Source organism: Artemia franciscana, unplaced genomic scaffold (assembly GCF_032884065.1).
Source record: "Artemia franciscana unplaced genomic scaffold, ASM3288406v1 PGA_scaffold_218, whole genome shotgun sequence".
Lineage (NCBI taxonomy): Eukaryota > Metazoa > Arthropoda > Branchiopoda > Anostraca > Artemiidae > Artemia > Artemia franciscana.
Window position 1 is genome coordinate 965,124 of NW_027062647.1, and position 52,111 is coordinate 1,017,234.

Below are 52,111 nucleotides of genomic sequence, written 5' to 3' on the forward strand. Positions count from 1 at the left end.
GACCCTTCTTAGCTGCGTCTGGGCTATCGGTCATGTTTCAGATAAGCACAACATGAGGCTTGAGGCTGTGGCGTTGTAAATGCGGGCTTTGGTATGACGGCGAATTTGCCGTTTTTGGCGGACTGCTCTCAGGAGTTGTCCGAACACAGTGCTTACCTTGGTCGATCTGGCTGAGATTTCGGTGTAAAGTGGGCCAGTTGAGGATATAATTGATCCGAGATATGTAAACTGCCTTACCAAATCGACAGCCTGGTCTTTAATCTCAACAGTTGAATGTGATACTGATGCGGTCTTTTCTATGGGCTTGCTATTCATTTTATTCCAGTTGATTTGCAGCCCAATTCTAGTAGTTGTGGAGGAGAGTGTCTCAAGTGCAGACTTAACCAGGTCGATATTATCACTAAGGACAGCTAAATCATGTCCCGATCGGACATGATGTAGCGATCGGACAGATGTCCGATGTCCCGATTGGACATCGTCCTGGCATAACTGATGCCGAAAGGGTCGGCAAGTTGCGTCTTGTTCAGGATGTGGTCGGTGACACAGTTAAATATCTCAGGTGCAGTAGCCCATCCTTCTCATGCTCCATTTTGTATCGAAAAGGAATAAAGAAGCTCCCCGTTAACCAGGACGGCACTGTCTGTGTTGCTGTAAAGTTCTTTGAATAGGCTGACTATCTTTGCATCTAGGTCTGCCGCTTTTAGGATTAACCAAAGGGACGGTCTGTCGACAGTATCAAAGGCAAAACGAAAGTCAATGAAAGCTATATAGGCTTTTTTGTTGAATTCTACTCTCCTCTCAACGATCTCTCTAACCTTGTCAATCTGCTCAGTAGTCAATCTTCCTGGCATGAATCTGACTTGTTGGGGGCGGTGCAGAGCATGTAGGAAACTTGTTGCGCGTTTGAGCGGTAGTATCGCAAACAGCTTTCCAGGAACAGACAGTAGGGTGATACCATGGTAGTTCCTGTAGTTTGTCTTGTTGCTCTTGCACTTAAACACTGGCCCAAGGATTCTTTTCTTCCAATCTGATGGTGTAACTTCAGCGCTCCAGATTATGTTGAACCCGATCTGCAGCCAGAGTATTATTGCAGGGCCGCCGGTTGTGAATACCTCGGACACGATGCCACAAATGTCGGCTGCTGTATTGTTCTTAAGTTTCCTTACAGTCGATATGATCTCCTCAGGAGATAATTTGTCACCATCGGGGGCAGCAGTAGCTTCTGCAGCAGCAGCGACAAGCAATGGGTCAATGCAATTGGGTGGATCTGAGTTTAGGAGTATTTCGAAGTGTTTCTTCCACAGACCAAGACATTGGGACTGATCGTATATGGTTTCTCCATTCGTTGCTTTCAGGCTTGTGGACGCCATGGTTTGTTGGCCAGTCAGCTAACGCAAGATCTTGAATGTGGTACATATGTCTTTCTTTTGGGCAGCTTGCTCAAGCTCAATGGATTTGCCTTCAATGAAGCCTTTCTTGTCCTTTTGTAGCATAGAGTTACGCTGTCTGTAGAATGTCATATCTCCTCGTAGTCTTGCTCGCCATCTCTGTTTGATCACTTTGAACGTCTGGTTGTACATTTGTGAAAAGGGTTATCCTCCTTTTCTTTACGCTTAAGTTTGAATTTAGTCCAAATTCTGTAAAAACGACTCACGAAACATAATTGTAGTTTATGCATAGGTCGCAAAAATACAGGTTAGGTTAAGTTATATAACCGCTGTCTCCAATGACTTTCCACATAGTGTCTATTCATTGCTTCAGATCAGCCCATCACTCTTGGACAATTTCATTTTTCACTATTTTTCATTTGGATAGTGACCCCCTCATATAAGGTCTGGGGATTATCGGCAGGGGTTCCGGTTGCAAATTCATAATTTTAATTAATTAAAGTGCACTTTTTGTTGTCAACCACAGACAGTTGAATTTTTTTTCTGGCCCAAATCCCTTGGATTATAATTGCAAATTCGCTTGAATAAGATTCGAGGCAGATTTTAGGAGGCCCTTGTAGGGTTTTAATTGGACTCTTATTTCCATTCATATTCATTTCTTTGGTGGTAATCAGTTTTAAATATATTGCCGGATTTGTCAATATATTGCTTCCCCCACCGTGAATTAGCCTGATAGAACCTTAACAGATTAACCCCAGCGTGAATTAGCATGAGAGTTTGACTCTAGCTCAGCATTGTGGAGTGACATGCATAAGAGGAAAATTTTCAAGTATTCAACCCGAAGTCAACCTGCGTGTGTTCCCCTGGGAGAACCTCCAACAGGTTGACTCTAGTTCGGCATTGTGGAGGGACATGCATGCACAGAGAGGTGTAGCATAAATGGGAGACAGTAACAACGGCAATAAAAGGGGTAAAATTACCCTTGACTGGGCTGCCCACTTAATTGGACAATCTGTCTTGGCTTTTTTCTACAATTGGCCATGACTTTGACTTTTCCCACAACTATTCCCTTTTTTTAAATTAGGCCTCGACCGAGTCCGTTGATTTTTGAATTAAAAAAAAGGGAATAGTTGTGAGAAAAGTCAGTCACGGCCAATTGTAGAAAAAAGCCAAGACAGATTATCCAATTAAGTGGGAATCCCAGTCAAGGTTAATTTGACCCCTTTGATTGCCGTTGTTACTGTCTCCGATTTGTGTTACACCTCTCCGGGCATGTATGTCACTCCACAATGCCGAAATAGAGTCAACCTGTTCGAGGTTCTCCCTGGGTAACACACGCAGATTGACTACGGGTTAACTTACTTGAAGCGGTAATTATGTAACAATGAGAAGCTCAAGTACTAAAAAACTTCAGCATGAATAGTCGGGTGTTTTTAAGGAGCGATCCCTTTATTATGTTATTGTTTCTATTCATTTTAATTTTTAATGTTGCTAGTCGCTTTCAGGTGATTTTTTTTTATTAAATTCCTGGTTAAAGTTCATGTTTGCTTCCCGAAAAATTTTAATTAATTTGGAGAAATATTTGCACATATTATTGCTTTGTATGTGATTATTGCCTTTCTAAGCTTTATTTTTGTCGTCTTTTTGAAAATAAATGACATAAAAGTCTCGTTTTCGGGCTAAGAGAATAAAGCAGCAAAGATAATATAAAACCTAAAGCAACAAAGTTTCTGAGCGTAATTCAGTCTATTTTTTTTAATTTGAAAACAGTTTTGAGGTTTTGTCCGTAATATCAACAATTATCTTTTTTAGCTATGGGTTCTAATCCCGTACCTTGGCTTTGAAACCTACTCTGTTAAAAACTTGATTTACTACGCGGATCCCAGCTCTACTTGAGCCTGGAAACCAAGCTATAACCAATTTTAACTCCCAATTTTTTGCGACGAAATTTAATTTTGAACGGGCCCCCGAATATCCCCCGAAACTTGGGAAACTTGTCCCCGAGAACTCCCCGAATTTTTAAAACTTGTCACCGAATTTTAAAATTCGAGAGTGAAAGCCTGTTTCCAACAAAAGTCTATGTGGATTGGCTCTTTTGAATTTGAAAAAATAGCCGTTTTTAAGACCCAGGCTAAGGCCCAAGCTATTTCAATGAATAATTGGTGAATTCAACAGTTTTTTAGCGAAAATAGCCTAAAATGGGAGATGATGCTTCTGTTCGGGTCGCTGTTAGGTATGATTTCTGTTAAATTCCTGTAGCCCACATTTTAAGACTCCTGAAATTCCTTAGGGGTGATCAACCCCTATTTTTCACAGGCTTTGCTAATGGTCGAATAAAATCCAAAAAAATCGGAAAATTTAGGCTTAGGACAGAAATTATTTATAAAAAGTATATGTTATTCCATGCTCTTTCTAAGTAGTCTAGGCTATACTGTAAAATCATATTCTAGCCTACTTCAGTAATATCCTACCCCCCTCCTCTAATGAGAAGATGTAGATCTAGGCTCTCTAAAAGAGATAATGGTATCAGTCTACAATTAGACCTGTTGAGAAGGAAACATCTTAAGAAAATAGGCCTAATTCTTACTTTAGCCTATAATATTTAGCTAGAAAAATTTCCAAAATTAATCATTCATACACACACTTTAATTTACATCACTCTCTCTTCCTAATATGCAAAATACCCCCCCCCCCCCACCCCCTCCCTATTCACTTAGGTCTGATGGTAGGCTAACAAGAAGGAAGCCCCCAGCAAAGAAAACTAAGGGTTTTCTTTGAAAACTTAAGGGTAAATGTTATATTTAAAGAACTAAAAAATCACTCTGATGGCTACTGACAGTTTCAAAGAAAACATACTAGTGTTTCTAGGCTTCAGTGTAGTATTTTATTGCATGTTTGTTTTTTTTTTCAAGAGCAACTTCATTTGGAAAGGATGGCTTTAGAAACCTTAGACTGGCTTTTTTGATTAGATATTAAAAGTTATAATGTCCCTTTTAACCATCAGTAAATGATTTGAGGGTAACCAGCCCCTCTAATACACCTTTTTTCCAAAGACATCTGACTAAATTTAACTAGCGTTTTTGTTTTAATAACTTAGCTTCTGGGGTTGATATATCCCCCCTCACAGTCCATCAGATAAGCCCCTCAACACCAGCCTCTTGGTATAACTTTAAGGAAATGTTGATGGAGATTTTAAACAAAAACATAGCACACTATGTGCATGTTAGTTGTCAGAAGAATATAGCATGTTAGTTATATCTAAAGAACAGCTGAAGGTATTAAGTTGGAATTTTTTGGGGGGCAGGATGTCAAAGAGCAATCAGAGGGCAACCAGGCCCCCCTGGTTACCCTTGCTAGAAACCCCTTTCCCTCAACAATGATTGAAACTTTGAAAAAGCAAGTTAATTGAAATGGTCTAAAAGTGTAATAACTATGCATCTGGCAATATTGTGCCCCAACAGCCCAGGACAGGAATTGTAAATTATGCAATTTACCCATTATTTACATGCAAAATTTTTCATCAGTAAAAGGGGTAATATTTGATTCTGGGTTCATCCAAAAGGGCTAAGGGGAAACATTAGGGAATGTTGACCTAAATAAAAGACACTATGTGCCTCTAGTTTATCACAGTAGAACGTCTTAAGAATGGTTGATGATATTAAGTTGAATTTTTAGGGTATGTTGAAAAGCAATTAGAGGACAACCAGCTACCTATCCTATGCCATTTTTAGCTGTCCTTTTCTCAAAGATATTTGATCAGAATTTTGAAATAGCCATCTTGTTCAAAATAGTGTAAAGATCAACTAACTATGCCTATAGGGATGATACAACCGCCAGTAGTCCCCTGGGCAAGGACTGTAAGTTATGCTAGCTAAATCTGGGTCTCCATAAAGGCTTATTTATTAAGGTGAATTTTCCAGAAAATGTTTAGGAGGGTGTCAAACAATATTGATACACAGTGTATATATGGTGGCTGCCAAAATCATGTATCAGCAATGTCTAAGGATCGACTGAGGGTATGAGGTTGAAATTTTCAGGGTATTCTGAGGGATATTTTGGAGAGTGATTGAAGGGTAACTACCTCTTATTACCCTTTTTAGATGCTTACATCCTCTTAATCACTGATACAAATTTTGAAAGCCATTTTTCAAAACAGTCAAAAGGCCTAAAACAGTCAAAGGGATACCATGTCCCCACAGCCCCCATGGCAAGGTATTTGAATCATGCAATTTGTCCATTTTTCATGTTCAGGATTTGTTATTAGGAAAGGTAATATTGTTTTATTCCTGGTATGTCCAAAAAGGCTAAGGATATTGAGGTAAAATTTTGGGAAATGTTGGGTGGTATGTTGAATTGAATAAAAAAAGACAGTAAGTGCATCCAAGTTATCTAAAAGGCATATCCAAAGTATCTCATAAATAGGTAAGGTACTATGATTGCAACTACTACTGCTTGCAGCTTTGAGCTAGATTACTTGCAATGGTGACTACTTGCAGATTTGAATACTTGTGAGTTAAGCTAAAACTGCTTGCAACTGCAACTACTCATGACTTTGACTGCAAATACTTATAAGGGCAATTACTTTGACTTGCATATACTTTTAGGAAATGTTGATGAGGATATTGGACAAGATAATAAATACTCTAGGTGCATACAGGTTGTCAAAAGGATGTATCAGCCACATATGAGGGAGAGCTGAGCATATTAATTACCCTAATCCATCTGAGAGCTTCAAGGTATTCCAGACTTGTAGTGCTCTTGAGTTGATGACTGCCAGTCATACCTCCACTGCTTGTTCTCCCACTCTTTGTCAAGTAGATTTTTGAAGGACTGGATGGAGGGAGCACTGACAGTTGAATCTTGTAGTTGATTCCAATGGTTTATGACTCTTCTCCAAAAGAATGTTTGGCAAGTTTTAGATCAGGAGCTTGACTTTGGTAGTTTCTTGAACTGTCCTCTTGTGTTGTGCTGGCTGGCACTGAGATTACTGCCAAAGATTACTGACTTTTTGTTCTGCAGCTTGTAAGTAACAATATATTGCTGTGCAAGCATTGGTAAACCAGACTGGGGTAATTAGAGGTACCTTAGGCGGTCCTTGTATGATGTTGATGCTAGACTTTGTATGCTTTTTTTTGCTTGTCTCTGAACGTTTTTGATTTGCCTCGCATCTTTTTGATAAGAAGGACCAGCAAGACCCATGCCAAAATTGAGATGGGGTCTGACAAGAGCCTTCTATAGTTTTATAAATATAGATGCCTGTCTGCTGTTGATGGTTTGTTTTAGTAGTCCAAGACTGGAGCTTGCACAGGAAACAACATGCTGGACATGGCTGTGAAATTTAGATTTATCATCAATAATGACACCAAGATCCCTTTCTTCTGCTCTGTTTTCTAGTTGCTCTCTTACTTTGGTGGTGGAGTTGTAGATTGTGTAGTTTGCCATTGGGTTATTGGGTCCAAGGTGTAATTCACAGCACTCTCCTACATTAAATTGTAGAAGCCAGTCTTGGGTCCAAACTTTTAGCTTATATATGTTGCACTGGATAATCTGAGGGCATGCAATATCAAAGAGTTTGGTATCATTAGCAAACAGGTGCATGTCATTCTCAATACGGTTAAATATGTCATTGATGTAAATCAGAAAGAGATTTGGACCCAGTACAGTTCCCTGCAGTATTCTGCTCATTACTTTGGCCTCATCAGAGTATATTAGTTTGCCATCTGTAGCAAATAAGCAAACTTTCTGCTTGTGCTTTGTAAGGAAATTCATCAGCCAGTCTACAGCAGCCTGATTGATGCTGATAGCAGATATTTTGAAGTGCAGTTAACTGTGAGGAACCTTGTCAAAGGCCTTAGCAAAGTTCAGCAGGAGCAGGTCAACTGGATGTCTGTGGTCAATTAGGTCTGTGATTTTTTTTTGTATGATTCCAAGCGGTTTGTTTCAATTGATTTCCCTGACTGGAAGCCATGCTACTTGGGGGACAAGATCTTGTTGGTTGTCAAATGCTTAAGGATTGAATCATTAACTATGCATTCAAGTATTTTGATGATGACTGAGGTCAGGCTAATTGACCAGTAGTTTTCAGGCGTGGAATGATTACCTTTATATTTTATATTTTGATATTTTAGGGCATGTTCAAAAGTGACTGGAGAACAGTCAGCCTCTCCCATTTGCCTTGTTTATATGTCCAATCCATGGATTGAAATTTTTTGAAAAAAGGTTTAATATAGTCAAATGGTTTAATAACCATGCATTCAGGGGTGCCAAGCCCCCCACAGCCCATCAGGACAACAATTATAAAGTATTCAATTTGACCATTGTTCCTATGCAGGAATTATCTTTGGGAAAGTGAGAATCTTTGGTTCTAACTGTTTCCAAAAAACAAAGGGTGCTGAGGTAACACATCATGGAATGTTGAGGGAGATGCTGAACCAAATAAAAAAATACACTGCGTGCATCCAGGCTATCAAAAGTGGGAATTTGTAATGTCCTAATAATGTCTAAGGGTATTAACTTTAAACTTTCAGGGTCACTACTACAACTACCACTGTGGCTGCAAATGGGACTGTAACTGCTTATGACTGCAACTGCAACAACTTGTGACTATAACTACTTCTTCTTGGAATTGCTTTCAGGAAATGATGAAGGGGATGTTGAAAAACTCAAAACATTCTATGTGTGTGCTGGTTGTCAAAAGAATTCATAAAGAATATTTCAGGAATGGCTGAGGGTATTAAGTTGAAACTTTATGGCAATGTTGAAAGGAGCTTAGAGTGGAAAATGCCCCCTTGTAGTTTTAGATGCCTGCCTCAACACTTCTCAAAATCCAAAACAGTTGATTTGTTCAAAATAGTTAAAAAATCTAAAAATTATGCCTCCAGGGTTATCACACCCCTACCATCCAGGGAAATTATGGAATGTGCGAGTTGTCTATGTATAGGATTTATTGTTGGGAAAGAAATAAGGGGATGTATGATCCTGGGTTTCTCAGATAATGCTAAGGGTATCAAGGAGAAACCTCAGGGAATATTGAGAAGTATGTTACACCTAATCAAAAGGCACTATGTTCATCAAGGTTATCAAAATGACATATTGGCAGTATCTTAGGAGCAGCAAACAGTATAAATTTTGAAACTCTCTGAACCACTATTACTGTTGCTATTATGCGTGAAATTGCAAATACCTGTAAACTAGGACTGTAACTACTTGTAAGTGTGACTACTAACAGCTACAACTGCTTGCAATTGTAACTACTTGGAACTGCAACTAATTGCAACTGAAAGTGTAGCTGCTTAAAATTGTAATGACTTGCATCTGTAATGGCAACTATTTGTTACTTTGAGTACTATTTGTAAACCATAACTACTTGTGGCTGCTACTGCTCGTAAAAGCAACAATTTAAAACTATGATTGCAACTACTTGGGACTGCAAGTGCAACAACTTTGCAACTGCACATGCAACCACTCTATACTGAAACTGCTACTCTTCTAACTGCAACTACCACTGCTAGTGCTGCTTCTACTATTGCAATTTGTGACTGGGACTTCAAATACTATGCAACTTCCGCTATTGTAGCTAAAATTATTGAACTAAATCTAAAGAATTTAACTGCATTCTGTATGTCAAAATGGTAGAGTGCATTGAGGCTAATAAAAGGGTTTATATGCAAACCCTTATAACAGATTATAGTTTATTAAGTTGAAATATTTCAGGATATGTTGAGGGGATCATCCAAGGTGCATTCTATATGTCAAAATGGTAGAGTGCATTGAGGCTAATAAAAGGGTTTATATGCAAACCCTTATAATAGATTAAAGTTTATTAAGTTGAAAAATTTCAGGATATGTTGAGGGGATCATCCAAGGTGCATCCAAGCTGTCAAAAGGGCTTATCTGTGTATATCTATATTTATCTCAAGAATCATTATGCGTATTAAGTTGACACTTTTATGGAATGTTAAGGGGACTTTTAAACAAGATCACAAGCCCTTACATTTCCCATGTCTCCCAAAGCAAGGTTTAGGCTATGGCAATATGACATTTGGGGAGATTTTGTTATGAGATTTTAGGTTTTCATGGGTTGATTCTTTCCTTTCATATGGGGATCCTTGTTGTATCCTTGACATCTACAGTTTCCAACACATTGTCTGTGCTTTTGCTGTGGCTTTAGTAAAGTATCTTTATTTTAGTAAAAATAAATTATATTATTTTTTATTGATTATATTATTTTTTACTTTTTTTCCTTATACTGGTGGGTTTGGTCGTGGAGCAGAACTGCCATCGACAATGAGTAAATCGACGATTTCTATTAGTGGCCAGGTTGGTATCAACTCTTTGGGGGAGTGTTTACTTGAATTACAAAATAATCTTTTAGATATTGAAAATATAATTAATAATTCAATTGGAAGTACAAATCAGAAGAATAATGATTCTAATTCAGCTTATAAAAGTAGGGATTTTTTGCAATTAAATGGTTCTGCCTCCTCTAAACAAAATGATATTTCCTCTGTGTTTCATCTTAACATTCAGGGACTTTGCTCGTCTTTTGATGAGCTGAAATGGATCGTTAGTCATGGAACGATCCATTTCAAAATCCATTGCAACTAAATGGTTCTGCCTCCTCTAAACAAAATGATATTTCCTCTGTGTTTCATCTTAACATTCAGGGACTTTGCTCGTCTTTTGATGAGCTGAAATGGATCGTTAGTCATGGAACTCCTGATGTTATAGGATTATATAAAACTTTCTTGGATTCAAAAAAGGATATCCTTTTAGATATTCCAGGATATAGGATGGAGAGGCTGAATAGGAAACATATGGCGAGAGGTGGCCTTGTCCTTTATATTGCAGTTCATCTTGCATATAATGTCTGAAGTGATTTGAGCAGAAATGAGGAAGGAATCTTTGAATCCCTTTTTATTGAGATTAAATCAATGCAAAAGTATTTGGCTGTGGGTTTGGTTTATAGATCCCCCAATGGGTCTATTCCTTCGTTTATGAAATTTCTTGAAGAAGTTTTGGACTCAGTCCAAAAACATCCCTATGAACTAATCCTTATAGGTGATTTTAACCTCAACCTGCTGGATCAAAATTCTGCTTCAGCTATTGATTTTTTGTCAATGATGCTCTCTTTGCGTACTCTACCTTCAGTTTGTGTACCAACCCAAGTTACTGACACGTATGCGTCTGTTATTGACAATATTTTTTTTTGTCACTAGATGTCTTAGATGATTTGGTGCTGGTTAGTGATATTTCTGATCATTTTCCTGCTATTTTTCGATATAAGAGTGCTGATCAAGCGAAGGGTATAGCATCATCCTTTAATCTCACATTTTTCTGTTTTGGTGATACTGAGCCAAGTCTACTTAATTCTCGTCTGGCTGATCTACCATGGGATAGTTTGGTTTCTGATTCAGATTTTAACAGCTCTTTTGATTCATTTTATGATTTAGTAAAAAAAAGAATCATGGAAATTTGCAATCAGAGTCCAGTGCCCTATACTTCAAAATGGATTGCACTACTGAATCCATGGATGACTTCAGGTCTCCATAAAAGCTGGAAAAGGAAAAACTATTTGTGGAAGCTTTACAAGACTTTATCATCTGTAGCTCATCTCGAACGATTCAAGGCCTATAGGAGTATATTTAATTCTCTACGTTGGAAGACAAAGTCTCAGTATTATCATAGGAAATTTTCTGAATGTGTGGAGGATGTTAGGAAGACATGGTTTAATTCAGTTCTTAGACCTACTCTTCCTCTGCCTTCAGTTCCATCAAAACTGATACTCAATGGTAAAACTGTCCAAGGAGATGCAGATGTTCAGCTATAGCTTACCTCTTATTTTGCTAATATAGGGAAGGCAACTGCTTCCTCTGCAAGCTCTGCAACTTCTCGTTGCGATTTCAGAGCCTATCTGGACCCTCATGTTTAAAGTCGATGGTCTTGAATTCTGTTTCTGAATTTGAGGTAGCTTGTATTTTGAATACTCTTAAAAGATCATCCTCTTCAGAACCAAACAAAATTCCTACAAGGGTTATCCGTGCCATTCTGTCACCATTGACTAAGCTTGTGAATCTGTCTTTCAAGGAAAGGATATTTCCCTGAATCTCTCGAGCAAGCTAAGGGTACAGTGATGTATAAAGGTGGTTCTCGGGGAGATCCTGCTAATTATAGGCCAATTTCTCTCCTATATGTTTTCAGCAAAATTTTTGAGAAAGCTATGCTGTCCAGGCTTCTTAGTTTTCTGGACGGAAAAGAATTTTTGCATGATTTCCATTTCGGAGTCCGAGCGAGTCACTCTACAGAGCAGGCTTGTACCGCTTTCTCGAACTTCATTCATTTGGCAATAGATTCTGGTCATATCCTGGCAGCTTTATTTTTAGATGTTTGTAAAGCTTTTGATTCCTTGACTCATGGGATTCTTATTTGTAAACTATCGCATATTTGTATAAAATCAAACGCTTTTTTTGATTTGATTCATATCCTTCTGGTAGGCTTATTTCAATTGATCCGCTTTTCTAGAGCCCTTCTGAAGCATATTATGGCGTCCCTTAGGAATCTGTTCATGGTCCCATTTTGTTTCTGACTTATGTTAATGATCCAATTTTGGCGGTAAAAAAAAAAAAAAAAACACCTGGCCTCTGGCCTGCTGCAAGCTGTGTCATCCTGATGCTCAGTCGTGTTCCAATACTACTTCTAGCAAAGATTTTCTTGTTGCTTTTGCTGATGATACCACTCCTGGGACCATTGGTAAGACGGAATGTGATATCAAGTCCAATCTTGTGGCATTATTCGAGAGAGTTATTTCATGTTTTAATGTGAATTACTTGGTCTTGAATAATGGTAAGTCACATTTTCTAATTTTTTCTCGAATTGAATTAGCTTTCCCTCAGCTTACGCATCTTCAGGTGTCACAAGGCTTCTTGTGTAGACCAGAGAATCGGGTGGTCCCGTTTCTTGGTATCCTACTTAATGAAAATTTTTCATTCAGAAACCATATAGCCATGATTATGGTTAAGGTCTCACAGACTTTGGGTATCATTTGAAAACTTAGACTCATATTTTCTGGATTTATTCAGAAACTTCTTTTTTTCTGTATTGTCCAGTCATATGTTTCTTATTGCCCCATTATATGGATGTCTACTTATCCGTCTACGCTGCGGTCACTTTCTGTCATGTATAATAAAGCATGGCGTCTGGTTATGGACACCAACCGTTCCTCACCAACACCGCTCTTAAGTCTACAGTCTATTTACATTATTTCTGTGCTTCTTCTGCCGGTCCTGAAGTCGGACCGGCTTCTTAACCCGGTCCGACTGTTCCCTAGTCAGCCCGAAATGCCATACAGGGCAACAGTATTCAAGTGTGGAAAGTATAAAAGAGAAATAGATGCGTAGAAGGTGTGATGTAGGGATTCCATGGCGAGCCAGCAGCTTCAGAGACCTGATGGCCAAATTAGCTTCTTTTTTTTTTAACATGCCATCAACATGTCTATTCTACTTCAGATCTGAACGCCGAGCAGTTTGATTTTGGTCACGTGTCTGGCGCTGAGAATAGGTGGATTAAAAACCGGTGTAGATTTTAAAAAATAAAATGTTAAAATTACAGATTTATCAAAGTTGACAGTCGTTTTGTCCACCTTTGCCTCTTGACATATATCATTCATTAGTGAACCTGCTCTGCTTGGTAGATTTTTTCGACAACATTCAATGAGTGACACATCGTCGACATACTTCCAGCGGTCATCCAGTGTTGTTGCCAAATCATTTATCATGACAAGAAACAAAAGTGGTCCCAAGAGGGTACCTTGGGGAACTCCACAAAAAATGGGCAGTGGGTTGGAGTAGGTGGACTTATATTTTGTCTGTTGACATCTACCAGAAAGAAAACTAGCAATTAAACGCACAAGGAATGAATGTACACCTAGTCCAAGAAGTTTTTTTTACAAGAATATTGTGGCAAATTAAATCAAAAGCTTTTCTTAGATCTATTGCAATAAGATTAATCTAAGGATCTGGTTCTTCGAGTTTTTGCAAAATGTTGTCAATTATACTTACTAAGTAATGAGATGTAGATGTGTTTGGCATATTTCCTAACTGCCTCGGATCACTTCTGTCCAGAATACGGTCTTTCAGCCATGCTGCAACAAAACTTTCATACACTTTGCTAAAAATGGGTGTCATGGTGATCGGTCGGACACCCGAAAAATCATTGGGCGCATCTTTTTTTTGGTATTGGTGTAATGAACCCATTTTTCCAAATTGATGGATACTCACCTGTTATTGTCACCTGATTAAAAAGGAGTGTTAGGGGGCCACTAAGATAATCTGGAAATTCTTTGATGAGATCGACGGGAATATCTACAGGGGTAATGCTTGTTCTTTTAAGCCTTTTTAATTTGAAAAACACCTGGGACTCAGGAGGAGGGGTGGGCGCTTCCACGCTCAGCAAAGGCGGGAGGGATTGCACAATGTTACCCAGATGTTTATTAAGGGATTTGGCTGTTACGACGTCATCTTCATCAATGCCAAAATCGACTCTTTTTTCCACCTTGCCTGTCATCCTTTTGATTCGGTTGTACCACTGGCTTGGTTTGGACTCGAACAGATGATTAACTTTACGTTCTACATATTTGTTCGCGTGTTTTCGAGTGACTTTTCTTAGTTTGTTTTTCAACCTGTTGGATTGTTGGGTATTACCATGACGGAAAAGCCATCTCTTTTCCATTACCATTTTCCTAACTTCTTGTGTAATATATGGTCGATCTGACGAGAAACGTTTGGTTGACTTCTCAGGAAAACAGGTGTTGTAATTTTTAAGCAAAGTTTCTTGGAAAATAGTAGCTTTTTCGTTGCTACTTTTAGCATCTTGAAAATTTTCCCATTTCTTGCAGCTTAACCATTGGCCAAAAGTCAGAAGTCCCTTATTTGTGATTGGTCGACAGATAGTTACAGTTGTAGTGTAATCGATTTTAATGGAACAGGTGGGGTTAAGTTCAAGAGAAAAGTGGTAACTTCCTCCAATCGGAGCCCGGTCGTAGGTATGTTGTAAAATTCGGACATATTTGTGGAAATTCGGTCAAGGGAGGTGCTACCTTTGGTTGTGGGAAAATTGACGAGCTGCTTCAGGCCGATTCTGGCGTCCAGGTGATGGAGCTTTAATTCATTGGCATCGCCCATCATAAAAATTCCGCATGATAGGTATTTGCCCAAAACAAAATCCGAACTGAGTTATAGCTTTTCTACGAATGCTTGGCGGTATTCACTCGTCTGACCCGGCGAGTAATAATACACCCAGAGAGAAATACCAGTGAATTTCCGGGGGAGACGTCGTGGTTTTAGAATGACCCACATTATTTCGTCGTACTCAGTTAAAAAAGGGACATCAAGTCTAGCTGCTTTTAAAATTTCATGGGCATAAATAAGAACTCCGCCACCTTTTTTCCCCAGTGGATGGTCATCAGGTCGTATTTTTATAAATTTATCAAAACCACCTATTTTCAGGAGTTCTGGGTTTTGTCGATGAACTTCAGAAACCATTAGGACAGATGCCTTTGTTGCCTGAGCTAGACTTTCGAACTCAGCCACTTTATAAAAATTTAAACTTTCAGCATTTGCGTAAATAAACCTAGGGAAGGAAAAAACATCAGAATTATAATGCTTTACCTTAGTGGTGTTTGATGTTCTCGTTGTAGGTCTTTGTAAGAATATGTTGTTTCCCTGGTGGGCGGGGCTGTCATCAGGATTACCCACACCAACCAGGGGCTCAAATTTATTCAGTACTGGAATTGCGGCTGAAACGGAAAAAATTGTCCCCTCGCCAGTGGGGGTTGTAAGAATGGACAGGAGGGGGGAGGTATGGGGATTTGAAACACTGTCGGGGGGCTCGGGGACGTTATCTTTTGTGGGGGATAGAAAAGTTGATGATGCTGAGGTAGCGGATCTGTGAAAAATATTCCGACCGACCAAGAAGGCGCAACACACGCTTGGTTGGGGGTATGTTGATGTACGGGAGGGATTGTTGGTAAGAGAGGCCACGCAGGTCCGCAAGAACAGTAATCGCGATGTTTGTGAATTCGTAACCCTCGTCCCATTAAGTTTTTTGATGCCGGGTTCGGATCCAGAAAAGCATTTTCCTGTCGATTAGTATGACTGGAGCTACGTCTTTTTGATGTACCGCAATACTCATGCGCGAAAAAAATTCTTTTTCAGTACATGATAAAACACAACATAAATCAACGTAGATAATCAACGTGGTCAAAATTACATTCATTATTGCTGCAAGTTTTCGAATTAAAACGCGGACATATATGCAAAAAACTGACACTTTTTTCTGTGCTTACAGAAACCACTTTCATTAAAATACCGGCATATCTTGTTGAATTTGGGAGTCTCTTTCACAAAAAACCTGCATATAATATTACGTCCCTTACTGGTTAAGGGCTTGCGCTTAACTTTTTGTTGAACTATTTTCTCGAAAATAATTAACGGCTCATCTTCAGTTGGTTGAATGTTACGAAACTTATTCTCGTCAGTTAACCTTACGTCAGACTTTCTTGAATCTCGTTATTACACTGCATGTACTTTTTACGTCACTTAATGAGTTACAAATCTGATTGCTCGGAGTCATTTCAGAGCTAAAGGGAGACGAGCGTAATTTCACGTGTGGCATGGGCGAAAGGATTCCCAACTGATTTAACTGCATCATTAGGGTGTCAATAATCCTTTTTTTTTCGTCAGTTAAGTTCTGAAGGTTAGGTAAATCAGATTGGAGTGATTCGTGGGCATTTCTTAGGGGTAATAGTTCATTTTGAATAGCTGAAAGTTGATTCTCAAGAACGGAACATCTGTTAGTTAAAGCTGAGACTTCATTAACGTATTCAGAACAATTGGTGCATGGAGTTTTATCCTCACTGCTGGGCCTAGTTACTGTCTTAGTTTTGGGATTAGAATTCCTTGGTATGACTATGGGTGTGTTTTTGACAAAGGGTCTAGGTCTAGGGCTCGCTTGTGGCGTAACTTTGCACAGAATTTTCATACCGCTAGTAAATGAAGGTGAAGTGGGGAAGTCACAATTTAAGCACAACCATACCAGTAGTTTCTCTCTTGCTCCAAGCGTGATCCTTGCACCCTTAGGATGCCACCATTGACTGCATTTGGTGCCACTGTCCCACTAGTTGCTGGGTTTCTACACTCAGGGCAGTAATATTTAGTCATAATTAACTTGGAAAAAACTAGGTGCTGTGTGCTAGGCTGATTGGGAGGAGGGCTACCTCGAACCCGACCAACCCGTCTTCAACCGGGGTAAAAACCGCAGAAATTCTCTACCTGCTGTGCGGAGGTTCAATATTTATCTCTGATTAGCTCCATATAGCCTTTGTTCTTCAAATGATATCTACATTCCGCCTACCCCTACTATTTGATCAGATCTCAATCCCCTCATTGCTTGTCAACAGGTCTGGAATTCACTACCTTCTTCAGTACAGAGATTCCACTCGTTTGGGACTTTTAAAAAGGTTTCTTAAGGATCATTTAATAAAAAATAAAATAGAATATTTTTTTTCCTCTGAGGAGTTGATATCCCCTGTGTTCTGTTCATGGTGTGTGGTTGTCTTCTCTGTGCTTGACTCCCAGGCCTCAGGTATGTTCTCTATGGGTTTTTTTGTAGTTGTTGCTTATATTGTATCCCCCTTATATATATTGCTTATATTGTAGTTGTTGCTTGTATTTTTTTTTATCCTCCTTGTATCCCTGGCCATGGAGCCTTTCGAGGGGGAATAAGTGTATTGTAATTCAATTTTGAATTGGATTTTGTATTGTCTTGTATTTAATAATAAACTTCTCTCCTCTCTCTTCTCTAATCCAATTCTGTTGGTATTTTCAGGTTGTACAAACTTATCTTTAGGATAACAGTAGAATACCTAGCCAACATTATCTTCTCACTGATCATGTTTTTAACTGACTTGGCAAAAATTGTAAGATAAGGTAAAAAGCCAAAAATTCACAAAAGGCAGCAAATGCATCATTGGAAAAACAAGACTCAGAGTATAAATCTAAAGAAAACTTTGTCAGTTATTGTGAGCTTGTCTTTCATTAGAATAGAAAAATTCTTAATCTGGAAATAATTCAGAATTTGGTGTGTTAATGAGAAGGATACTATGTTTTGGCACTATTTGGACATGCGTCAAGGGATATTGGGTAACTTGACACATCTAACCAGTATCAATGGGGGTTTCAGTTTTTCAACACATTAACTAGAGATTAGAAAAGAATATTTTTGATACTTCAATTCTCAGTTTATTCTATAGTTAAAGGTATCCAGTAAAAAAAAATTGATCCAAAATTAAAAGACTCACCCAATTAAATAAGGGCTTTTTGAGGATGTCTAACTGACTGACTCAGACAGAAAATAACATGGACCAGGAAGGTTTTGACCTTAGTGGATGGAAATTTCATACTTGAGGGATAGATTGTTGTGAAGTTTGAACTCTTTTAGTAATTAAATAAAAAAAACAAGTTTTTTAGATAAAATAAGGAGCGACATTAAAACTTAAAACGAACAGAAATTACTCCGTATATGAAAGGGGCAGTTCCCTCCTCAACGCCCCGCTCTTTACGCTAAAGTTTGACTCTTTCTCTTAACTCTACATTTTAAAACAGTAAAAAAAATTAGCGTAAAGAGCGGGGTGTTGAGAAGGAAAAGCCCCTTTCATATACGGAGTAATTTCTGTTCGTTTTAAGCTTTAATGTCGCTCCTTACTTTCATTTAAAAAACTTGTTTTTTTTATTTAATTTCTGAACGTTTTTGAATCAATGCATGTTTTGATTTTGACTCTCCGCAGAGGAATAATTAAAAAGAAATTTGTCTTTTTTTTTTTTTTTGGCTAAATGGCTTTCTCATAATTTTGATCGAATGATCTTGATAAAAAAGAGCGGAGGAGGAAGCCTAATTGCCCTCCGATTTTCGGTTAATTAAAAAGGCAACTAGAACTTTTAATTTTTTACGAATCTTTTTATAAGCAAAAGATATACGTAACTTATAAATTAGCTTACGTAAAGAACTTTTGTATTCTTATGTTTTTATTACATATATGAGGGGGTTTGCCCCCTCGTCAGTGCCTCGCTCTTTACGCTAAAGCTTAAATTTTGTCCCAATTCATTAAGAATGACCCCTGAATGACAAAAGCCGCAGAATAAATAGTTGAAATTTCTAAAAATACTTTAGCGTAAAGAGCGAGGTATTAGGAGGAGGTAAGCCCCTCATATGGGTAATAATTTCTGTTTGTTTTAAGTTTTAATGCTGATGCTTACTTCCAGCTGAAAAAATTTCATTGTTTTTTTTTTTAAGTAATGCTAGTAAATCCTGCGCTCCCTTTATGGAAAATTTCTTCCCCCATGACAAATTCCTCGATGGAAAGTTCCCCCAACATATCCCCCTCTTCTCAACCCCTGCCTCCAACCAAAAAATCCTCCTGAAAACGCCTGTACACTTCCCAATAACCATTACTATATGTAAGCACTGGTCAAAGTTTTGAACTTGTAACCCCTCCCACGGGGACTGTGGGGGAGTAAGTCGTCCCCAAAGACATAGTTATAAGGTTTTTCGACTACGCTGAATAAAATGGCTATCTCAGAATTTGATCCGTTGACTTTGGGAAAATAATTAGCGTGGGAGGGGGCCTAGGTGCCCTCCAATTTTTTTGGTCACTTAAAAAGGGCACTAGAACTTTTCATTTCCGTTAGAATGAGCCCTCTTGCAACATTCCAGGACAATAAACACGCATCCATGATCTGGCTTCTGGCAAAAAATATAAAATTCCACATTTTTGTAGATAGGAGCTTCAAACTTCTATAGTAGGGTTCTCTGATACGCTGAATCTGATGGTGTGATTTTCGTTAAGATTATATGACTTTTAGGGGGTGTTTCCCCCTATTTTCTAAAATAATGCAAATTTTCTCAAGCTCGTAACTTTTGATGGGTAAGACTAAACTTGAGGAAACTTATATATTTAAAATCTGCATTAAAATGCGATTCTTTTGATGTAGCTATTGGTACCAAAATTCCATTTTTTAGACTTTTGGTTACTATTGAGCCGGGTCGCTCCTTACTACAGCTCCTTACCACGAACTGTTTGATCATTTTTCTTTCAATTGATAACATTTGTGTAAACCAAAAACTTAAGCTTCCAACTAATGAAACTCGCAAGTAACTTTCACCCGAAACTCTGCTTTTTATGTCATGAACTAGATATATTCTATATTAAAAGATTAAAAAATGCTATGTACAGGACGCCAATGAGTGCTGTACCTTGGGTTGTCATGCTTTTCCAACCTACTTTGCTGGCCCTGAGCCTAGTAAAGATCAAACCCATGACCTTAGTAATATAGGATTTAAAAATAAGTTTTGAAGTGTCATATTTAGCTAAAATGTTGAATAGAGAATCTATGTTTTTTTAAACTGAATTTTACCCTATTCTATGCCTGAACCCTTTTGTGTATAGTCTGGGGCATGTCTGACCCCATTAGGAGGAGGGCTTGGTACAGTTATGGCAGTGATTATGATGTTTAGAAGCAGTATTGTATTAGAACTGAAATAATATATTTCATATTTTCTACCTAAATTCTGTCCTATAATTAACCTTAATCCAAAGATCTGCAGAGTTTGTAGTTTTGCATTAATTTTTTACTTAATTTTATCAGTAGTTTACTCATGATGCCAAATTAAGGCAATTTTTGATAAAAAAAAATCTTATAAAAACGTTTAACTTTTGTGTACAGTCTATAGTCTTATTTTATCGTAATGTGGAGGGGGTAGGGCTGATAGTAATTATCATGCTTGGAAAGAACATCAAATGTTTTATTTTATCTGATTGCTGTCCCACATGAATTAACCAGAAGAGACAACTAAAAATTGGAAGAAAAAGGAAATCAGAACCATAAGGTACATTGCCTATTAACAGCTTGCCAACTTTTTTCAAGTAACAGTCAGATATTCAATTAGAGAGTTTTAGAAGTTGATATTGTCAAACATGAATGGAAAATCGGAGAAAAAAAGGCTGTAAAGTAGCAGAAGAAATTTTTACGGAAAAATCAGCAGTGCCAACTAATGGGAAAGCTGAGGGGTATGCCAAAATGTATTATGTTTTAAGAAAATAAAAATACTGAAAATAGTGTTTGCACTGATAATACCAAAAATGATATGTTGCAAAATATAGGGGGAGTAGAGAAAAATCCTGAGGAGGAAAGCAAAATGGGGGATGAACAATATTTTGTTCCCTCCGTGCTTTTAAGGTTTGGAAGATTATAGTAAAACTCTAAAAAAAAAGAAAACAAATTCAGGGGAGATCCTAGGTCAAGCATAGGGAACTGATTTGCTAAATCTTGTCTTCAAAAAGAAGCAAAATAGGTAAGATATTTTTAAGACCATGTGCCATAATTTAGGCTCTAGATCTGTTTATGAAAGAATCATTTACCCAGTTTGTTTGTTTGACTACAATTTCCGCTTAGTTACTTACAGGTGATTTGTTCCTTATTGTAAATAGTAGAATGCTGTTTTTATGATTTTTGCAACTCCTTAGCCCATTCTCACCAGTAAGTAGCTCTGAAAATATTTTCCAAATGAACTCCCTATCAGGAACCAAGGAAAATCATTTTCTTTGCCTTCTCTTTTTAATGGTCCTTTCTATTTTCTGATTAAAAAATAGAGATTATAAAAAAAAAACACTGATAATAGTTTGGTTATTATTGATTTTGGTGATCAAATTCAAAAACGGACTTTTGAAAAAAAGTCACAAAAGCCTTACATTAAAATTAAAAGGAAGAACAATAACGTTCGTCAGAATAATATCTGACATAGGGTTAACTCCAACACCCCTGTTTTATTTGGCTCGGTGATCACAGATGTCTTTGGTTCCGTATGTTATCTTCTTTATTTAGCTTGGGCACTTGACAGACAACTATGTTTAATATTTCCGCCATTTTTAATTGTTTTTGTAATAAAGCAATTAAAAATTTTGTGGAGGGCATATTTGTTGGCCGTGAGGTAGGTAGCAAATTTTAAGTGAAGCTACAGAAAAATAGAGAGATTATAAAACTGATTCTAAGTAGCTGATATAATTGTGATAGTTTATGTAATTACTGTTATTTATTAGTATTTCATTCTCAAACCACTGAGGAGATACAAGGGGTGTCTGAGGGTACATCCAACTTGTCGAAATTACCCTGTATGGGATAAATTCTAACATGGGGGTGTTAGACTTACCCCGTATGGGGCAAATTCTGACGTGGGGGTTGGGCTTACCCTTTGTACACAATTGACTAGGTTTCGGAAATTTTGGCTTAAATTTTATTCTATTCGTCATGTATTTACAATGTTAGCAATACATACTATAAATAATTTACAGCATACTAATTGATCAAACAAAGAAGCTAAGATGTTTCCCCAACTTGCCCACCATTACTCGTGGAATGTCTTTGGAACTGCCCAATTATGTTGAGCAGAGTGGAAAATTATCTGAAGGTGATGGAAATGTGGGGCATGGGGCTTACCAAACATTGATTTCTAGATGAAGTGAAAAAATTCACCAGTAAGAACAAAATCAGTACTCATTTCCCAGAGAATTGACGAGGTGAAGACAGATGGTTTGGGTTTAAGAAAAGAAACAACATCTCGCTTAAGGAGTCTGAGTGACTTGAAAACCCCAAGGACTGTGCAATAAGCACACCCTTTCATCGTTTTAGGATTTTATGACTCACTACAAAAACAGTAGAAGAGCTCGACATCTCAGACAAACCAGAATGTTGGTACAACTTTGACGAAACTTCGTTTCGTCACGATCCTGATAGCCTTAAAATCATTGGAGCAAAAGGATCACCAGCAAAGTCTTGAACTGGTAGCAATGGGCGTGATAACACATATGGTCCTGCAGGCATTAGTACATCAGATGAGAAACTGTCACTACTAGTAATTTTCTCGGGGAAAAACACTTGGAGTTCAAAAGTTCACTATCTAAAGTGATCATAAGTTCGCTATCTCGACTTCCTCTGATACTAATTGAAATTAACTATTTTTTTTATTAGAATCCCTTTTTGAACTAAAGAAAAAAAAATTCTTTTCTCTGATATCAATTGAAATTACCATTTGTCCCTATTATTTGCAGTGTGGTGTTATCTTTTTCTCATTTACAGTAACAATTTTTAAAATGCCATTCTAAGATACTTCTTCTGTGTACAGGGGTAAGACCAATACTGTCGGAATTACCCCATGGTAAGAAGAAAACGTGTGTTCCACTGTAGTAGCCTATATGAAAACTACTGACGAGAGTTTTTGTTTTGCATGGTATTTCTGTACATAAAATTATCCTCTATTATGTCTTGAAGTGACATAATTTTTATCTCTGCAAGCATATGATTTACCTGGGGGGTGTCAGATTTAACCCAGAATAGGGGGTAAGTTTGGCCTTCCTGAGAGGGGTTACTTTGGTGCAGTAAATCACGGAAATAACAAAACTCACAAACTTTCTGAATTGTGAAGAATATTACTAGTATGACCAAGAGCGACGTCAAATAATTTTTATTGTACCAGCAACTCCAAAACAATTTTGGGACCATATTACGCTGAAAAAAAAACTCAATAAGGTGACAGACTTGCCTGTAGGCATAGGGTGACAGTTCACCCTATGTGTTATAAGTCAGTTGTGGGATCCTTCTAGGTGTAGATTCAAATGATTTAACATCCTTGGCCTGTCACCTTTAGCATATATAGGCCATAAACTCAACATTGTTAAACAAAAGTTGATAATAATTTTGATACTGTTCTGATATTCCTTATTACTGGAACTATTCTTGGAAAGTGTATTTTTATTTATTCTTGGAAAAGCATCATGCAAATTCAGCTTAAACAGCGATATGATAGTTTAGGTTTTGTTGTGAACTTAGTTTGAACCAAAAGTTTCTTCATTTTTTTCTCTGCCGGTCTCCCCTGATATCTCCCATTTCTTGCATTTTCTAACTATTGCCTGTGCTGGCAACGATGTGAACTCTAACAAATGTCATGGGTAATCCTTGTGAATATTTACATAGTTTTGAAATCATACTTATTGTCAGTCATATTTTTATTTCAATTGTATATTTCTATTCTATATGTTGCTAATTAAAAAACGATTGGATCCTTGTAAGGTTGGTGGATTCCACAATAATAGAGACCATGAGAAGCATTTTTCCAGCCTTATATTTCGTTTGTGGATCAGAAAAAATGCCTAAGTGTTGCCAGCTGTAAAGAGCAATAAGCCTTCAATGTAATAATGTTAAATTTTTTTTTCACAGGGCTGCGAATCTTTGTTTGAGAGTGGTGGTCATACAATTTTTGAACTAGCTCATTTGACTGAAAACTGAAAGTTCCAGTGCCCTTTTTAAGATTCCAAATTAATGGAGAACAACCAGCTCTCTTGATTTTTTTTTGCTTCTGCTCCCCCTGTAACCTCAAAGACATCCAATCAATACTTCGACATGACCATTTTGTTCAAAGTAGTCAAAAGGTTAAATAAATATGCTTCTAGTCATAATATTGACTCCCACAGTACCTGGGATAAGGGCCACTTATAATGCAAACTATTAATTGTAAAAAAATGTTCTGCAATATATCAGGAAATGTTGAGGGAATGCTGAAACATGAAAAGACACCGTATGCATTCATATTGTCAAAAGAGTGTATTTACAAAAATTCAGGAATGTCTAAAGGTATCAAACTGAAACTTGTGGGGATATTGAGGGGGATTATGACGTAAATCAGATAGACAATGCACATCTAGGCTATGAAAATGGCGTTTCTGGAATATCTTAGGAACAACTAAGAGTATTAGGTTGAAAGTTTCAGGTAATGTTGAGTAGGAATTCGAGTTAAATCAACAGATACTATGTGTATACAGGTTGCTAAAATGGTGCATCGGCAATATCTCAAGAACACTAAGGGTATTGACACGAAGTGTTGAGGTATATCTGGAGGAGAGGGTATAGCTAAATTAAGATACGTTTTCTCCATACAGGCTATTAAAATGCATTTCTGCAAAATCTCAGGAATATCTCAGGGGATGGAGTTGAAAATTTCTGGTCTTGGAAATAGCATATCTTCAGTATCCCATGAAGGGCTTGAGAAATAAATATAAAACTTTCAGGTACTCATTAAGAAAGAAAGGAGGATGGTAGGGTTGGGAAACTTCCGATTTCGAGTTGGGGGTGAGGAAGAATCTAAACAATTTTATGTATGGTCCAAAAGGGTTTTTGTATTAATAGCATCTCTGGTACTAAGCTTCTTCTCCATATACAGTTTATTATCAGGGTCAATAAAAAGACACTGTGTTTTGTCAAGTTATCAAAATATCGTATCTGCAACATCTTGGGCAACAGATTGGGGTATAAAGTTGTAACTGCCAGGCAGTGTTGATTGGGGGGGGGCAGCAACTGGGCAATGAATTTTGACTTGATAGGAGTTGATGAAATTAAATCAACGACACTATATGCATCCTCTTTATTATCAAAATATCAAATTTGGAAAACCTTGGGAACAGCTCGGGATGGAGTCGAAATTTTTAGGTTGCATCGGAGAAGTAAGGGGGAGGAGCAAGGAAACTTCTATTTTTGCGATGGTTGAAGGCAGGTAAAGATTTTATTTTGCTACAGCTCATTCACGTTAACTAAAAAACTAAAGCACTTAATGCTAACCTCCCTAAATACATTACAGTGTTAATTTTCCTATGCTGTGAAAAGAGATCTTGTTCTCTGACTCGACTTGTCAGCAAAATAAATTTTTCACAGGTTTAGATCCCTTTTTTTATTATTGTTTTATGCAAGTCTTCTTCTATGAACCAGTTGTTTGGAAAATAAACGGTCACTTGATCTACAATCGTGATCTGTACTATTGTATGTACATCTGTTTCTTTTATTGACCTCCGTAGTGATTTTCCCAAAGCTTTTAGATGCAGGCTTTGTTCCTCTGACCAGTCCAGTGGTTATTTTTGTTTCTCAAATCATATCAAGTTCCTCTCACTTCCTCCAGATCAGATTGTGATCCCATGACTGCTGACCATGTGGTATGCAATACCCAACTGAATTGGTCTGATAAGTTCACTCAGTTCGCACCTTTAAATAATAATAAAGTTGTTAACGGTTAACGGTTTTCTCGTGGGTTGTTCCACAACCTGGTTTATGTGTTCTGGCATTTTTTGATTGATCAGATAATTTTTTAAATGGTAGAACAACGTTGTTTTCTCCTCTTTTTTCTCTTCTTCTTCTTCTGTTACTTCTGTCCTTCAGTGATTGTGATGCTTAAGTAAAGAGCGAAGTGGGTTCTATGTATTATTATTATTATTAAGTTTTTTTCATCTAGGCACTTCGTATGGAAGGAGTTTTTGTAGAAACTTCAGAGGGGGCTCAATTGATTGGAAACTGAAAGAACTATTGCCCTTTCAAGAGTCAATAGTGATTGGTAGGCAAGCAGTCCCCCTGCCATCCCCTTCTTTTCCTATCAAGCTTATCTAAATTTGAGATAGCTATTGACTTCTGAAAACAAATATTATTTTCATATTTTTTGAACGTTTTCTGTTTTACAACTTTAATAAATCCAAATTTTTTAAGACTTTAGAAATGAATGTCAATATATATGAAACTGTCAACTCACATTCATCTGTTCTTCATGGTAATCTTGACTGTTATAGGGATTTTTTTTTGCTTTTCTTCTATGTTATGAGGAACAAAACATGTTCCTCATAGGGCGTTATCCCTATTCCTTTTTTGGTAGTTTCTGCTGGTTTTGATTTTGAATCGTTTATCAATTGTAATTTCTATTTCTTTCTATTTCCATTTATTTTATTTATTGAGATTTATGGTCGTTTGTGCTTACAGAATTATTTGACTTTAGTTTGGCTTATCTTTGGTTTAATGTAGCTCTTTACATTTCTTTGAAAGCCTATTTTGAGGATTTTTTTTAATTAATAACATAAATAAATAGGCGTTTTTTGATGTTTAGTCTTATGTGGAGTTTAAAAATCGTTGATTTATAGGATTATTAGCTGACAAACAAAATTTGTTTTATGCTAAATGTCTCAACATTAAAACAATAAAAAATTTGACTTAACCAATTTGAATGGTCAATGGCTTGTTTGTTTTTCTGTTTCCTCTAATGATTTTTTTTTTTTTATTAGAATACGTCCTTTGCTATGTCGAGAGGTAGCAGAGGGGTCCCAGACATGTGTGAGTGTTACACCAGGAAAGCCCCAGATACGGATGGGGTCTGATCAAACATTTACATTTGACTATGTTTTTGATATGGATTCGTCACAAGAGATAGTGTATGAAACTGCAGTGGCTCAGTTGATTGAAAAGAGTTTTCAAGGCTTCAATGTTACTGTGCTTGCCTATGGCCAGGTAAGATACATCTTTTAAACCTGAAAGGGTGTTAAAACTGAGATTGAAAATATTATTTAGCTGTCTGAATGTGACTGTGAACGTAATAAAACTAGACCTACGTTGCCCGGGCAACGTGAAGGGTTGTGGCAACCTTTGTCCAGCTTCGCCGACTAATGTGTTGCGAGAGCAACACTTTGGTCTGGGTTCTTCGCTATCGATCAGTAATTACATGATCAAAGGCTATTCCTCAGCGTTGAAAAAACAACAACAAAATGGTATCAAAAGAAGGGACTAAATTGACTTTGCAGCGAGTTGAACTTTGTCCATTTCAATCGTAGACATCGTGACGGCTGAAAGCTCGGAACAATATCTTATATAATCTAGTTGGTATTATAAAGCTATCCCTAACTTTTCATGATCAAAATACCATAGATGACATTCTTTTAATTATTGTGAAAATATCTCATTGTTTTACATTTTCGTTTGTGCTTGTTTCTTCACTATCGGTTAAATGATGAAGTTGTCAGCCTATCGAAGTTTTTAAAACGGTATGTTCAAACAAGAAAGCAGTCAGTTATTACATGACCAAAGGCTGTTCCTCAGCGTTGAAAAAACAACAACTACAAAATAATATCGAAAGAAGGGACTAAATTGACTTTGCAGCTAGTTGAACTTTATCCTTTTCAATCGTAGACCTCGTGACGGATGAAAACTTGGAGCAATATCTTATATAATCTAGTTGATATCATAAAGCTATCCGTGACTTTTGATTATTAAAATACCATAGGAGACACTAATTATTACGAAACTACCTCATTGTTTTACGTTATCGTTTGTACCCGTTGTGTGAGATCGAATACAATGTACACCAATTTGCACAAATTTCTAGCCCAAAGTGAACAGTTTCTGACTTACAAGTCCCTCTCCCGTGAAAGACATCAAGCTCACCGGAAACAAATAAATGCGTACACAAACTAGCAAAAGTTGCAAACCCCTCATCGCTGAAGATGATTGTAGCCCAACAGCCAATTATTACTTACAAGTCCCCTACATGTATTACCACTGGAACCAAATTGGTTTAACCATCAAATGCACCGGAAACAAATAATACGTACACCAACTAGCAGAAGTGGCAAACCCCTCATTGCCGAAGATGATTATGAGCTAACAGCCGTTCCTCGGCCAAAGTGAACCGATTCTTACTTATAAGTCCCTCTCCCGTGATAGGCATCAAGTTCACCGGAAACAAATAAATGGGTACACCAACTAGCATAGTTGCAAACCCCTCATCGCTGAAGTTGACTGTAGCCTAACAGCAGATTGTTACTTACAAGTCCCTTCCATGTCTTACCACTGGAACCAAACTGGTTTTACCATCAAGTACACATGAAACAAATAGTAGATACACCAACTAGCAAAAGTTGCTAACCCCTCATTGCCGAAGGTTATTATTACCTAACAGCCGATTGTTAGTTACAAGTCCTCTATATGTCTCACAATTTGTATCGGCCTAGATTTCGTTTCAGTGTGTACCTTACTACTGAAGTTGTCAACCCCTTGAAACTTTCAAACTGAAATACCTCATGAAGGAATTTTTGTACCTAAAAAGGGATGTCATATACTTTGAACAGCTCATCAAGAGCTATCGATTGCCGTCAAAAAAAAAATTCAATCTGTCTTAGTTCAAAAGTGGATTTTTTTTGCTGTAGGCCAACTTTCTAACATCACCACTTAAAAAGGAGAAAAGGATAAGCTCCAATTTCTTTAGCAATGAGATAACTTTTAAAGTTTATTAGGTACATCTGATACCATTTCTCTACCGCAATCCCAAGTCCGAAAAACCAAATGATAAACTCAGCTGAAATCACGAACAGAAATGGGTAGAAACAATAGATGACAGCACTTTCAGACCCGTGGGAAAATGCCACATTTTTGCTTCTGTAAATTTTTGTATTTATCACTCAAAGGAGATATATTGGCTGTGGGGCCGGGTAACTGCCGCCTATATTTAACACTTATAGATTTTAGTCCATCTTCAATTTGAAAGTGTTGACTGCCTCCTTGGCTGCTAGAACGGAGCTTTCCACTCGAAAGCAGAAACATGGTTTGATGAAACGAAAACTTGGCTGCACAACTTCAGATACTCCTCTCTGACATAGGCTATATAACTCCACTTCACTTCGCACACCGTAGGCTCTGGCTCGTGGACAAGCAAAAACCATCCTTTTGGCCCCAGGCAAGAATTCTGCGGAGCGTTCCAAAATGTAATGTCATATTCATCAATCCGGCCTGAGGTCCACACTTTCCGTAAAAACCGCACAGGTTAGACCCTTACCAGTTTCCAGGAATAAGCTGAGATCGGCGGCATAGGAAAAAAAAAAAAAAAAAGGGACATAACCAAAATGTTGCTCTCGCAACACAATAAGGGAAGTGTTCAATATTCTATTTGTGTTTGTTTTTTTTTTCTGGAAGGTATAAATTTTTTGTTAATTTGCAGTGTTGGTACGCAGTGTGTTTGTCAATTTCTATGGACTTGAGGGTTTTTGGTCGTTGGTCTGTTTTCATTTCCTTGGGGGGTTTCGTTTTGAAGTAATTGGAAACACAGAAAATATGTTTGTCTACAAAGATGTTTAGCCTAAAACCAGCAGAATTAACTAGACCCATGAATGAAGAAGTGAAAGTTAAAACGAACAGAGAATACAAGGAATAATAGCGCAAAACTTAAAGCAACCTTGAAATACCACTAATAACAAGACTGGTGCTGCCCTCAAACCCGTAAAGGGTTAGACCACTTAAGTTAATAGTCTTGTGCATCAGTTGTTTCCTCTATACATTTAAGTTTGGTGAATCCATAATGAAGGAAACAGTGACAAGAATAAGGTTCTCTAAAACGGTATAACTAAATTTATTGTCACAAAAGTTTTTTGTCAAGAATATTTTACTACAAGTAAGTGTGGTGTTGCCCGTCCTTAACTCCTCCCCCTTCAAAAGGCTAGGCTTTCATTATTGATTTAAGACCAGTAACAAATTATTCGTGATTTAAGGTTCGTTTGAAGTTTCACTACATTTTTTATTGAAATTACCTTAAAAACATGTTTTCCAAAGAAGCTTATTAAAGAAGAGCAAAAAGCCATATTAACACCTAAAATGAGTAAAAAAGTCATATAATAATTCAAGCCTGAAATAAAGAGAAATTAAAATGCATTATCATATCGAATCAAATCCAACATGAAGATTAGAAACGCTGTTATGGATGAATAAATGACACGAACAGAAATTAAATGAAAAATCAAGTCACAGAAATAACTAAAAATATGGGTGGTGCTACCTCAATCATAAACTCTCTAAAAGTGAGACCTTTACTTGTGCTTTTCTGAAAATGATTTTATGTTTTTGCAGTTTTTTTTTATTTATAACATTAGCATCAACACAAAATTAACAACAACTACTACTAATAACAACTCACCGCAGCACCACGCAACCTGAGGCCAACTCAGCTAAGCACGCTCCTCCTCCATCCCAATCTATTTATAGCCTCTCTCTTTACGTCCTCCCAGGAAGTTCCCTTTTCCTTCAAATCTTTTTTGATGACAACCTCCACCCAGTCGAGGGCCACCTGCTTTCCGTTTAACCCTAAACAGTTGGCTGAAAAGTAAAATCTTTGGCAATCCTTCATCCGCAGAACGTATCTAGCCATCTCAAACTTTCTTTCATTATAGTCCTAGAACCGGAATTGAACCTCATTTTTCGTACAGCCCACAATTTGAAATACGGTCAGTCAGCCGGGTACCCAGAACAATCTGTTGGTAATTTCTCTGGAAACATCTAGTAAATCTTTATCCGGTTTTCTGCTGTCCTTTTTGTCCCCTTCTTTATCCGCTAACCCCTTTTTACCCCCTAATTTTTAAAGACAAGTGTACTATTTCTGGTTTACCGAAAATCTATATGCGAGCTGAATGTTTTTTATTTGTACTACTACTACTTCTAATAACTCACTGCAGTACCAAGCCGCCTGAGGCCAACACAGCTACGCCTGCTCCTCCTCTAACCTAACCTAATATTCAAGGCCTCCCTCTTTACATCCTCCTACGAAGTTTCTATTTTCTTTAAATCTTTATTTATGACATCCTCCCACCCCTGATGAGGACGGCCTGCTTACCGTGTAGCCCCAGACGGTTGGTGAGAAGGACAATCTTTGGTAATATGTCATCCTTCATCCGCTGAACGTGGCTTAGCCATATCAACCTTTATTTCATTATAGCCCTAGAAAGCAGGATTGAACCACATTTTTCTTACAACCTACTGTTTAAAATACGGTCAGTCAGCCGGGTACCCAGAACAATTCGTAGGCAATTATCTAGAAAATATCTAGACAATTTTCATCTGCTTTTCGGAGCGCCCATGTTTTAAAGCCATATTTGACCACTGTCATCACTGTAGCTTCCAATATTCTAATCTTTGTTTGCAGACTAATCTTCCTATTCTTCCAAACTATATTTAACTGTGAAAAACCACACAGAGCTTTAGCTATTCTACTTTATCTGCTTCACTGCTCCCACCGTCTTTACTAATAATACTACCAAGGTAAGTGAAGCTACCCAACTGATCAATCTTTTGTTACCCAACGTCACCTTTTCATCTTCGCTTAATCCTCGCTTTAGTGACTTAGTCATCTTAACATTAATTTTCAAACCTATTCTAGCACCCTGAAATCGCAAAACCTCCAAAAATTCATTCATTTTTCTCACCCTTTCATCTAACATGCTTAAATCATCTGCATAATCTAAGTCCAGGGGAGTTTTTTCTCCCCGTTTGATTCCATGGTCTCCCATTGTCTTTCATGTGCTCCTTAAGACGAAGTCCACCAAATGATCCATATAATGGGGGATAGAAGACAACCCTGCTTAACCCCTGATTTAATACAAAATCAGTTGCTAACCTCATCTCCTACCTTTACCGCAGCAGATTATTCTCGTACATAGCACAAATCACTTTAATGTATTTGTCTGGTACACCACGTAAGGATAAGACCTTTGCTAAACCTCTTCTGTCACCAGAATCGAACGCTTGCTCATAATCTATAAAACTGAGGAACAAAGGTGTTTGACCGCAAAGGGACTTGTCAATTATTAACCAAAGGGTGAACACTTGGGCGACACATCCTATACCTTTTCTAAAACCGCACTGTCCTTCTCTTAAAACTTTGTCTACAGTATCTTCCAGTCTAAAAAGTATCATATTACTAAGTAATTTGCTATCTACAGGGACCACACTAATGTCCTGATAATTATGACACTCATTCTTATCACTTTTCTTATACAGTAGTTTAATTAAGGTTTTGCTAAAATCATTAGGTACTTCCCCTTTTTCAAAAATCGTATTCGTAATCTTTAGTAGCTTATTTCTAACCTCAGAGCCACCATATTTAAGAAACTCATTTATCACACTATCAGCACCTATAGCCTTATAATTTTTTAATCCTTTTAGTACTGTCGCTAATTCTTTCTCACAAAACAAATCATCCTTCACATCCAAGTTATCACAAACTTTTTCATTTTCATCTATATCTTTTCCTGCAACGGTATCTCGGTTTAGCACATTCTCAAAATGTTTTCCTTATCACTAATTGTAGCCCCATTCCTATCTGGAACCTGTCCGGATTGACTACTCTCTAAATTTATTAACATGCCAGTATAATACTTTACTATTATGCCGTCTAGCTGCAACTTCTAGATCCTCAGCAATTTTATCCATGGCCTCCATCACATCTCCTTAGTTCATATTTTAATGCTTTCTCCACTTTCTTTAGATGCCTTTTGTTTTCATATGATCTATCGCTCAGATAATTCTTACAAACCCCTTCTGCTCTCTATTAAATATAAAGCTTTTTCACTAGTATTCCTAGCTGGAGTCTTAACAGTCTTCCCTAAGACCCCATTGTTTTTCTTAAATTATTCCATCCATCTTCCACATTGTCAAATTTTAAACCCTCAAGTTTAGTATTCAACTGTTCCTGGAAATTTTCTCTCAAACTTTCATCCTGGAGTCTACCAACATCATAACTTTCCGGGAGGTGGTTACCCTTCCGAAATTAAAACTTTAGACACTACTATATGGTGATCTTTACTTTTGACATCAATAGCAGCACTCCTGTATACCTTAGAATCTTGTATTGATCCTCTTAGTCTTCGGTTTACAATATTATAATCAATAAAGTTTGGTGTCTTACCATCACGTGAATAAGATGTCAACTTATGGGCCATTTTATGACCAAACACCGTATTGGTTATAACTAGGTTTTTATGCCTACAAAATTGCAAAAGTCTGTAGCCATTACTGTTTTCTTTTCCTACGCCAAATTTACCTAGACTAGGATACCATTTATCCCTATTTCTACCAACTTGGGTGTTAAAATCTCATAGTAAAAACACCATATTTCTACCTGGTACCCTATCTATTTGTTCCTGTAACTGTAAGTAAAATTCATATGAGTCAATAGTATCTCCGTTAGTTGGTTCAACAGGGGCATATACTTCTATAACTGATACCCTGAACTTTTTAGTCCTAAAATGAGCAATTTTTATTCTATTATTAATACCTTCCCAGACTAAGTAAGACTTAGCAGCTTCCTTATTCATCACGAGCCCTACTCCCTGCCTATGTATCCCATCCTTCCCGCCTGAGTAAACAAATTCTATGTGACCTAATTTCATGCTTCCTGCCCCTGGGATATGAGTTTCTGAAACGCCTAATAAATCCAGTTCAAACCGTCTGAATTCGTCATTCAAAATCTCGATACGATAGTCATTTTTTAACGTCGTAACATTCCAAGTTCTAATTTTCATGTTCTTTAAATCATTGAAATTATTTTGGCCTTAGGAAAAGCAATGATCCCGGATACCAGTGTAGTACGGGGACCAACATATCTTCTCAAGTCTACACCGAAGCCCTTAAGCCGGCTTAGAACCGGACAGCAAGAAGTCCCTGGGACCTCCAGTAAGTTGGAGGCTTTGTGAAATCCTGGGCCCATCTTGGTCACAACATGGTTTTCAGCAGTTGGCGATTCTCTTCTATCAACAAGAGTCGAAATCCTGCACAGACCTATTTGCACAGACCAAGCCTGTTTCCTCCGACTTATTATATATTCATGCCTACAAATATTATGGTACTACGGGGAGGCAACCCATAGTAGATAAATCAGCTAGGAAGAGGTTTTCAGCCCGAAAACGCCCATCAAAACAAACCAAGCTCAGAAAAAAAATCCAATATTCAGAATCCCGTGCGAATGCTGTGTTGGTTACTTGGTTATAAATTCCTCAAGGGGATCCACTCCTTAGGTGGGAAAAGTTGACCGCAAGTTCCCCAGTCTTACAGGTACCCTGAAAGGGTCGAGGCAGCCCTTTGCAGAGGCTTTTTAATGCAACTAATTAATAGTTGTAATAAATTACAGCTTTCCTTTTAATTTACACTCTAAAATAAAGAATAAAGATAGCAAATTTCTTTAATGATTCCTTATCGATACTGATGAAAATTACAGAATGAAATTCAACATGTAAGAGAAACTCAAAGCCGTTATCTACAAAAATGCTAAATTTCTATTTGTGCTTATAGTATACTTTGTTTCTTACAGACTGGATCTGGCAAGACATATACAATGGGAACGGGATTTGAGGATGAGTCCCCATATGACTTACCTGGGATAATAACACGTGCTATTAGATCAATTTTCGATCAGGCCAACGCTAAGAAAGAAGGTGTTAGATTTGAATTTGACTGCCAATTTTTAGAGCTTTATAATGAAGAGATCGTGGACCTTTTAGCCAAAAAAGATGCATTTGCTTCTCTTGTAAGTTTTTTTCTTTTGTTGCCTATGCATAATTATTTATCTTTTCAGTTACGCCTTACTCCACATTTTCTCTTTTATTCTTAGTAAAAACTGTCGTTTGTTGTCCCTATTATTGTCACAGTTTATACACATGCTCTTCAGGTTTCTAAACATATTTCTCGACACTTTTGTCATAATCTATGATTTTTAACAGAGATATTGTATATCCTGCTAAATTTTTGATTTGACAGGGATGCACACTGAAATAATAAGGTTACAAAACTAGAAGTTGTCACTGCTTAACTTAGGAATACATGGGTGAGCAAAAGACCATTTAGGATTTTAGAGAAGACAGTGATGAATTTAGTGGAATACTGCACAGAAACAGGCACTAAAAAACAGAGGAAGATGCTTTAGATGTGTTTCAGAAGAATGGTTTAATTTTAATTCCATACTAACTTCTTTCTTGCACTTAGGTGAAACTTTGACTTGATAAAATGATTGAAGACTTTGATAAGACATTGAATCGTTTTTGAAATTTCAAAGTAATTAACTGAAATATTTTGTCTTTAGTACAGCGCAAACAAGATTTTACTACTGCTAGTGGATAGCCAAAGGGGGAGGGGAGCAGCTCTGTTACTGCTCATTGTTCTCAAATGTTTATTTGAGACTCTAGCTGCTTTTTATAATTTACAAAGCTTCGTGGTGAGATGCCAAATTCTACTTGTGTGTACTACTTATTAATAGGCTTGGACATGTCACAGGATTGACATAGACCCCAGAATATTTATACTTAATAATCCGCAAGAGAGATAATCTGTAAGAGAAAGGCTACAATGGAATGCAATTATAAAAATCATCTTCAATCTTTGGGGCCTCTTGGAAGCTGACTAGAACAAAAGCTTTAATGCAAGGTTTGGATGGAGGAGTGCAGTGTTTGCTAGTGTATCAGCCTGATCTTTGTTCTACGTGGTGTGCAGTTAGTGTTTAGCATTATTAATAGTATACCGAAAAGTTCTCAGCTTGTGTCTACCACTGCTCGCTTAGTTCAAAAGTTGTGAATTGTCTCTACCTCTCACAATCACATCAAGAATCAGGTGACAGAGTTTGTATCCAAACTAAAGGTGTTAAATTTTTGTTTGTAATGTATTGAAAGCAAAGCTATATTAGCCAGCCAAAGCAGGCTTTTGTGAAGATTACTTTGAATCAAAGGATTCAAAGGGAGTTATACCTATTAAGTTTTCAGAAATCACTACTTTTGTAGACTGTTTTCCCAATTTCAAACTTACTGATCTGTACATCCTGCTTTCACTTGTAACCCAGTAACTTCATATTGTAGTTGCTAAAATTGTGTTTTTCTTTCTTATTTTATTTTTCAACAGTAGTTGAGCTATGAAAATTAAACTTTAAGGAACCATCTCCAAGAATTTATTGATTTTTTTTTCACTTGGGTCAAGTGCTTTTTTCGTAAATATTTATTTATTTATTTATTAATACCAAATACGGTAAGTTTTCAAGCTTGTCGCAAAATATTAACGGACATTTGTGGAAAAAGTGAATGTATACTCTAGCTAAGTAGTTACCAGATAAAATTTTGAACTAACTTACCCACACAGTCATAAATAGCGTGCTTGGAGCAATTCAACCTATAAAACTAAGTACTTTATTCTAGATTTTCTATCTTCTATTTGCATATGTCTATGCCTGCCTATTCAGAGCACTTCAACTTCCAAATGGGTAAACTTATAGCCAAAACTAGTATATCTGTAAAAATATATGTTTTAATTCTATCTGAAAACAATCCACAATTAAAAAAGAAGATAGATATATAAGGACTGGTAAAGAAAAGTAATAACAATTACGTTTACTTGCCTTTAAAATCCAAATTCTACGTTGCGGTTTAAATCTGAGACTCTTCGTTGCAGTTTCTAAAATGATTGTTCTGAGGCTGTTTTGGGTAATACTTAAGTGTTTTTTCACTTCTAAAGGATATGTGCTAGATAAATAAAACTGCTATAATTAGATTATTTTATTTTCGCTTTTTCCAAATATCATGGCCGTTTTCTGACAATGCACCCATCCGCTATTGTTTTCAATATATTTCTCTATTGTTTTGCATCTCGCAATATGTCGCATCTTATTTATATTAATTTAAAAAAAAAACTTTTTGACAAAATAAATTTTAGTTTTTAAAGAAAAGAACTTCATTGAACCAAAAATGGACAAAAATAGAATCAAATAATCTACCAATCTTACAACTACCACAAATCAGCAGCAATAAATAAATGAAACCAAAACGAACAGAAATTACAATAAATAACCGAGTCAAACTCAAAACGAGCATAAATTACCATGAGTAGGGTTCAAAACCCCTATACTTTCTAAAAGCCAGAATAAAATTTGCATTTTACTGAAAAAAATCTTTTTAATGTTTCTACTTTTATAACTTTAAGGAATAAAAAAAATAATTAAGATTTTCAGGAACACATTTGACATTGATCACACATAATTGACAATGCACATTCATTTGAATGTTTTTCAGTAAAGTGTAAATTTTATTCTGGCTTTCAGAAAGCACATGGGTTTTGAACCCTACTCACGTTAATTTCTGCTCCTTTCGAGTTTGACTAAGTTATTTATATGTAATTTCTGTTGGTTTTGGGTTTTCATTTATTAAAAACTAATTTCTGTTCGTTTTATATTGGAATAGTCTTTTTAAGGGAAAAAGAAAATAATAGTTTCAATTTTTCTGGCTTTATTTTAAGAATTTATAGTTTGGCCTGCTATTTGTATGCTGGAAAAACTTTTTCAGCAATTGAAAACAACATAAACCCTTTTGAAAATCATGACTCAAATAGTAGCGTTTAATTTAGTCATATACATCCTCTAGCTGACCTAATAAATACAACTTAATAACATTCCCCAAAAATTATATCTATGCTCTTTCACAGCCTGGATACACTTACAATTCCTTGATTTAGTAAACTTTTAAGAGCAAAAGTAGTAATAGAATACCCTCAGTTTGAGCTTAATACCCTCAGTCGTTCTCGGTGTATTGCTGAGATGTCTTATTGGCAGCCAGCATACAGGCAGTGCGTTTTGATTTAATTTTAAAGCAACATATAGTTTTTAAGTATAATGGGCAAATTACATAATTGTTGGGGGTTGACCAACCCAAAAATCTTAAAGATATAGTTAATAGACCGTTCACCTATGCTGAAATAATGGCCGTCTTAAAATTTTTATTGGAAGTGTCTGAAAAATTATGAGCTAAAGAGGAGGGTTGATTGCCCTTCTATCACTTTCTATCACATGCTTTTTGTTTGACCCCAGATAGATGGCGAAACGCACAACTGTTGGCACGTCATTTACTTTATAGGACTAGAAATTGCAATTAATCTCATTCATACAAAATCCACAAAATTGAATCACCTAACCCTTCTAAAGGTTGGAGTGGAATTTGCGCTTTAACTAAACTATATAGACTGCTGAAATTGAAAACTTTCTTGAGCTAAATGATTATTACTTATAGTAACTCAGAAATGAGGCTCCGACCAATAGTGAGTTTGAGAGAAAGGGGAAGGGGGTTGCAACACCAGACTTTTGGATAATTTCTGAATTTATTTTAATTTAGTTTTTTTTTTATGGCACTTGGTTTCTACCAAGTGACATATAGCGATCGCAAATTCTGTCGGTCGGTCGGTCTGTCTGTTCCGGTATTGCTAATTTTGGCACTTCCAGGTAAGCTAGGACAATGGAATTTTTCAGGTGTATCAGGAAACAGACCATATTAAATTAGAAATTGTTGTTTTCTCGATTCCACCATCTGGGGGGGGGGGGGGTTAATTCTGGAAAATTAGAAACTTGCGAAGGAGTGATAGGATCTTAATGAAATTTGATGTTTGGAAAGATATTGTGTTTAAGAGCTCTTGTTTTAAATCCTGACCAGATCCGGTAATATTGGAGGGAGTTGGGGGAGGGGAGCCTAAAATCTTGGAAAAGGTTCAGAGTGGAGGGATCAGGATGAAACTTGGTGGGGGAAATAAGCACGAGTCCTAGATACGTAAATTTCATATTTAGAAGGACCTCGTAACTCAGATTTCTTATTTTAAATCCTGACCGGATCCAGTGTCATTGGGAGGGGGGACCGGAAATCTTGGAAGACGCTTAAAGCAGAGAGATCAGGATGAAACTTGGTGGGAAGAATAAGCACAAGTCCAAGATAAGTCACTAACATAACTGGACCGGATCCGCTCTCTTTGGTAGAGTTGTGGGGGGGGGGGGGTAATTCAGAAAATAAGAAAAAGGGGGTATTGGTAACTTCGAACGGGTGATAAATTTGATATTTAGTGGGATCTTCTGCTTTAGAACTCTCATTTTAAATCCCAACCAGATCAGATGACATTGGGGGAGTTGGAGGGGGAAGCTGGAATTCTTGGAAAACGTGAAAATCGAGGTATCTTACGAATGGGTGATCGGATCTTAATGAAACTTCATATATAGAAGAATCTTATGTCTCAGATGCTACATTTTCAATTTGAATCGGATTCGGGGACATAGAGGGCTGGAGAGGGGGGGGGGAAACAGAAATAATAGAAACCGGAAATTTTGGAAAACGCTTGGAGTGGTGAGATCGGGATGAAACTTGATGGGAAGAATAAGCACAAGCTGTAGATACGTGGTTGACATAATTGAAACGGATCTGTTCTCTTTGAGGGAGCTGGGGGCTGTTAATTCGGAAAAAAATTAGAAAAATTGAGGTATCTTTAACTTAAGAAGGGTGACCGGATCTTTATGAAATTTGATATTTAGAAGGAATCCCGACCAGCTCTGTTGAAGTTGGGGGGGAGTTGGAGAGGGAAACCATAAATCTTGGAAAACACTTAGAGTGGAGAGATCGGGATGAATCTTGGTGGGTAGAATAAGGAAATGTCGTAGATATTTGATTGGCGTAACTGGACTGGATCCGCTCTCTTTGGGGGAGTTAGGGGGTGGGGTCCAGTGTTTGACGAGTTTGGTGGTTCTGGACTTGCTAGGACGATGAAAATAGGTAGGTATGTCAGGGAGCTGCACAAATTGACTTGATAAAGTCGTTTACCCTGATTCGAACATCTGGGGGGTCGAAGGGAGAGGAAAAATTAGAAAAATTGAGGTATTTTTAACTTAGGAGTGGGTGATCGGATCTTAATGAATTTTGATATTTAGAAGGACTTCGTGACTCGGAGTTCTTATTTTAAATTCTGACCGGCATTAAGCATCTGATTTTCCTTTTAAATCAATCTATTGATGCTTAGAATGTTGCTTGAGCTCATACAATATGAGTTTTTGGCTCATGGCTCTTCCGACTTCGTCACAAGTGCCATATGAGGTCTTAGCTCTTGTTTATTTATGATTGTTTCAATCATAGTAGTAGTAGTAGTAGAACAATTTTATTAGAAATAAACATTTCTTAATCAATAGCACAACATAAGCGAGTAAATTCTGTTCTTCAAAATGCAGAAAATATTACATCTATTATATTAAAAAACATTAAAGTGAGAGAGAACGGAGACGACAATTACAGAGAAGACGAGAGACTCGGGTTTAAGACGTAAGAGGATAGTGAAAAAAAAACAGAGAAAATGTAGAATCAAGTTGTAACATGCAAAATGAATTTGGAAATAAAATTCACCAAATGAACCAAAATGAGATCCAAATGAACATGAAAAGAACAAATTGGAATTACCCTGGTTGGGGATAGAATACCTAAGCGAGATAGATCGCACGGCGGCTAAATTTAATGCCATGCAGGCTGACTTTAGTTACTAGAAGCCTTTTAGTTCTGTACTTATTTTAAAAACTTCTTTTGTTGAAACATCTTCTGTTTGTTAAGTTAAAAAAATTAATTTCTGTAAGTTTTGTTGATATTTTTTTATTGATGAATAAAAGCAAAAAGATTTTGGGTTGCTCTTCATATTCTGGACAAAATTTTGCTAGGAATTCTAAAAATAGCTATATTATAGAACTATAAGTGGTTGGATATGGGTACTAGTATTTTAAAAAATGTGAACAATTTTGGGAATTTTTGGGGGGTGAAGCTGTTCCGTCGTATCTACTGTTACAACCTTTGATATAGACGAATAATCATCAAACACTTCGTTGTAGGATTTTTTTTTTGTGTTATATTTTGCTTTAATAGCTTGTTTGTTTACATTTATGCATTTTGAGCTAGTATGTTAGCTAATATAGTTCTCATTTGTTGTAAAAAAAAAAAAAAAAAAAAAAAAAAAAAAAAAAAAAAAAAAAAAAAAAAAAAAAAAAAAAAAAAAAAAAAAAAAAAAAAAAAAGGAGATGAAGAATCCCTGACAAGATTTGTTTCCAGTTGCGATTCCCTTGGTTCTGAAACTTCTATTGAGGTGTCTTCGCGGTCTGAAATTTTAATGAGATCAGAAAAAGAGATCACACTAAGAATATAACACACTAATAACACACACTATAACACTTTCAAACTAAGAATCAATACAACCATTTTTTTTCAAACATTCTTTGTCGCTGATGAGCTCCCTTCGGTCAACAAATCAAAATTTAGTATCTACTTGTCCTTTCCATCCAATGTTCCCTCACACTTTCAGCTAGGTCACTTAAGGCGTTAATCTATACCATTAACCGTATATGAACTATTGAAGACGTCTCATTCTGATATCCTGGATGGAGATAGTGTCATTTGATTTAGCTCAACATCACCTTCAATATTTACAAAAAGTATCAAATATCTTAGCCGTTCCTGCCGTATTGCAGATGAACCATTTTGACACCCTGGATGCATACAGTTCACCGATTTAGTTCAATTTCCCCATCGGCAGTCCCTCAAGACAGAGTGTTTTTTTATTTAGTTTAACATTTCTCTCAACTTTCGGTTAAAGTTCCCACTTAATACTCTTAAATGTTCTCCAGTTATTGCATATATGCCATATTGACATTCATAATGCACTTAATGTCTCCTGAATTAGTTCAATATACCTCTCGATATTCACTCGAAATTTTTACTTAATACTGTTAGTTGTTCCTGAAATATTATAAATGCGCCCATTTTTTACCTTTATGTTCACAGTTGCTTTTGACTTTGTTGTACAATGTTTGTTTATTCCCTGAAAGTTTCTACTGTGGTCCATGGAACTTCCTGAGATACTGTCAATATGTCTTTTTGGCAACCTTGATGCACATAGTGCGTTTTGATTTTGATCAGTACCATCTGTAGAATTATCTGAAAGTCGCCTTAATACCCTAATAAGTTGCTGAGATATTTTTGACATGCCCTTTTTTCAACCTGAATGCAGGAAGTATCTTATCGTTGAATTCAATTTGCTCTCTGATCATTCCTTGAAAGTTAAACTTGATATCAAAAGCTGTTCGTGACATGTTGCGGATACTGTCTTTTGACAATTTGTTCGGGATTTATCTCAACATGCACCGAAGGTTTCAGCTTTATACTTTAAGCAATTCTTGTTATATTATAGGTTCATCATTTTGACGAAATGGATGCACATAGTGTCTTTCGATTTAGTTTAGAATCATCCCCCAGCATCCTCTGAAAGCGTCTACTAAATACTCTTAGCCGCTCTTGATATTTTGCAGACGCGCCCTTTCGACTACTTAGGTGTATATAGTATACTTTGATTTTGTTCGACACCCTCCTCACCAATGATTGAAGGTTTCAACTTAATACCCTTAGAAATTACTAAGATATTGGAGGTGTGCTCTTTTGACTACCTGGATGCACATATATTCTTATGATTCAGTTCGATTTTCTTCTCAACATTCTCCTTAAAGTTTAAACTTAAAACCCCTAGCTGCTCAGTTATTGTATACTTGCCATTTTGACCATCATGATATTAGTCTACTTTTAGTCTACTCTCATGTTTAATTCCTGGTCTGACATGTTGAGAGCCAAAATAATTGGACACTATCGACGCGGTAGTTCCCGAAAATGTGTGGGACAGCACTGCAACGCAACTGTGACCATGACTGGGGTCTCATTCGGAACCGGTTTTAGACCGATTGGATACCAGTAACATCTGGATTGCCTCGTGGGTTGGACCTCACTTCCTCAAGGCCATGGTCACACAACAGTTGCATGCGCAATCAGTTAGCAATTCTAGTCTCAAAACAGTTGCCCCGTGGCCGCTGGGCCTTAGTCGCTCCTGAGCCGTTCTTGATAGTGCAAATGCGTCTTTCTTACGACCTTGTTACACGTAGTACACCTTCCTGACTCTCATACAGTTCAACACCCTTCTCACCATCCCCCAAGACCTGACTAATTTGAATTTCAAAGCATTTCAATAAAAGGGGTACCAGAATTGATAATAAGTAAAATACGCTTAGCTATATATATATATATATATATATATATATATATATATATATAATATATATATATATATATATATATATATATATATATATATATATATATATATATATATATATATATATATATATATATATATATATCGCATAATATGTTAGTTCTTCATCACTTTTTCGAAGGTTTTATCTCCGTGAGGCTCTTAGAAAATGTAAATTTTTTAAATCACACCTTATCTACCCATGAAAGTTTTTGCCCAGAAAATTTCTTTTCTGCCAAAAACTAATCCATGCTACCCCCTCCCCTCCTTAGGTAGTGCTCATTTTCACATTTAGCATTTATCTTGTATTGATAAATGTATTGATAAACACATTTGTATCTGTGCTTTTCCTATATCACAAAATGTTCCAGGAAAGTCAAAAAGGATTTGTTAATAGCAAGCATAATTACATATGAAGAAAAAAGGTCTTGACCCGACATCGCAACCATCTTGAGGTTTTCGCTCTTGTAATGTATTTAGCCAGTCTTCAAACTTTATCCTTTTATAAATTTCTTAGTTCGGAAAAACATATTGTCTATTGTCTGCAAATGATTGACTTTTCTTTTCTTTTCTAGATAATGAAGTAGCTGGGCAGTAAATTTCGGAACTCTCTGTATAAGCCTGTTCTCTGTTGCATTCGTCCTTTTGTGTATAGACGCTTATTTTTACATAAAGAAACAGTGCAGCAGAACTGGTTTCTTATAATTTTAAAGTTTAAATAAAAAAACAAGGGTTCTAAACCTCAAGTTAAATAGAATCTCAGTAAAATTCGCGTATATTTTTTTTTGCTCCCCTTTTTATATTTTACTAAAAAAATAGAACCCTAAAAAAAATTTTAATCAATTTTGCTTCAATTTTTTGCTCATCCTTCACCTAACGAATTTACTGCTAATTGAAGTTGTGCAATTATGTGGCCTCTGCTGCTGCCAAAGAACCTCTTCCTGACTCAACATACAACAACATTTTTTATTTTATATTTTAATATAAATTGAATCAATAAAATATTGTTTCTTTGTATTCTTGCAAACTGCTTGTTGTTCTTAGAGCTAGGGATAGTTCATAGGGACGGAGTACAAGATAGAGAAAATTAAAATAAATACATAACTATGTTTATCAAAACAATTTATGAAGAGCACTTACTATACACGAACAACTATTGTATACTTTCAACTTTAAGCATCCCCTTTTAAGAAGGGAATGCCATGAAGGAAAAGTGATATTGTGGTTATGTTTCAAAAAGAGTTTCGACAGACCTATTTTGGGCCCGCCATTTTATATTTGCGGATTAATGCTAAACTTAAAAAATGTAGCTAAGACTTTTTTATATATAGAGTGAACCTGATAAAAGTAGTAAAGGGGATCTTGCTTGTCCAAAAACCCCAATGCCAGGGTTTACTGTATCTATATGCTTACTAATGGCGAAGTAATAATAATCATAAAATGACTAAGATAATTCATTCTTTCAAATATATTGACCATCGGGTAAAGAATAATTTCAATTGAAAATATATTGCGTATTCATTGGAGTTAAATGAGGGTTGCACAACTCATATTAATGGCCTTTTCCGTTTCTTTTTGTGCTGGATTTCTTCATTCAATTTAGTCTGTTTGGTTTAAGATCGTTAACTTAGGGATTCGACTTATGCCCGCTCTGATCTCTAAAATTGTGTCTTTTCTTTCGCGAAAATGCATCGTTTTCATGCATTGAATTTTTAAATCAAATAACAGTGTATACAGTACTTTTGCGTTGACGATAGCTTCTGGTCTATGGATGAGCATCCTAACCCAAAAAAACCTTTGGGCGTTTTCATGAGTATCTAGGCTTGTATGAGAAGCCTAGAGGAAACTTTTAAGAACCTAATAAAATTATTGAAGAAGAATTTTTATCGTCTTTCGAAAGAACTATGCAGTAAGGTCGTGAAAATATGGCATATATTTTATGACATTTTACAAAATGTAGAAGATTAGCAAAAAAATATATAAAACACCTTTTAAACCGTCGATTGTTGAAAAGAGGTTATACTTTTGACTGTGGGGGAGACCTGTACTTAACGCTTTCGGTCTCTAAAACTCATGAAAATTTGGTTATAATAGATATTGAGTTGATTGTAAATCGAAAGTAACTCTAGAACAAAAGAGGTTATAGCATTAAGCGTTCATTATTTATGGCATAAGTGCAACAGCATTTTTCATAAGCTTGCTCTTTGGGAAACAAGTTCTTTCTGCTGTTGTAATTGAAAATACCCTTTATAACAATTTTTTTGCCGATTCGAGATATAAGGCTCAACCCCTTTTCATAGATTGTTGGCAACAGTAGTATTTTTTTAGTAATGACTTTAGTGCAATCAGGCTGTCTAAACATAGGAATTGACTATCCCTTGTGAGGTGTTTCTTTACCTACCGTAACGGTGATACTAGTATATAGCTAGTAAGAATGGAGGGTACTCAGAAGAATATCCATTGACACCCTGTTATATCTCTAGAAGCCGTATTATTAATCCTTTGGAGGGTGTATAAACAGCTTTCTATGAGCTCTGCAGAACACGGGCATTCATTTTTGGGAACAAGCTTTGTGTAAAATTTGCAGAGAAGTATAATTGAGATGGATGGCATTGTGTCCATAGAAGGTATAATTTCACCATGCTTTCTTGCCCAGAAGGAACAAACCCATTTGAAAATATCTACCGCGTGAATGGATGGTGAAAATATATTTTTGAGGAGATGGGATTAATCAATAATTTTTATAGCTTTACCTCCAAAGATGAAACCAGGGTGTTGCACAATCTTTGACTGACTAACTGATTTTTTTGTGTGTTCTCTCTGTCTTTGATTTTTGGAAACTGACCCTCTTGGCAATAAATAACTTTTCTTTCTCCACAAGATATACCTGTGGGTACCGGGGAACCTAGGTTGTGTCTCCGTTTCTAAGGACATTTGTCAGTATCAGTAAAAAAGTATAGAGAATTCTTTACCTCAAAACAGCGTCGATCTGAAAACACTGTCAATTAGTCCAATCTGTTTTAATGTATTGCACCTTGCATACGGTAGAGCCCTGCTTGTCCATAAATGTGGTCATTATAAAAGTTGAAAAAATCAAAAAGAAAGTGTTCTCCACTAATATTTAATATTTGCACCATAATGCATTTTAAATTACATAAGCCGATTTTTTTTCTGTTGACAAGATTATTACCTGCCCTTTAAATCAAAATGGTTAATGGCCTCTTTTGAATTATATTATTGAAAACAGGAAGATTTGCATAAAAAGCAAAAAGTTCAAACCAAACGAGAACCAAAAAGTAAAATTCAAAAGATGTTGCATAAACTCTTAGTTTGAGCAAAATAATTTTGATAAATCAAGTAGAAATCCATAAGAGAAGGAAACTTAAAATGAAGAAAAATGAAAAGAGTGAATGAAAGCAAGCTTAGAATGAATGTAAGTTGCCGTAAGTAAGGGTGGTGATGTCTAGTGCGGGCTAATCAACAAAAAATTTCAAAAATCCTCAGAAAAACTGGTAATTTAAGGCATTACTTAAAGTTTATTTTAGCTCTTTGGATGCAAGTCAAACAGTTCGTGGTAACGAACTGTAGTAAGGAGCGATCCGGCTCAATAGTAACCAAAACTCTAAAATACTGAATTTTGATATCAATAGCTACATCAAGAGAATCGCATTTTAATGCTGATTTTAAACATATAAGTTTTATCAAGTTTAGTCCTACCCATAAAAAGTTACGAGCCTGAGAAAATTTGCTTTATTTAGGAAAATAGGGGAATACACCCCCTAAAAGTCGTAGGATCTTAACGAAAATGACACCATCAGATTCAACGTATCAGAGAACCGTACTGTAGAAGTTTCAAGCTCCTATCTACAAAAATGTGGAATTTTGTATTTTTTTCCCAGAAGACAAATCACGGGTGCGTGTTTATTTGTTGTTTTTTTTTTGTTGTTTTTTTCCCAGGGGTCATCGTATCGACCAAGTGGTCCTAGAATGTCGCAAGAGGGCTCATTCTAATGGAAATGAAAAGTTCTAGTGCCCTTTTTGAGTGACCAAAAAAATTGGAGGGCATCTAGGCCCCCTCCCACGCTCATTTTTTTCTCAAAGTCAACGGATCAAAATTTTGAGATAGCCATTTTGTTCAGCATAGTCGAAAACCATAATAACTATGTCTTTGGGAATGTCTTACTCCCCCACAATTCCCTGGGGGAGGGGCTGCAAGTTACAAACTTTGATCAGTGTTTACATATAGTAATGGTTATTGGGAAGTGTACAGACGTTTTCAGGGGGATTTTATTTTGTTTGGGGTTGGGGCTGAGGAGAGGGGGCTATGTTGGAGGATCTTTCCTTGGAGAAATCTGTCATGGGGGATGAAAAATTCAATGAAAAGGGTGCAGGATTCTCTAGCATTACTATAAGAAAACAATGAAAAATAAACATGAAAACTTTTTTTCAAATGAAAGGAAGAAGTAGCATTGAAACTTAAAACGAACAGAGATTATTACGCATATGAGGGGTTCTAAAAATACTTTAGCATAAAGAGCGAGGTATTTAGGAGGAGATAAATACCTTGCTCTTTATGCTAAAGTATTTTTAGTAATTTCAACTATTTATTCTACGGCCTTTCTGATTCAGGGGTCATTCTTAAAGAATTGGGAGAAAAGTTAAGATTTAGTTTAAAGAGCGAGGTATTAACCAGGGTACAAACCCCCTCATATACATAATAAAAATATAAGGCTATGAAAGTTTGTTACGTAAGTTGATTCTTAAGTTACGTATATTTTTTACTAATAAAAACGTTCGTTAAAAATTAAAAGTTCTAGTAGCCTTTTTAAGTAACCGAAAAATTGGAGGGCAACTAGGCCTCCTTCTCCACCCCTTATTTCTCAAAATCGTCTGATCAAAACTAAGAGAAAGCCATTTAGCCAAAAAAGAATTAATATACAAATTTCATTTTAATAATTTATGTGCGGAGAGCCAAAACCAAACATGCATTAATTCAAAAACGTTCAGAAATTAAATAAAAAAAATCTGACTTTTTTAGCTGAAAGTAAGGAGCGACATTAAAACTTAAAACGAACAGAAATTACTCCGTATATGAAATGGGTTGTCCCCTCCGCAATTCCTCGCTCTTTACGCTAAAGTTTGACTCTTTGCCACAATTCTACTTTTTAAAACAATTAAAAACTTTAGCGTAAAGAGCAAGGGATTGCAGAGGGGACAACCCATTTCATATACGGAGTAATTTCTGTTCTTTTTAAGTTTTAATGTCGCTCCTTACTTTCAGCTAAAAAAATCAGTTTTTTTTATTTAATTTCGAGTAGGGACTATAAGAATGATTGATAAAACCCAGCAGATTAAATACGATTTTACGTTTTATTCTGACACAATCTTCCTATATTAGCTGTTTTACAAAACAAAATTGAGTCTTCGTCACTATGGATATATACACTGTCTGTGTCAACTAGAATTTCCCTGTGGACATTGAGATTGGCAAAGCCATTTAGCCTACTTTCAGACGTCACGTTTCTTAGGTATGTCTTGATTCTCCGAAGTGTAAAAGGAGCGCTCTGTTGTGCTGGTCGATACAGGTCTAGTGATTAAAACATTAAGTAAGATATGGATGTTCGGAGAGATTGCTTTGCCACAAATATTTAGAAAATCAGTTGCATTGACATGGTGTGCCTTGTTCCGTTAGAGAAATTTTTGCCAAATTTTTCTTTCCGCCATCAAACGTTTAAGGTGTTGTTTTCCACATCTTCTTCATAAATTTCGATCAGCTTCAAAAATGGCTCTTTCATCTCTTTATTTACTTCACTATTCTGTGTATAAGTGTGAAGCAAACAGTGAAACCTTTTTAAAATATTCTTGTGCTTTAAGAGACGTTCTTCTATAAAGTTTTATACTTTCAATCCAGAAGATGAATAAGTTAATTCTTTAAAATTGTTCGGTGCTTTCGGCTGAGACATTTCTTCTGTGTATCTGCCTGTCTACAATCCTTGTAACACTAATTGTAGTTCCATTCAATTTGGCCATTTTTGGCCAAATTTCCGTTCAATTTGGCCAAAGAAAATAAAATCAGTGAAAAATAGAATGTTAAACTTTAGTTTTCCGTGGGGGGAGGGAAGGTGTCAGCCCGCCATAAGTTGAACACCTTACGAATCGTGCATGTTGTTTCAATATCTCTGGCGGGGTGTCCATATTGCTAATGGACGGGTTCTCTTTAGTAACAAACGTAGTGAGAGCCAATTCAAGTTTCGTTCCACTTTCTTTTTGTAGCTCTTTAATGTTAACAATGCTTGATATAGCAACAGGGCCCTTGACTGATACCTAGTGCTTTGCTAAATCTTTGACAAAAATTTTTAAGGCCTACTACCGCTCTATCTTGATAGGTCCATAGAACTTGCTTGCTTTCTTTTTTTTTTTTTTTTTTTTTTTTTTTTTTTTTTTTTTTTTTTTTACTGAACTAAGTATTTACAGTATACATTACAATATAATACTCTTCTGATCTTGTAAAGTGCCTGACAAAAGGCTCTTTAAAAGGGCAGTCCAGTAGACGTGAAACAAATATACCCTCATTCAAAATTTGATTCAAACCAAATTTCAATTTTCAACCCATCAACTAACAGTGGTCCCCCAATTACCTAAAAAAATTCACATAATACCAATCTATTAGATTTATACAAGTTCATAATTTTTCCTTTTTCCATTTCAAACACCATAATTAGTTAAGGCCTTTTCATTGTAGTTGCCCTGAAAAATTAAAAAAGTACACCAGCTTTGCTTGAAAAACTTTATTGAAGACACGGCTGAATGTGAAAATTGCCTTTGCTTTTGAAATTTATTCTGCTTTTCAACTGGCTGCAAACTACCACGTTTTCTTATATTTTCTCATGCTGTCGATAAATGAGTTTCTTAAATTGAAATTGCTGGAACTCAAATAAGGAGAAATAATATGTAAAAATATCGTACAGATATGTAAGTTTCTGAACCGTCTCTATTTGACAATATGGGAGAATAAGGACACGGAAAAAAAAACGAAGCTATCCACAGCAAAAAAGAAAATAATAATTTTTCAAAAAAAAATCTTATTTGAGCCATGATTTCAATGAGGCTTTTTCAGGAAAATACTTCGCGCTTCTGATTTTTTTTTTTTTTTTTTCTTAGCAACTAAGCGGATTTGAAAATTGTTTCCACTCAACCAATTTTGCCTAAGAAAGCTATAATAAAGAAAGGTCAGTACTTGGAATTCTATTTTTTTTTTCTTTTGTTGTCCTGTTGCCTTGCATTGTCTTGCTTTGCCTGCTTGGTCTCCGAACTTATTTAAGAAAACGCTCTAGTATGTTACTTTAAAAATCTAACCCAAAATAATACTCGAACCTTATTAGAAACTGTATAGGATTAATCAAAATATAGCTCATGCTTTGTATACAAAATATTTTGTTGCTAAACTCCAATTCAGCTCAGGTTCGTTTTGATGGGAATTGGCATTAGGGTATTGTCAATAGTCCTTATCGAATTTACTTGTTATGGCACTTGGTATTAACCAAGTGACATATAGCAATCGCCAATTCTGTCTGTCTGTCGCTCTGTCGGTCCCGGTTTCGCTACCTTAGGCACTTCCAGGTAAGCTAGGACGGTGAAATTTGGCAAGCGTATCAGGGACCGGACCAAATTAAATTAGAAATAGTCGTTTTCCCGATTTGACCATCTGGGGGGGGGGGCTGTCATCCTCAAAAACGTAATTTCAAGCTTTTCGTCTGCGCTGAACAAAATGGTTGTCAAAAAATTTTGATCAGATGTGTTTTGGGAATTGATGGGGGGAGTGGAGAATTGCCTTCCAATTACTTTTGACTAATAAAAAGGCACTAACCCTTTCAATTTATAATTGAATGAACCCTTTTCGAAGTTTCTATGACAACAAATGGCCATCTCAAAATTTCTATCAGATGCATCTTGGGAACATACATACATATTCATATTCATTCACAGAACATATTCTGCTTGCACATAGCGTGTTTTGATTTAGTTCAAACTTCCCTTAATATCTTCTCAAATTTCTACTCTTATGCTCCTAGTCTTAATAGTACTAGTATCACAGTATCGGTAATGTAAGGAGAAGTAGTTACAGTAGAAATGTTGTATTAATGGCAGTAGTACTAATAAGAGTAGTAGCAAGCACATATTGCCTTTTGTTCGCCAGAACATCCTTCTCAAGGTGCCCATGTAGTTTATTCTTGATGCGTTCAGCCGTTTATTATGAAGAACAATTTCGGTATCTCTGGATGAAGTACCTTGAGCTTTGACAAAAGAAAAAAAGTAAACGTAGGCATAAAAAATAATAAAACTACAATAAATATCCTCCGAAATTTACATAGAGAAAAGCAAACTCACTAAATATAAAAAAAAAAAACAGGCCATGTAACGTATCCGACAACGATACACTAAATGGTATACATATTACGCTAATATTATCGATACACTAAATGGATGCATTGCTATAACTTGAGTGATTGACAGAGTGATAGTTTGGCTATTTATAGTCAAACCTGCTAAAATTCCTTGCAAAAATCCCTTTATAAAATCCTACTTCGTCTTGTATCTCAGACAAAGAATAAACCGAAACCCCGAATCGACATTGGTAAGCTGCAAGATAAAGAAGTTCAACAGACTCTAAATATGTAGCTAACACACCACTTTGATGCCCTAAGCTTCAACGAAGAGGAAAACCGCGACCCCGAGCAAAGATGGGAGACCCTCAAAACAGTGATCCTTCCATGTAACCCCCCCCCCCCCCGAAAAATACCTGTATAATTTCGAATAGAAAATACTATATGTAAACAATGGGTGAACTTCACAGCTTGGAGCCCTTTCCCCCATGGGCTATGGGGGTCAAGTTATTCTTAGAAACATATTTCTTAGATCTTTCGACTATGCTGAACAGAATGCCTATATCAAAATTTTTATCAGACGACTTAGGGAAAAAGGGGGAGGAGAAGGGGGGCTAGCTGCCATCCAATATTTTGTTCAGTTGAAAAGGGCCCAAGAACTTCTGATTCCTGATCAAATGAGCCCTCTCCCGCTCTTCTAAGATAACTGGCTCGATAATATCACCCCTGG

General features: G+C 36.5%; 1 protein-coding gene across 1 annotated transcript; it reads left to right on the forward strand.

Annotated features, from left to right (window-relative positions):
- Positions 1-3,483: 3,483 nt before the first annotated feature.
- Positions 3,484-44,014, forward strand: LOC136041421 (kinesin-like protein KIF21A). The gene is made up of 4 exons (XM_065726079.1): positions 3,484-3,621; positions 26,584-26,806; positions 34,419-34,634; positions 43,573-44,014. Exons 1-4 carry the CDS (start codon positions 3,587-3,589, stop codon positions 43,582-43,584), a joined length of 486 nt encoding a protein of 161 aa, XP_065582151.1. The 5' UTR covers positions 3,484-3,586; the 3' UTR covers positions 43,585-44,014.
- Positions 44,015-52,111: the final 8,097 nt, after the last annotated feature.

Bases quoted from the DNA above. Each gene is read 5' to 3' on its own strand.
- LOC136041421 (XM_065726079.1), top strand. From the start codon at position 3,587: ATGGGAGATGATGCTTCTGTTCGGGTCGCTGTTAG. The intron at 3,622-26,583 runs GTATGATTTCTG...TTTTTTTATTAG, and splicing joins TCTGTTCGGGTCGCTGTTAG to AATACGTCCTTTGCTATGTC. The intron at 26,807-34,418 runs GTAAGATACATC...TGTTTCTTACAG, and splicing joins CTGTGCTTGCCTATGGCCAG to ACTGGATCTGGCAAGACATA.